We start from the raw sequence: 72,089 nt of genomic DNA, 5'->3' as shown, positions 1-72,089 counted from the left end.
CCCTTATAGAAATCACAGCCCCTAAAGAAATATATTAGCCTGGGACACATGCTAAGGAATAGGATGGAAGGACATAAAGAGAGTGAATACCTGATGGGCTTTTTATTATTACTATTATTATTATTCTTTGGCTGAGTAACGGGGATGGGAAATCAAAAACAACCCTTTCCCTGGACCGTAGTAATACAGCATCAGCTGTCTGCGGCTTGCATGAGCTCTAATTTATAACTCACAAATAACTTCCTTCTTATGGCCGCTGTGATTCATGGGGCGCTGTGTCCGGGAGGATGGATTTGTGAGTGACGGCTTCTCTCCACAATTTACCAGGTACACACACTGCAGGCCCATCGAGGTCTGATTTACAGCCAAATGTGAGGAAGGGGCATTGGCTTGTGTGCTTGCCTGCCTGGATTTGGGCAGGCACCTTCTGAAGGGAGGCTGGGAAGGATTGCAAGCTACCCTGCTAGCTAAGCTACCAGATTAAAAAGCCATCAAGTAGCAATGAAAATTCAGAAACAACTGTTCTCCCAGCCTGCTCTGCATCCAAATAGCAATTTAGAGACAGAGACCACATTTCTTTGTTATTGCTGATGGGTTGGGCTTTCCTCTCTTTCCCCTCAGTCTGAGGGAGCAAGAGCCTGTGTAATAACGGGCTGTCAAGAAACTTGCATTTAAAACTCAGCATCTCTGTAATATAGCAAAGCACTACCTGTATTTTTGAGTGAAGGTCTGTAAGAACACTCCTGCTTTATAGAATCATAGTGCTATAGGATCATCTTCTAAGCTAGGACATCATTCCTGCATTCTCCCACAGAGTTGAACAAAAACAAACATTCACAAATATCTGTTACAGTTAAGATGTTCACTGTTCGAATTCCGAAATACAGAATTTCAGGGGCGATATTCTCATCTGAAATTTCTCACATTATATTTTTGCCTCAGAATCTTAAATCATTGTGCTTAAGGCTTGTTGGCATTTCTTGGTTGATAATGATTCCGACAAGTATAAACCGGGTATAAAATCTCTTACAGTCCTCTAAATGCCTATTCAGAAGCAATTCCCATTCATTCAAATGGGACTATCTCGCCAAGCAAGTGTCCATTGGTTTGCAGCCTTAATCTATGAAATACCCATTGAATGTCAGCGATCAAATATTGTCAGATACTAAATATCAATAAAGAAAGTTTATTTGGAAAGCTTTTTCCTACTATGCCCCAGAGCAGGGCTTTTTTTCCCCAGCCGGAACTCGCCGGAACTCAATTCCAGCACCTCTCAGGTGGGCACCATTGCCATTATAAGAGAACAAGGGAGGCATTCATGGTGAGTTCTATAAAAAATAGCACTGCCCCACAGGAAGGTTAGCCCCCAGAAATGTAGAAAACTACATTCTCAGTGGAAATTGGGAAGTGACCAATCCAGTCACACTTTTTTTGGGGGGGGAAGGATATGGCCATTTCTCTGGTCAGTCGCTCTGTCTAGCCACTCCAGTCAACTGCCCATTTCCACTCATTTGCCAGTCCTGCCCCCTTTACTTACTCAACATTCTGTGCCACTGAATTATTATGGAGCTGTTTGGAATTATTATTTTCATGGGGAGGGGGGGGGCTTGGTCCTTTTGGCCACTTGAGGTGATGTGGGAAGTGCCACCCTGGGCCCTGCCACTGTCATTGCTACCTGCCTTGCCTACTCCACCACCTCTGCCAGTGGCAGAGAAGCAATGCCTGCATCACCACTGATTTCATGCAAGATCTCCCCAGAAATCAGTGAGATCTCACCCAAAATTGGCATCAGTGCTGGTGCCCCCTTTCCACCAGTGGCTGAAGCAGCAGGGTAGATAGGGTGCCCACAGGGATGCCACCTCAGGAGCTTCCATTGCCTGAAGCAGCAGCCTCAGCCTACCTAATGACTGGGCCAGCCCTGATTAGTTTTTGCCCTGTTAGGGCTTCTTATCTCCCTCCCAAGTTTTATTTTATATATATATATTTTAATTTTTGAGCAACTGAAAACCTCTGGGTTTGTTGATACCTCTCTCTTACCCATGAGTGGTACTAATTTGGCTAACCTGCAGGGTTGGCCCATAACATTTTGCTGTTAGCTAGGAATCATGGGAGTTGTAGGCCAAAACATCTGGAGGGCCGCAGTTTGGGGGTGCCTGGTCTATAGCTCACTCCAACTTCTTATCATGTTCAGCCCCTAAGCTGAACCAGTACGTATGCCTTAAAATTGCACCTCCTTTTGCAGAAATGAAACCTTGAAGTCAATCCCGTTGTGAGAAACAGGCTTTGCTGTGATATGACACATCCTGAGAGACCCTGCAACTCATCGCGGGCTACTCAAATAAGGACCGAGCACCACCTACTGAATCCAACAGCATAGTACATGTCATTACGACTGGATGGAGAAAAAGTACAGCGTCGGCAACAGAAGAGATACAAAGGAGAATAAAGAGTTGTTTGCACTAGATTAGTAATGTGGGCTACATTCCTAGTTAAGCACAGTTAACACCCCCCTCTTTGTCACCTCTCTCAATTTATCCTTTTGGTTCTTCTGTTTCAGAAGCTGGATTTGTTTGTTCATGTCTGATAATTATTTGTGTGAACAATGATTGCTTCCATGAAAGGAAGCCTAATAAGACCATAATAAGAGCCCCTCGAAATAAGAACAAGACCCTGCTAAGTCCAGCATCCTGCCTCTTAACAGTGACAAATGAGATACTTTTGAGAAATTTACATCAGTTGTCCCAGCCATGCTTGCTTCTGGCTCCACCCATCATGTGGCCCTTAAAAGGTTGTCCAGCAGGGAATATGGCCCTCAGGATGAAAAAGTTCCCCCACCCATGAAGTTGTGCTTTCTTGTCTCTGACCTGCATCTAGTCTGCCCTACCAATCAATTTTGTTGTGCTCCCAAGGATGATGAAAAATGAAGAGAAACATTTATTTATCCAACAATGCAGCACATCTGGCTAGCCCAGGAATGTTGCCACCATCCTGTGCCAACTGCAATGTTTCAGACAATGCTCTCTGATTGCATGCTGCTTTGTTGGCGCCACTGACTGCATGGTCACCCCAAACAACTGCTTGGGTAAGGGTTGCTTGTGCAATGGCACAGGTCCTGAAAGACCTACATTGGCTCCCAGAACATTTCCGGGCACAATTCAAAGTGTTGGTGCTGACCTTTAAAGCCCTAAATGGCCTCGGCCCAGTATACCTCAAGGAGCGTCTCCACCCCCATTGTTCAGCCCAGACACTGGGGTCGAGCTCCGAGGGCCCTCTGACGGTTCCCTCACTGCGAGATGTGAGGTTACAGGGAACCAGGCAGAGGGCTTTCTCGGTGTTGGCACCCGCCCTGTGGAACGCCTTCCCATCAGATGTCAAGGAAATAAACAACTATCTGACTTTTAGAAGACATCTGAAGGCAGCCCTGTTTAGGGAAGTTTTTAAGGTTTGATGTTTTGTTGCTTTTTTATATATTCCGTTGGGAGCTGCCCAGAGTGGTTGGGGAGGCCCAGCCAGATGGGCAGGGTATTTATTATTATTATTATTATTATTATTATTATTATTATTATTATTATTATTTGCCTTTGGTGCTGTGTGGATTGTGGGGCAGGAGAAAGAGGTGTGCAAGCTGTCCATCTACTTGAAGCTTGAGCATCTCCTTTACCTGAGCCCTCTGCAGATGAGCATCAGCTGGAACCCCAATTCTGATAATGTTCAAAGTCACTGTGGTCAGCGCCATCACATTGGAGTTTTCTTTTTCCTTTTAATTGCACATCCTGCAAAACATGGTGGCTCTTTTCTTGTCACATGATAACAGGACCGTTGCTTATGGTCTGAGCTGTAGGGAAATTTAAGTACTGGGAGTCGGCTGAGATGAGACTCAGGATTTCTTTCTGATCTTATGCTTACTGTGACGAATCTTAGCTGTGTTGCATGACTAGCATTGCTGTGTGCCGATACAAGTATCATGGGATGCAGATAACAGACATAAGAATGCAGTTCCACACAGCCCCGTGACCTTTTAACCAGCACCAATAGTTTTCCCCAGGTGAAATGGACAAGCTACATGCCTTCTTTAACTGTGGCATCTTTCCCTCCCCTTTCATTGGTTTCAGCCTCGCATACAGCTTTATATAATGTAAATTAATCTGATGCTACACTGTCGTTGCCTTGAACAAATCATCATGCAAACAAGCCCGCAGAGCAAAGCACTTTCTCTCATAACCGTCAAGGTCACAGTCTTCTCCAGGACAACGAATCTATTTTTAGTTCAGGGATGGTGAATCTAATTGCTGGTGGAAGCCATTGGCTTCGGCAACCTTGACAGCGGTACCCAGCCCATTCGTCCACAACTATACAGAGCTCACTTGGAGGTGCAGGCACCAACTTGAGCAAAACATTGGGGTTCTTGGCGACTTCTTTCAGGTTTCATCGCCTCGGATCTTCAGATCACAGAACAAAAATCCAAGTGACGAGAATGGTTATGTGGGTAAACTGAAGCAAACCACGGAAGGTAATTTCCACACAATAACAGCTTCAAAAAGCTTCCCCTCTGCTTTTATGATTATTATTTCAAAGTACAATTGTGAGAGCTTCATGATATTAAAGAACTGTCACTGAAAATGCTTAATTCATCTGTCATAGCAGGACTGCTGTTCTATTGCCAGAATGTAGGGTTATAACCACATGAATGAATGCAACTTATTTTAAAATGAGCTTTTTATTACCCAGATGTCTAATCCAGGAATAGGAAACTTGTGGCCCTCCAGGTGTTGTTGGGCTCCACTTCCATCAGCCCCAGCCAGCATGGCCAATAGTCAGGAATTATGGGAGTTGTAGTCTAAAATGTTTGGAAGGCATCAGGTTGGGTAAGGCTGGGTTAGGGTGTATTGTAGATCCCCATTATCTCTCAAGAGTTCAGAGAAATGACAAGAGCGTGTCTAAATTTAACCCAAATTAATGATCACAAACACAGGCATTTAAACGTAAATAACATTCATAGTTTGGTTCTGTTGTGCACACTCAGTCCTTACAACATTTCTGTTAGAGTCAGCGCCTTTGCAGTCTTGAAATCTTATCCAAGGTGGCCACCTGCTGGTGCTAGCTTGAAGCTTAAGAAATGCATGTCCTCATTTTTAGCATATTGGCATCACAAAATAACACTGCTCCTTGGGCAAACATACTTGGTACACTCTGACCATTAAAACATTGCTGATGAAGAATTGTCGAAACAGGGTCTTGTCCTGGGATTTTTTTTACTGGAATTTATTTTTATTTGCCTATCATACTGGAATTGATTCCTGTTTGAATTCATCATTACATAAATAAAACTTTTTGAAGATTTACTTGAAATTTATCTTCCTCCTGGCTCGAGTTCTTGCAATTTACTGTTTATTTCAGGTGTGGAACAGAAGACTATAATAAAAATTAGGACTATGTGTCTTCATACCTTAAAGAGAAGGGCGGCACTGAGTTTGTAAGGGGAAATTGTAATTTGCTAAGGCTTCTGGGAAATCAGCCCTCTCGTCTGAAAGGCTCTGCCCCAAATTCCAGATTTGCAGGACACGTTGTGCCTGGATTGCAATTGTTTCTCACTATTCTGTGCTGGTCACAAGAACATAAGAAGCACCAGGTTGGCAAGAGCAGACATGGGGCATCAGGGATGCCACTTTAAAGATCGGCGCTGCTTTGGGACTGGTATTGCCTGCCTGCCTCCCTGCTTTTTCACTTGAAGCACAACCTGTATATTTGCAAATGAGCAGACACCATGAAGCAACCTTACTCTCAGTACTCTCTCCTCCAATACACAGTTCTAGATGCCACATTTTAAAAAAATAAGTTGACACATTCAGAGGAGGGTGGCTAGCCTGGTAAGGTGTTTTATCTTCAAGCCCTGTGATGCAGAAATGGAGCGGGCTAGTTCTTGGTAGAGGGCAGGACATGTGAAGAAGAATAGCAGGAAAGCAGACCAGCTAAACTTAGGGCAACATGTCCTTAAAGTTAAGCACTGCTTGACAGTGGAATGGTCGGCCTTGGGAGGCGGTAGGCTCTTCTTCACAGGAAGATATTGAAGGCTGGATGGTCATCTGGGAGGGCTGCTGCATTGAGTATTGCATGTAAGCAATACCAAGCTAGGGAATAAGCCAATTTCTTAATGACATTAAGAATAACCCTGCTGGATCAGAACAAATGCCTACATAAGTGCAGCAATCTGTTCCTACAGTGGCTCACCAGCAGCAGAACGTGGGGAAAATGTCACTCACCTACTCACTAAACCCAGGAACTGGCAGTCAAGGACCACCTCTTACCCTATGAACCTACGTGGACCCTGAGATCATCTTCTGAGGCCCTCCTTGTGTGCTGCCTCCTCGAGAGGTCCAGAGAGTGGCAACACGAGAACGGGCCTTCTCTGCAGTGGCTCCCCGTCTGTGAAATGCTCTCCCCAGGGAAGTTCGCCTGGTGCCTTCATTATATACCTTTAGGCGCCAGGCAAAAACATTCCTTTTTAGCTAGGCCTTTGATTGACCTGAACAACATCCCATACCCTTTTAAAATGTGGCTTTTTTGGGGTGGTGGTATTATTGGGTTATTGCTTTTATTTTATTTTTATATACTGTGATTTTTTTATGTGACCCACCCAGAGATAATGCCTTTGATATTGGGAGTCATAGAGCCATCATGCCATTGTTAATCTTCCATGAATTTATCTATTCCTATATCCACCAGGAACAGATACTAGAAAAAGGGATGGTCCTTGGTAAATAGGGGTAGCTGAACTATGAGCATAAATAATCTGACCCAAGGGTACAGACCCAAAGAAATCTCCCCTGAGTTACAATAGAAGCATTTGTCTAAAAAAAAGCTTATAAATAAAGACACCAGAGACAGCAAATGGGCAACATACTTTTCTTTTCAAGTACCTCTCAGTCTTTTTTAAGATTCTGTGTCCACCTAAGTGTGCCAAATTCCCAGAGGGTAACAACCCAACCACTGAAACAGCTCACCTGACTTGCTGTCAAATGGTACTCTCAAAGAGGAATCCTTCTACTGAATCAGACCACTGGTTCACCTATGTAGCTCAGTATTCTCTGCACTGACTGGCAGTGGCTTCCTAGGGCCTCCTTCCCTGCCTTCCTGAAGATGCTGGGGATTGAACCTGGAACTTCTGCATGCAAAGCAGATGCTCTGCCACTGAGCGATGGCCCCTCAGGTCTGGTTTCAATGCCACACACCTAACAATCATGGATCATGGTGCCCCAACATGGTTTCTGTATGTATTGCTAATGAGTATGTAAAAATTGGAACTATGACAAAATTTTTGCTCTCACACTGCTTGGTATGTGACCTTGCAAATGGAGTTCAAAGCTGGACCCTGGACATTTTTCAAGGAGGCCAAAATTAGCCTGAATAAAACCACTCCAGCAGCAATTTGTTTAAAGCTCAAGCTTCAAGCATAAGGCCTTTCTAGGCATGCCCCCGCCCCCACTCCCCGTTTTCAGGAGAAGTGAAATACAGAGTACTAGTGGACTGTGAATAATGCATTTACTCAAGTGAATAAACTGTTCGAAATGATGTTACAGCCCATTTGCTTTCCAAAAGTGCACTCTCCTGGTCAGAAGATGGTATTACAAATAAGGGCTGGGGGCGGGGGAGAGAGGAAATGGCTGCATTTCACATTCAGCAGTTTTTTAAATAGAAATTTCAGGAGGTTTTTTTAATTAAAAACAACAACCCAAAAGTAGTGGCATTGCTGCATACAACTTAAGCAGTGACATACACCCTATTCAATCATCTCCCTCTTCCCTCCCAGGGCTTTTTCTTACTATCCCACACACATTTGGGAGGTAGAGATTTATATAACTAAAGGGAAAATAATTTTTAAAGGGATTTCATGAATTGCAAAATTTTGCATTTCTCTCTCCTTAATACACACGTGTGTCAGCATCCTACAGTGGACATTGTTGCTGTGAAACAGGGCTATAGCCACGGGGGCCTTGTAGCCAGGGGCCTTCTCAGAATTCCATTACGTAAGCAAATTAAAGAACTGTAAATGCCCTACAGCATTTTGTATCACATTTATATATCCTTTCCCCTCCAATATTCTCCCCTCACAACATCCCTGTGAGGTAGGTTAGGCAGAGACAAAGAGGCGGGGAGGGTGGAAGAGAGAGATTAGCCCAAGGTCAGCCAGTCAGCGTCATGACTTGGTGTGGGTTTAAACCTGGGTCTTCCTAAACCTTGGTTCACCTTCTAACCACTCTGTCACACTTGCTTACACCTGTGTTTGGGTTTTGGGCTTTTCACACTGAATTAGGATGCCTCCTGCTGTTGGACCTTCAGCCATCCTTACCCTTCATATCTGCAATTGGCTGTGAGGTAGGTCATGTTTTAAGGTCAGAAATCGACAGCCTGATGCAGCCTTATTTAGGGCCCCAGAACGGCTTTGTGAGCAGAAAAGGTTGTTGTAGAGAGAAGCCCTGCTCTCTTACCTGCTGCTGCACACGAGCTCATCTTCAGTCTCCTTTCCCCCCTGATGGCAACTGGGTGTGTGTGTGTGGCAGGTGCCAGGGACTCATTGGGAAGGGAGGGGGAATCTTCTGTTTCGCCTCTAGTGGCAAAACATCCCAGGTCAGCCCTGCCAGGGTTTTGAGAGCTGTGGCGGTGGCAGCAATTGCCAGAGAGTTTTAGCACACCGGTGGCCTACTTGCAAGACAGTTGTGCAAGGAAGGGGAAAAGAGGGCTCTCCCAAGTCCCAACCTCGCATTCCATTACAGTTGTAACCTGCCAGGTGGAGGAAATTATGGAAACAAATAGGGTCTATTCTAGGGGCTCATAAACCACTGCATACATCCTCTCTCTGGAAGGGGGAGACTGCACTGATGGAAATGATATGCTTTGGAATAAAGAATACCTGTGACAATGACTTGTGACTTATGTGCTAGCCACAGCGTAGACATGCTACAGATAGAGAGGGGGAAGGCTATATACTTTTAGCAACTCATTAACCTGCAGACTCTGTAAAGCACACAATCCTAATCTGCTCTCTTCCTTTCAAGTTAAAGAATTGCCCTGAGAGCCAGTGAAGACCCAGATGAGAACAAGAGAATGCAATAATGCTAGTTGCCGTTGAGTTGGCTCACCAATGCCACTTAATGATCATGTTGAAAGCAGTATTTTTATGCATTTATTTGCTATGTATACATAGATATTCTCTTCAAAGTTTAAGGCAGAAATAAGCTTCAGTATTTATTTGAAGAGATTCTATTTCTGTGACTAAAGAGGAACTCTTAAAAAATATTTATTTGCTTGATCCTTGTCTGTCACCTCCCATAGAAGCAGGGTGGCAAAACGGAATAGCCATATCAGGCTCCCGTAAGGCAGATCCATAAAGACAGGAAAAGTCATAAATGTTGTAAACAGCTGACAGTCCCATTTTTCCTTACATCTTTCACTGGGTTTTATGTTCCAATAACTTCTTACCTTGATAGCGTTTTCCTTTCCCCATGTCATTGTGCACCTGTTCTTAATTTAATGGTAATTGTTTCGATTCTCTGATCTCCTTATCTTCTCAACTCCATTACAACAGAAAGAACAGAAGTTGCTGCAGCCAAAGCTCTGAAATACCTGCTCGTATTCGATCATTTGCCTTCTATTTCACACAGCAACTCGGGAGCAATGTTAAGGCTACGTCAAGAGGTCCACTTCTTGATTTTAATCTTAAAACCTTGTCTTGATCTTGCTGTTATTCACATCTCTTGGGAGAGACATGTAGCAAACATCCATAGTTGCGTAAATGATAATTAATAATGCAAATACAAGTTGAAAACAAGCAGAAATAGGAAAAGCAGAGAAACACTTTCAAAAACAAATTGTGATTGGCCTAGCTCAGGAATGGGGAAATTTTGGCCCTCCAGTTGTGGTTGGGACTGGCTCTTCTCCCACTCTACCAACTCTCAAGCACTCTCTCATCTCTCCCTTTCCCTGCTGCAGTTAGGGGGTGGGCTTACAGGGGATGGTGTCCGCCCACAGCCTTGTCACTCAACATGCAAAATGGGTGGTCATCTGAAGCCTCTTCATGTTAGCTTGGTGTACGGAGAACTCCACTGTCCTCTGACTACAGAGCAGACTCTCATTGGAATGTCTTGTGCCTGTTCTGGTGGGTCACTAAAGGCAGATGCTTCCCCCAACAAGGAGAAAGGCTGGCCATGAGCACAACTCCCTCTCACTCTTCTGAGCATCTATTGCACACATGATACTGAATGAGCCCCTTGGTCAGTCTAACCCAGTATTGTCTATCCATCTACGAATAGGCAGCGTGTGTGTCCTCCAGATGTGGTGGACTACAGCTCCCATTGCCCTCAGCCACCGTGGCCAATGGCCAGGGAAGGTGAGAGCTGCAGTCCAAAACATTTGCACTGGCCCTGGCCTACTCTCTGACTGGCAGAGGTTCTCCAGGCTCACTCCCAATCATTTTCTGACACCTACAATCCTTCTAGGTGGAGGTGCAAGATCTGAACATGAGATCCTTTGCTCTCTTGTTAGAATTGTATCCTAGATTACAATGGACATTTCAACCGGCTTATTAATCTAATGGTCATTTTTTATAAAGAAGTATGACAAATAGAAGAATATCTCTAGGCGTTATATTCCTCCATAGCAACTTAACCTCATTATTATTTTTTAAAACATACCGTACATGCATGGACTTTCTAGTGCCAGGTGGCATGGGGGGGGGGGACATCCTGAGGCCACAGCCTCACCAATTTTCTTTGGTGGATGAGCAAGCAACTAACTGCAAGGCTGCATTCTTTTCTGTTTACAAAATGACATTTTCATACATTTGGACATAAGATTCACACCCAAATCGCAATCGGGTGAGTGGAGTTATATATATATATTTAATGAATTATGGCTGATAAGACTGGAGGTAAAATGCAGCCAGACACTTGAGAGTTCATGCTTAGATTCCGTTCTCCATTCTCACAAGAGCTCCATCTCCACTCTGCTAGTGCGGCTGGTTAGCTCCTGCAGTTCCCCAGCCCCCTTCTTGGGAGTACTGATAGTCTAATTTTGCTAAAGGCATTATTAGGGAATTAAGTGGAATGAATTAAGCCTAATTCAATTGTTATTTTAAGGACGTCTCCTGATCATGGTCTTCTAAAGAGTTCTAAAGAGTTTCATTCCCTCGCTTGCCGCAGAATGGCATTAACACGCACACTCCTGCTGAGCTGTTGCCTCAAGCTGCAAATCCCAAATCCAACCCGGTGGAAGTTTTTACTTAATGCTAAAGGGAGAATTTGGTTGGTGCATCTAGGGTTGGTTAGCGCTTCTCTGAAGTGAAAGAAGAGAGGAGGAGGAGGAGGCAGGGCACTGTCAAACCTGGAGGGCTTTCTCCAGATTTGCAAAGTGCCAGGCAGGGCTAGTGGCGTAGGAAGGAGAGTGCGGTGGGTATGGTCCACCCCAGGTGTCATCACTGAGGGGGGTAACAAATTGAAAAAATAACTCCTGCACCCACCACACGCCCCTTCCTATGCCACTGCAGGAGCACTCTCCCCTCGAGTGATTTCCAGCATTGCTGCCTCGAAATTTTTCAGGCAGAGCACAGCCTTTATGGCTAGTAGCCTTCGACAGCCCTCTCCTCCATGAATCTGCCTTATCCAGAGGCATAGCTAGATGAGGCGGGGGGGGGGGGCACTGGGTGTCACACCGCAGGGCCTGCAGTGTGCCTGAGCCACGGGTCTCTCCTGGGGGGAGGCAGTGGGCGGACTGCCTGCAAGCTCCGCGCTGCTTTGTCAAGCAGCGCAGGGCTTGTGTCTGCCCACCGCCTCAGCCGCCCTACAGCTGAGGGGGAGGCTGCGGAGAGGCTCCATGCAGCGCACCCTGCCTTGGCTTGCCCTGCCCCCATGGGCGGCTCGCTCTGCCCCCAGCTGCAGGGCGTGCACACCGCCCCAGGCACCCAAGCGGCTAGCTATGACGGTGGGCAGGGCCAGCCCAAGATATTTTGCTGCCTGAGGTGAACCAGAAAATGACGTCCCCCTGGGAATAGTACCTTGTTAAGGGTGTTTGGTTAGAGCATGGGTAGGGAATACAGGCCCAGGGAGCAAACACAGCCCTCCAGGCCTCTCTGTTGGGGCCCCTTCTCCAGTTCTGTTTTGTTCCCTCCTTGAGTGTTTTTACTGACAGAAATTTGTCTTTGGATGGAGAGAAGGTCCTATGGCAGTGGGAGAGTGCTCACCTCGCCCTCCACTTCCTTGCCCTCACTTCCTACCCCTCACCAAACCCACATCTCCTCTTTCCATTCTGCCTACTGAGCTCTCTCTTGCCTTTGCATCAGTGTGGTGTAGTGGTTAAGAGCGGTAGACTCGTAATCTGGGGAACCAGGTTTGGGTCTCTGCTCCTCCACATGCAGCTGCTGGGTGACCTTGGGCTAGTCACACTTCTCTGACGTCTCTCTTCCCCACTCACCTCACAGAGTGTTTGTTGTGGGGGAGGAAGGGAAAAGAGAATGTTAACCACTTTGAGACTCCTTCAGGTAGTGATAAAGAGAGATATCTATCAAATCCAGACTCCTCCTCCTCCTCCTCCTCCTCCTCCTCCGCTTCTGCTTCTGCTTCTGCTTCATGGCTTATTGGCTGGAGACAGAAGCCGCTCTCTTGCAAAGCTGGGGTCCTGCCCATCAGGAGGCAGCTGCACATGCAGTACAGAACTTGAATGGGACTCTGTGGGTTAGCGTTTTGATGGAGGTACGAAAAAGAAGGAGCTGTGAGATCATGGGGAGGAGAAATGCTATGGCGAAACAAGGGGGATGAAATGGGGAAGGAAAATGCCAGGGAGGAAAGCAATGGGAGAATCAAGGAATACTTTCCCTCCGCTCCCATTCTCCTCCATTTCATCTCCCTTGCTTCACCCCAGCAAGACTATGTGAGAAGATGCCAGAGCTCCTTTAACAGCTGGCTGACCTTAAAGCCCTGCTAGGAGCTGCCTGTAACCAAGTGATAGATAAGAAATTAGCCGCCTTATCAGCAGGTGTCTGAACACCAGATAAGAAATGTGCTTGGCTAATTAAAGGCTCCTAGATCTCCCCAAAGAAGGTCTGGGCATGAGAGGAGCCACTGCTGTACATCACTTCAGCATTTCCAACACATTAATAAAGTGTTTTTGGATGTTGTTTTAAGAAGCTTTAAGTAGGCAATGCCTGTACTTCAGTTGACACCAGAGGCAGCAGCTTAGAAGGGCGATTGGGAGGGGCAACATCACGCGTGTGACATCAGGACATTGAGAGGAGCTGGGGGTGGAGCCAAACATGGCAGCTGTGTGGCTTCAATGGCCAGGGGCTCCTCCTCCTCCTCCTCTTGCCGCTGCCACCAGTAGGAGGCTGCTTTGACCCTCCTTCCCCTCCATGGCAGGAGGAGGAGGAGGAGACGCCACCCACTGGAGCCACATGATGGTTGGCTCTGTCCTTCACCTCCACATATGTGTAGCAATGGGGGGGGTCACAACACTGGTGCCCCTGGTTGACACTGTCTCCTTGGAAGAAGAAGAGAAGAAAAAGAGTTTGGATTTGATATCCCTCTTTATCACTACCCTAAGGAGTCTCAAAGCAGATATCAATCTCCTTTCCCTTCCTCCCCCACAACAAACGCTCTGTGAGGTGGGGGGGGGGCTGAGAGACTTCAGAGAAGTGTGACTAGCCCAAGGTCACCCAGCAGCTGCATGTGGAGGAGCAGAGACGCAAACCCGGTTCCCCAGATTACGAGTCTACTGCTCTTACACTACACCACACTGGCCGACTGTGGGATTTTTAACAGGGCCCTTTTTTGGTTCTGCAGCTGCTGGCTTTTTATGAGTTAGAGGGGCTGGAGATGTTACTGGGGATTCAATTGCACATCCAAGGAAACACCAAGTCAATCAGTCAGTCAGTCAGTCAATCAATCAATCGTTTGTTTGTTTGTTTGTTTGTTTGTTTGTTGTGTTTGACTAAAAGCCACTACAAGTGGAAGCACCATGTACTCAGCCTAGGTGGGATGGGGGACAGGGTGTGCTTAAGTAGGCAGCCTATATCTTGTCCTCATCTCTGTGTTTATTAATTTTATATACCGTTTATTTGACAAAGACCACTAACCTACCTGTCTTCACATAGCATAGTGGGGCAGGTTTGGGGACATAGAAATCCAAGGAAACCTCCAATCTCAAACTGTTGGAAGGTTGCAGCACCTGCTGTGGCTGTAAAGACTGATACGGGAGAGACATGTTTTGTTGCAGCTGGGGAAGGTGAAGGCGTCCAGTTGTGCTGCTGCAGATGTACCATGACATTTATTCTCTCTGCACTCCTCCCAGTGGTTTTTCTCCTCAGGCCACTGCTATGGATACACAACCAAACTGTCTGTCTCCAGGCACTGCGGTACAGTATCCTGTACTTTGCAGCTAAATTTGCATATTTGGCCTTTAGAAGGTGTGATAGACTCAGGATATGCTTTAATGCCTTTCAGGAGGCAAGGCTGGAACCAGAGTTTACGATAGGCTATCTCAGGTCACATTAGAGTTATGTCAATTTTCTTCCTCATGCCATGGTCTATAGAGATCAACCACAGAAATAAATTCAGATTCATACACTCCATTTAAGAGTGCTTTAGCACTGCAAACCAACGAGAATAGCTGTCAGGACAAGGTCATATCTGCACCAGGCATTTAGAGCAGTTTCATACAACTTTAAACAGCCATGGCTTCCTCCCAAGAATCTGGAGAACTCTAGTTTATCAAGGGTGCTGAGAGTTGTTAGGATATCCCTATTCCCCTTATAGAGCTACAATTCTTAGAGTGGTTTAACAATCAATCTCACTTCCCAGGGAACTCTAGGAAGTGTAGCTCTGTGAGAGGAAGAGGGATCTTCTAACAACTCTCAACACCCTTAACAAACCACAGTTTCCACACACTCCTCTCCTTCTGTTTCTTCCTCTCCTAGGTGCCCAATGCTAGCATCCATTGTTTTGTTTTTGCTTTAACTGTTTTGTGCTTTTATCCTGTAATTTTTGCTTGTGATCCACTCTGAGATCTTCTGATGAAGGGCGGCATATAAATCTAATAAATAATAATGATGGTTGCGGTGGTGGTGGATTATCTCTTGTGTTCATGGGAAGACATCAGGAGATATGGACAGGTAGCAAGGAGAGCCTGGGACAGTTTTCTCATGCTTGGACTTTGAATTTCTGCTTCGGCATGTCTGCTACCTTTGTTGGTCAAAGAAGAGAATGGTTTATATCTCCTGTTTCCTCCCATCACTGGAAACAGGGGAAATGACATCGCACACTCTCTCCACCTATGGTGCTCTGGACTGAGTAAGCCAATTTAGAAATTTACAGCTCTGTAGGCATTTGCCCCTAAACCTACTAATTAGCAAGAATAGGCATTTGTTGAAATTGACTGCAATCTCCTCCAATCTGTCCTCCAGATCTTGAGCTGTAGGGGTCAAGGGCTATGATTACTTCTGCAGTTTTGTTCCCACTTTAGGTTTTGCATGAAGAAATGTCAGTTCTCCATTTGGAGGGGAATTCCTGATTTCATGAGCTCACCCCCTTAATTGTCACTGTCAGCAATGATCCCACAGAGAAAGCAAGTGAAATGTTATAATCCATGTGACATCATTGCACATGTGTGTGTGAGGGTGGGTGGGTTGTAGTTCGGCAGGCACCTGGAACTTCACTTTCAGCAAGGATGGGGAACCTGTGGCTTCCAGATGGTGCTAGACTACAGCTCCCATCAACCCGACTATTGGCCAAAATGACTGGGGGCTGATGGAAGTCATGAGTCCACTTACATCTGGAGGGCTACAGGTCCCTCATTTCTGGCATTCGGTCTGCTACCATGATCAAACCAAACCCTCTATCTGAAGCAGGCATAGGCAAACTTGGCCCTCCAGATGTTTTGGGACTACAACCCCCATGATCCCTAGCTAACAGGACCAGTGGTCAGGGATGATGGGAATTGTAGTTCCAAAACATCTTGAGGGCTGAGTTTGCGGGAATGTTCAGGAATGTGGATGAGGAGATATTGTTTAATATATCCTATCCTAGCTTGTGTCAACAAGCTCCAAACTTAGCAGAGTTACAGCAGAAATGGTTGCTCAGGCTTGCTAAAGCCTCTAGAATAATATACTGTATATATATTCCTGGTATTTCCCCTTTATCCCTCTTAAAAGAAAATACACGTCACAATGCTCTTTAAAAGTAAAAAGAGTTTACTCACGAGACATCCTGAAGCAAAATAAAAAAAAATCCTTCAGTAGCACCTTAAAGACCAACTAAGTTTTTATTTTGGTATGAGCTTTCGTGTGCATGCACACTTCTTCAGATACACTGGAGGAATTTTTTTATTTTGCTTCGACTCAGACCAACATGGCTACCTACCTGTAACTAGAGACATCCTGAGTTAGCACAATCTCAGAAAGGCAGGCTAGCTTAGATAAATGTATTTACAGGTAGAGTCCATGCCTTATGGGCCATGGATCCCTTTTGTTCTCTCTAGGCTGGAAGCCTTGAGGGAACATTCCTTACTAGAGATGTTGCTTCTCTGAAGTCAAAATCCAAAGAGAAAGAAATGGCCACTGGCCAGTGAATTTACCTGGCAGCTTACCCATCTCATTTGCATGTAGAGGAAATCCATCCCAGATCAATGACAGGAAACTGACCTGGTCAGGTGTTCCTCCATGTGGTCACTCTAGGAAATGTTGTGACTTGACTGCACCTAGTTTTACATCCCACAGAGTTTGCCTGTACCTGATCTGAAGCTATTAGGTCCACAGGCCCGGCTCTAGGTGCAGTCCCGTTGGCGCGGGGCACCAGGGCACGGGGCCGGCAGGGGGGCGCTGCGCGATGAAGCCGCGTGGAAGCCATGCTGCGCGCTGTGAGGGCGGGGGCGCCGGAGCGATCTCCGTGCCTCAGCGCCAGGGCGCCCGACCTGCTAGAGACAGCCCTGTAGGTCCAACACTACCCTGCATGACACGCTTTGCCACATGAGTATCACCCCAGGACTTGAACCCACATCTCTTTCTTGCTGCATTGCTGTTTGTGGCTGAGCTGGAGGTGCTCGCTGTTCTAGCTTCTGTTCTTCCTCCTGCCAGCAGTCCCCTTCCTTACACAGTGCAAAAGTTCCCCACACAAACAGCAGGCGTGGAGGACTCCCTGGTCCTGAATGGGGTAACTGTGCCCCTGAAGGACCAGGTGCGCAGCCTGGGAGTTATTTTGGACTCACAGCTGTCCATGGAGGCGCAGGTCAATTCTGTGTCCAGGGCAGCTGTTTATCAGCTCCATCTGGTAAGCAGGCGGAGACCCTACCTGCCCGCGGACTGTCTCACCAGAGTAGTGCATGCTCTGGTTATCTCCCGCTTGGACTACTGTAATGCGCTCTACGTGGGGCTACCTTTGAAGGTGACCCGGAAACTGCAATTAATCCAGAATGCGGCAGCTAGACTGGTGACTGGGAGTGGCCACCGAGACCACATAACACCGGTCCTGAAAGACCTTCATTGGCTCCCAGTACGTTTCCGAGCACAATTCAAAGTGTTGGTGCTGACCTTTAAAGCCCTAAACAGCCTCGGTCCAGTATACCTGATGGAGCGTCTCGATCCCATCGTTCTGCCCGGACACTGAGTTACAGCGCTGAGGGCCTTCTGGCGGTTCCCTCACTGCGAGAAGCAAAGCTACAGGGAACCAGGCAGAAGGCCTTATTATTATTATTATTATTATTATTATTATTATTATTATTATTATTAAGATGTTGTCACTTGGGGAAGAGGCTATTGCCTGTTTCTCTGCAAGACTGCAACCCAAACCACCGCATTGCTTGAGGTTGCCACCAGCCTTAGATGGGGCCTCTGCTGCTGGCTGGATTATTCTACCTGATGGAGCGTCTCCTCCCCCATCGTTCTGCCCGGACACTGAGATCTAGCGCCGAGGGCCTTCTGGCGGTTCCCTCGCTACGAGAAGCCAAGTTACAGGGAACCAGGCAGAGGGCTTTCTCGGTAGTGGCACCCACCCTGTGGCATGCCCTCCCACCAGAGGTCAAAGAGAATAACAATTACCAGACCTTTAGAAGGCATCTTAAGGCAGCCCTGTTTAGGGAAGCTTTTAATGTTTGATGGATTTCTGTATTTTAATGTTTTGTTGGAAGCCGCCCAGAGTGGCTGGGGGAACCCGGCCAGATGGGCGGGGTATAAATAATAAATTCTTCTTATTATTATTATTCGTACCCAGTGGGGTGGGATTGGTTTTGCTTGGAAGCAGGGCTCCTACACCAGGACTCTCAGCCACTGTCATGTGGTTCTTCTCTGTTATTCAGTCTTCCTACCCACATGACCAAGTACAGAGGGAGGGGATTGTGGTCTCTTTTTGGTGTTGTGTGTGTTTGTGTGAACTGGGAAGGCTGAAATGGGAGTCATTCTGCCACCACAGTGCATCAATTGGTACCTCCTTGGCATGAGTAATGATGGGGCATTGTACAATTGGTAGATGGTGCTGGAGTAGCCAGCGATGCTGTGAAAGTGTCTGTTGTCATGGCTAACTTCTCTCTTGTTTCTACAGCTATCCTTGAATTTTTTATTTAGTTGCAATCCTATGTACTTGCAGCAGCAACATTACGCTGGCCTTAATAATAATTATATTATTTATTTTCCCCAGCCACTCTGGGAGGCTTCCAGGAAAATATAAAAACAATAAAATAGCCCTGACAACAGCAGAAGTTCATCTATGGCTATGCAATTGCTCTCACGTATTTCTGTCTTGATCCTCAGTTTCCTGGGATCTCTTCCATGTAATCACACTCATTGTGTCCTTTCCATGATACCTGGGCTCTATCATAACACTCTCAAACAAGGCAAAAGGCAAAAGTTTGCAATCACCCTTTATTCCCTCCCTACTGTGGGATGGAACACTGGGGCAGACAAGTCACAACAGTTCCTAGAGTGTCCACTAAGAGGAACTCACCTGGAGGGACACCTGACTAAGTTCAGTTCCTGTTTCTCCAGATATGCAGATGAGATGGATTAGCTGGCAGACAAAAGCCCCTAGCCAGCAGCCATTCTCTCTCTTAGCCATTTCTTCTTCAATGGGAACACATCTCCAGAGAATCTACAGTTAGGATGGTTCTCCCTCTCGGCCTGTTGCCAAGAGAGAGACCAGATGGAGCCTCACTTTACTAAGAAGACTCCAGATGTATATATTTGTAACTTTTCTACGTAAGCCTGCCTTTCTGAGATTATGCTGTTAACTCAGGATGTCATGTGAGTAAACTCTATCTTATTTTAATACTATTGTGTCGTGTATTTCTTTTTAAGAGGGACAAAGGGGATTTGCCAGGAAGTATAATATTGAAGTATAATATTGTTGCAGAGGTTCTAACAAACCTAACGCTCACGTTTTGCTGCGCACAAAAGGGGAATGTCACTCTGCTGATATTGGAAGCTTGCTAACACAAGCTTGGATAGGATCTATCTAATAATATATCCTAATCCACATCCCTAACATTCCCACGCCTACATCCCTACATACAATTACACACACACTAGCACTTCTCCTTTTGCATAGCCATTGATTTATCAACGCTAAGACCATAGCAAAAAACCAGAGAGAAATTTTGGCACTCCTCACGTCTGAAGCACAAAAAATTAGAAATTGTGTGACAGGGAAATTTGTGGGGTTATGGAACTCTCTGCCTAATGAAATCAAGCAGGTATCGTCTGTTTTAAGCACCAGCTTAAGTTTTTGATGTTTCAGGAAGCCCTATGAAAAAGATACGGGCACCATGACCAATAGCCATTGATAGCCTTATCCTCCATTAATAATCCTCTTTTAAGCCATCTAAGTTGGTGACCACATCACATAATAGTGAGTTCCACAGTTTAACTATATGCTGAATTACATTCACATTAGGAGTTTTGTGTTATCTCCTGACATTGTTTTAATCACAACATCTCCTTTGTCTTTGGCACAATAGTGTTTATATAATGGAGCAAACTGTCTCGCTTTTACAGACCTCCATTTTTAAAAAGCAATCTTTTGCCCCATTGTGCCGATCTATGTGAATATTTTGATTATTGTGGGAAATCTACTCAAGGCATTGCAGATTCTAGGTGCTCTTGAATGTGTTCAATCCTTTTGGACCTAGTTACATCAAGGGGATGAGCAATAAGGCATTTCCCAGCAGGAGCAAGTCAATCAAATCTGAGCTGCCTGGCTCTGAATCAGCCTCAGCAGCTTTGAATCACAGGCTGGGAGTAATGAAATAGGAGCTTACTGCTAACACTTGAACTACTCCACCAGCATGTCCAGGTGCGGATGGCAATACAGTGTAATTTACTGCCCAAGGAGCCGCCGGGTAGCCCCTTCTAAAAGATTGCTTCCAATAGTTCTAGAGTTTATACCTAGTTCTCTGCTTCAGGAAGGATTTGCAGCTATGATTTGTACCCTGTGTAGCTCTATAAATACCATTCGCAGCCTGTTATATACAACGACAGCCCTACACCTTTCTTGGTGATATATCCCCTTGCCTGCACACTTGTCTGCAAATAATTTTTTGCTTTGAGCTGTATTGTGCTGTCAAGTACAAGGAGGAGATAAAACAGAAGAATAATCCAGCCAGCAGCAGAGGCCCCATCTAAGGCTGGTGGCAACCTCAAGCAATGCGGTGGTTTGGGTTGCAGTCTTGCAGAGAAACAGGCAATAGCCTCTTCCCCAAGTGACAACATCTTAATAATTAATAATAATAATAATAATAATAATAATAATAATACTAAGGCCTTCTGCCTGGTTCCCTGTAGCTTTGCTTCTCGCAGTGAGGGAACCGCCAGAAGGCCCTCAGCGCTGGAACTCAGTGTCCGGGCAGAACGATGGGATCGGAGACGCTCCATCAGGTATACTGGACCGAGGCTGTTTAGGGCTTTAAAGGTCAGCACCAACACTTTGAATTGTGCTTGGAAACGTACTGGGAGCCAATGTAGGTCTTTCAGGACCAGTGTTATATGGTCTCGGCGGCCGCTCCCAATCACCAGTCTAGCTGCCGCATTCTGGATTAGTTGTAGTTTCCGAGTCACCTTCAAAGGTAGCCCCACATAGAGTGCATCTCAACCTTCTTTGGAGCTCCACCAGCTAAGTCTCATGCTCTTAGCCATCAGCATGCATCCTGCAAACACACCGCCCTCAACTTCCAGCACACTCAGGTCCTATCTACACATGATGCCAACTGCATCATCTGCAGTCATGGTGAGGGGCAGGGCCTCTGCCAGTCAGTAGAGTGGCTGATGTGGCGTGGCGGAGCCGTGGAACCATAGCTGCCAAGTTATCCCTTTTTTAAAGGGATTTTCCATTATGCTGAATAGGCTTCCTCACGAGAAAAGGGAAAACTTGGCAGCTATGCGTGGAACTACTCTCCTGGCACCGGCATTGATGCAGCTTGCCTAGATAGTGCTGAGGTGGGGCAGGATGGTGGCCAGGGTCTGGATGCATGGATGTGCCAATGGGGAGTGCTGGATTGGCTCCACTGCTGGACCCACACAGTCCTAACCTTGTCAATACCCAATTCCACCAGCATCCAGGTTAGCTGCAATGACGTTGGTGTTGAGAGGGCACCTCTGTAGCTCCATCCCACCCCGTGGCCTCTGCTGCTGTAGACAGGGCTGGCCCACCCATGAGGTAGACTGAAGCAGCTGCCTCAGGTGGCGGAATCCCTGTGGGCACCCCCATCTGACCATAGCTGCCAAGTTTTCCCTTTTCTCGCGAGGAAGCCTATTCAGCATAAGGGAAAATCCCTTAAAAAAAGGGATAACTTGGCAGCTATGCATCTGACCCTGCTGCCAACACCAGATAAATGAGGAGTGGTGGCAGTGGCTTTTGCCAATATCTTACAAGATCTCACAGACCTCTCATGAGATCTTGCCAAAAGCAGTGCTGTGGTGCAAACTCAGTAAACAAGGCAGCAGTGATCATGGTCAGCATGTGGTCACGGGGGGGGGGGGGAGCAGTGAAACAGAATGGTCCACCCTGAGTGTAGACAATACTGAGCTTGATAGAGCAATGGTCTGACTTTGTGTAAGGAGGGTGAGACTCTGCCTTATATGGAATCAGAACATTAATCCATTTGACCTAGTATTCCTGGCCCTGACCGAAAGGGGCTTTCCAGGGTTTCAGACAGGAGCCTTTCCTTATCCCTACATGGAAATGCAAGAGATTGAACATGGGACCTTCTGCATGCAAAAGTATGTGCTCTTCCACTGAGCTGCAGATCTCTCCCTAGGCATATTCCCAAGCAGTTCATCAGTTGAGTTACAGCACAACTTGAGAAAGCTCTCGGGAGCAGAAGGAATTGATTTGATGATATCCCAAGCAAGACTTGATGACCTGCCTGGAAGACCCCATACCCCTTGAGTGAAACTCAAAGTTTAGATCTATGCGTTGTGAAATCATTGAACTGCAATGATTTCCCCCCACTGTATTCTTGGAGAGCTATAGCAGAGTAGAAAGCTTTGATGGCTGGTGGGTTGATTTCTTGACACACATTACCCCCCAAAATCTGATCTGCCAATCCCTGGTTCGGAATCTAGCAACTTTTCTTCCCTTGAGAGGTCAAAAGTGATGCTTTCCCCCAGAATCTATTTTTGGTGGCTTCAAGGATTGGGAGAGGCTCCTGGGAAATAATACTGGTTCATGATCATCAGTAGAGAAATCACGCCGTTAGAGGGATCTGAGGTCACACACATATGACTTGCATTTTAAAGTTTTCTTCTAGTTTAGGGTTTATTTTTAAAAGTATTGCATTGAACTTTGCTGAAGTATGATATTGTTGTCCAATGTCAGGTACATGTTGATTCCCACTAGCCTAAAACAAAACAGAATTGACTCTCATTCTATGAGTCATTGTTACTGGAATTCATTTCACAGCTATATGGACCAGTTTTGGGACTCTTTACGGCTTTCTAGGACAATCTGCCCCATGTATCTTCTGGGCCAAACTCAAGGTTCCAGGGTTGACTTCTAAAGCTTGGGCATCTTCTGCTTTAGAGTCTACCTTTCCTTCTGTGTTCCATCATGACCCTTTGAGATCAGCCAAGAGTACCACCTATATAATCTGTGTGATTAAGTCTGAACCATAAAGACACAGAAACAAACATTTCTAGTGTCTGCTCCACAGCTGTAGGACTCTTGCATGAGAAACTTCCCTAAGTCTCCACCTCACCTCAACATTTTGCAGAAGTGTAATTTCTGCTCATCACTGATTGCTACTAGGTGTAGCCCCTATCAGACAGAGACTGTCATTCATGTGACCTTTGGCTTTTAATTATCAATGACCTTTTTGCATGGGTGGGATGTTTTAATGTTAATAATAATAATAATAATAATAATAATAATAATAATAATAATAATAGAATTATCTTTTAGATTTAAAAAAATGCTGGTTTTAATGTATATGTATATGTATGCCATAATGTATATGTATGCCAACCTACATAATGTATATGTATGCCAACCTAGCAGTTCGAAAGCATGTCAAAATGCAAGTAGATAAATAGCAACCGCTACAGCATGTTCTGGTTTGCCAGAAGCGGCTTTGTCATGCTGGCCACATGACCTGGAAGCTATACGCTGGCTCCCTCGGCTAATAATGCGAGATGAGCGCCGCAACCCCAGAGTCGGTCACAACTGGCCCTAATGGTCAGGGGTCCCTTTACCTTTATGTTTGCTTTTTGCTGAAAAATATTGTAAGTTGCTCAGAGCTGCCCATGGCAAAAAAGTGACAAATAAATTTAATAAATAATAATAGTGATAAGTGAGGCAGAGTTCTGTTTGTGTATCCCCCATCTCTTCTCTGTTCTCCTAGGAGGAATACTTTCCCCACCACTGGTCTTCCAATGCCCTAAACACCCAGGCAGGTCTGTTCTGGGATTCCTCAACGGATGGAGGAAAATAGCTGTTGCTTAGGTATGGGCTATGGCTGTCTGGGTTGCTCCATCTGCTGAAAGTGGCCACCTCCCTTGTCCATCATTGGGAGATACTTTATCCTCCCCTACCTACCGGTATCACACATGCAGTGCTGAGGTTCCTAGTGCATGCTTTGTGAAGGGTGTAACTCCGTCAAACTTCCTCCTATAAAGATTCTAACTCCCTGTGGAGGCTGGTCCCTTAGGGCATATGAGGCACTGCCCACCAACCTAAGCCTGCCATCAGCCAATCCTCACCTGCCTGCCTGCCTTTTTGAGAACCTGTCACTTCCTCCTCCTTAGCCTCGCTGCCTTGCAAACTCAGCAGGGTGGAGGAGGATGGGGACAAAACTAGAACTAGCTGGCTCCGCCTATCATTGGCTCTGGCACAGCTTACTGTTGGGTATCCTGCCTTCTGCCCCACCAGCCCCAGTGGGCACCAGCCACCAATGGTAACTGCTGTCAATACTTACACTCTCTGGCAGGAGCTGCCCTGTCCTCCTGTGGCGCTGTGGTCTAAACCACTGAGCCTCTTAGACTTGCTGATCGGAAGGTTGGTGGTTCGAATCCCTGAGACAGAGTGAGCTCCCGATGCTCTGTCTCAGCTCCTGCCAACCTAGCAGCTCAAAAGCATGCCAGTGGCAAGTAGATAAATAGGTACCACTGTGGCGGGAAGGTAAATACTTGTCACAGTGTCTCGTTGCACCAGATGTAGCTTAGTCATGCTGGCCACATGACCCGGAAAGCTCTCTGTGGACAAACGCCAGCTCCCTCAGCCTGAAAGCGAGATGAGCACCACAACCTCATAGTCGGCGTTGACTGGGCTTAACTGTCCAGGGGCCCTTTACCTTCATCTTTACCTGTTCTGGGTGGTCTTACCTGCTCTGCTCCTGGAAGTTATTTCGTGGAGGCCGAGAGCGCTTCCAGGGAGAGACTGCCTATTATCACTTGCAGGACAGTCAGAACTGCCGCTCACATTAGCAAGGAGTTGCTGTTCTTCTAGTCAGCCAGAATCTGCACCTCTAGAATTATATAATTGGGTTATAAGAACTGTAACTTGACGAGCATGTGCTTAAACTTGCTCTCCCCTCCTCCCTCCCATTCCATTTTTCTTCACGTGCCATGTCTTTTTAGATTGTGAGTGTGTGGGCAGGGACTGTCTCATCTTTGGGGTGTAAGTGCCAGGAATATATACATAAATAAATAACATCGCAGCTGAACCCACCTCACAGGGTTGTTGTAATGATAAAATTGGGGCGGGGAAGATACGACAGCATAGAAACTAGTTAAATAAACAAAAAAATTTCTCCCAGATATGATGATATGATATGATATGATGAGATTATATGATATGTGAAAAAACTAAATAATAGTTTTGCCCTGCCTCCGAAAATTTAACCCAATTTAGCTAAGAACAGTATTTCATCATGTCTCACACATACCTGTAGTATGAAATGGTACTGCTGGGATACAAGTTTGCCTCCTCCTTGTGAACTAGGTTTGTCATGCATAAAACAGTACAATCCTTGCTGTTATAAATAAGTGGGTGTTATTTATTTTTAACGGTGGTTGACAAATATTAGCACATTTTGCACCTGCTGTTCTGGCAGGATCTTCTGCCCTAAAGTTGGTTGCAGTTACCTGGTGATGCTCCATCACGTTATTTCATTTGTTAGTTGGAATGAAGTATACCATGTCCTTCGGCATTATTGTCGTAGGGCTGCGAACAAAATATGGAAACGGGTGTGTACTTGAACAATTCAATTTTAGCAGGATCCTAAATATAATTTCCTCAGTGGCCACAAGAGGGAGCAATAAGCCTACATGTTTCATTGCAGGTTCCATTTGGGAGCTGGAAATCACGCACAGCATTCCTTCTGTGCCTGGAGGAAATTGCCAGTTTCAGTAGGAGATATAAAAAGGAATAGGTTCCCTTCAGCCTTGTGTAAATAAACCCAAGTTGAAGAATAGGGGACATTAAAGAAAGTGCTGTCTTGAATGGCTGTACTTTTAATACACCAATGTCTTCTCACAACCACTTGCGATACATATAATGTGTTGTCAAATATTGTTCTAGCATGCCTTAGAATGAATGAAACTTCCCCAAGGGCAGGTAAAATACAATTCAGATGGCTGGCAAGTGAAGTTCACACTTGCCCTAGCCTGGCAAGAAGGAGGGAGGGAGGGAGAACGTGAGTGTTTTCCAACATGTGAATGTATTTTTTAACAAAAGTTGAAATATATGTACTGCTGCTGGGTATTACAATTCAAAAGTTTTCATGTAGACTATTGGGAAATATCAGAAAAATTATTATTATTATTATTATTATTATTATTATTATTATTATTAACCTTTATTTACAACATATCTAAAAATATAATAAAAACATCAAAAACTGCCTTCAAATGTCTTCTAAAAGTCAGATAGTTGTTTATTTCCTCGACATCTGAAGGGAAGGTGTTCCACTGGAAGAGTGCCACTCTACCTGGTTCCCTGTAACTTCTCTTCTTGCAGTGAGGGAACCACCAGAAGGCCCTCGGCGCTGGACCTCAGTGTCCAGGCTGAACGATGGGGATGGAGACGCTCCTTCAGGTATTCTGGGCCGGGGCCGTTTAGGGGTTTAAAGGTCCGAGCACTTTGAATTGTGCTCGGAAATGTACTGGGAGCCAGTGAAGATCCTTTAGGAAGATCCTTTAGGAAGAGCCAGTGAAGATCCTTTAGTTATATGGTATCGGCGGCCACTCCCAGTCACCAGTCTACCTGCTGCATTCTGAATTTGATGTAGTTTCCAAGTGACCTTCAAAGGTAGCCCCACGCAGAGCGCATTGCAGTAGTCCAAGCGGGAGGTAACCAGGGCATGCACCACTCTGGTGAGACAGTCCACGGGCAGGTAGGGTCTCAGCCTGCGTACCAGATGGAGCTGGTAGACAGCCGCCCTGGACACAGAATTGACCTGCGCCTCCATGGACAGCTGTGAGTCCAAAATAACTCCCAGGCTGCGCACCTGGTCCTTCAGGGGCACAGTTACCCCATTCAGGACCAGGGAATCCGCCCGCCCCCCCACAAACCCGCTGTCCTCCAGAAACAGTACTTCTGTCTTGTCAGGATTCAACCACAATCTGTTAACCGCCTCTTGACCCTTTCAAGACCAACCAAGAGCCTTTGATAAATAATGAAATCCCATCCTCATTTCCATCATTTGGAAGTAGAAGGCAGGGTTTTGCATTACCTGGGTGCAAAATCATAAACATAAAAATTAGAACATGGTGCTGATAACGCCAGGGTCACAGGTTTAACCCCCATGCGGGACAGCTGCATTTTCCTGCATTGCAGGGGGTTGGACTAGATGATCTTTAGGGTCCCTACCAACTCTACAATTCTATGATTCTATGGTTCTAAGCCTCATGAGAACCTTTCCAATACTGAGAGATAGATTTAAAGGACCACGAGGGCTTTAGTGAAATGAAGTCCTTGTCGCTTTCATTCCCATCAAATGTCCAGAATTCTGAACTGCTTTTCAGACATATCTTCCATATTTTTTATTACTCCCCTCAATTTTTCTCCTGGATTCTAATTAATGCAGTTTTTCCAGCATGAAGGCAAGAGTCCAAACAAGGACCAAAGACAGGCTTGCGCACCTGTCCACCACTCTGCTATTTGAAAAATCAAGCTTGGTGTTGCTCAGAAGTGGATACGTGTGGAAGTCTTCTACTTGAAATGCCACACCAAGATCTATATGGGGTGGGGGGTGCCTTCCCAGCTGGTTGCTGGAACTTTTGGCTTGTAGAGCTTACTGATTTGGTCACAGGGAGATGATGGTCCAAGGAAATTGTTTTGGGAGATTAGGTAAAGGTAAAGGGACCCCTGACCATTAGGTCCAGTCGTGACCGACTCTGCGGCTGCGGTGCTCATCTCGCGTTATTGGCCGAGGGAGCCGGCGTACAGCTTCCAGGTCATGTGGCCAGCATGACAAAGCCGCTTCTGGCGAACCAGAGTAGCGCACAGAAACACTGTTTACCTTCCCGCCAGAGCGGTACCTATTTATCTACTTGCACTTTCACTTTGACGTGCTTTTGAACTGCTAGGTTGGCAGGAGCAGGGACCGAGCAACAGGAGCTCACCCCATCGCAGGGTGGGGTGACTTCGAACTGCTGGCTTTCTGATTGGCAAGCCCTAGGCTCTGTGGTTTAACCCACAGCGCCACCCGCGTAATTTGGGAGATTACTTCCCTTTTAAACATCTAAACATGATTCAGAATGCTGCTTTTTTATCTTAACAGTTGAACAATTTCCACTAGAGACAAAAAGTTTGGTGCACGCTGGGATTCAGCCTGGCTATGCTTATTAAATTGCTCTTATTGTCTCCTAAATTTCCCTTGACTGGATGAAGGGAAAGGATGTGAGTGCAGACAAAATGGAAGGACTGCTGATTGGCCAGGAGGAGGAAGCAACTCTTTAGTAATTAGTAATTTAGTAATTAGTGCAGCTATGTAGCCTGAGCATCCCTTAGATCCAAAATTGTCCTTAAATGCAAACATGACAGCAAAAGCTCAGAACCCAATAATGTGACACCACTTGGTGTGAAGGTTCTGTCCACTGCTGGATGAAAAGAACCAACCAATTATCTCTTTTCTTTCTTTCTTTCTTTCTTTCTTTCTTTCTTTCTTTCTTTCTTTCTTTCTTTCTTTCTTTCTTTCTTTCTTTCTTTCTTTCTTTCCCTACTAGGCTCAATAATTGATCTGGAAACTGACCTCCCATTGTTTTGAATAGTGATTCCTCATTACAGTCAAGCATGTGTGAGGTAAAGGTAAAGGTAAAGGCGCCCCTGACCATCAGGTCCAGTCGTGTCCTACTCTGGCGTTGCGGCGCTCATCTCGCTCTATAGGCCGAGGGAGCCAGCGTTTGTCCGCAGACAGCTTCCGGGTCATGTGGCCAGCATGACAAAGCTGCTTCTGGCGAACCAGAGCAGCACACGGAAACACCATTTACCTTCCCGCTGGAGCGGTCCCTATTTATCTACTTGCACTTTGATGTGCTTTCGAACTGCTAGGTTGGTAGGAGCTGGGACCGAGCAACGGGAGCTCACCCCGTTGCAGGGATTCGAACCGCCGACCTTCTGATCAGCAAGCCCTAGACTCTGTGATTTAACCCACAGCGCCACCTGGGTCCCTCATGTGTGAGGTAGAACATAGTTAAACACTTATTCTTTCTTTATTTCCTTTCTTTGGAAAGCCTTAAACAAGACATTTCAGCAATGAGACCAAGCCACCTTAAACCAATAAAGGACTGTATATATGTTCCAGGTTCATGGAAAGGATGCAATATGTTTTTTGCTGTTCTCAAAATCTTCCTTAGCCAGTGTTTTCTTCCCTAGCTCATCAAAGAACTATGGGAGATGCAGGACACAATTTATATACACTTGTCTAATTAGTCATTAACTTTTTGAGGGAAGGATAATCACCTCTTGCAAAACTGGATTTGTTTGATTGTGAGAAACACATTTTTTCCACACTCACTCTTGGTTTTAACAGCAGCGTGGAATGCAGACATGTAGCAGGTGAAGGCGGCTTTTCCTAGCATCGAGAAAAGTAGGATCATAGAATCACAGAGCTGTAGAGTTGGGAGGGACCCCCAAAGGTCCTCTAATCCAACCCCCTGCAGTGCAGGGAAACCTTTATCAGTTACACTACGGAATTCTAGACTGCTGTCAAGGGTACTGGAGCCAGATCAGATTTGAGAAAGGTGGCAAGCCCTATGCAAAAGTTCCAGCTTATAAATAACCAATCAATGCTAAGCCTTGGTGAGTTTAATGGAGCCATGTGTGTGCTTAAGTTATTTGCAGGATCAAAATTGAGCACAGTGCTTTGAAGGGTTTGACTCCTCACCACCAAGCTCTATTGGACTCTTAAGCACAGTCACTTTAAGTGACAAGTGTGATCTGCTTCCTGAAAGCTTTCATCAAAGTCCTGTCCTTTGAGAATGTGAAAAAGAAAGGTAAATCTAAAGGTTTTTTTAAAAAAATAAAAAATAAAATACCCAGTAAGTTAGATATTCATAAAAAGAAATGCTTTTCTTAAGTTATCAAAATTGTTTATCCTGAGGATATTGCAAGGCTTCTCCATATTTTGATGAATGCCTCTCTTTGACAGGGTCTCACCAAGCTGTCTTTTGACATCTCGGTTCCTACTCACGCCCTCCCTCCTTCCTACTCACCCCCATCCTAGAAGTATTTCATCTTATTATTTTTCATCTGGAGAGCAGCCTCTGAGAGACAGGCAGGGAACGGCAGGCCGTGCTCAAGTGACAAGGGATTGACACATTCTTGGGGAGGCCAGTTAGAGCAAGTTGTCTCAAGCCTTCGCTGTCACCAGCGCAGAAGCTGAAGCCCTCTGAAGGCAGCAAGGGGGGAAGGCGTTCCGCTGTCGCTTCCTGAGTGTTCCTGATCGTTTCTCAAAAAGGCGTGACAAGACTCACGCTCAGTCACATCCTCTGAACTGGAGAGGATAATTATTACCACCACCACCACCACCACCCCCCAAAAAATTAAGTGGGAGCACTCTGGCCAAGAATTGAGGAGAAGAAGGAAAACCTACCCAAACAGGAAGTGGGCATTTGTAGAAAAATGGGCCAGTGCCACCACATCATCGGGAAGAGGCCTTACGCAGTGTTGTGTAGCTTCAGTTGGTCATGGCTCCTCCTCTCTTGAGCTCAGTAGGAGTCTGTCTTTGAGGCTGTGCCGCACTCGAATTGGCAGTTCAGTTTCCTCCGCCCCCCCTCCCAATCTTGGGGGGGGGGCAAACTAAGGAATATTGAAGGGGCTGACGACACCTCTGTCCACTAGAGTTGGTGTGCCTGGACTGTGCTAATCCTGTTCAAACGCCTAAACAACTTGGGCCTTGGGTATCTGAAAGACCATCTCCACCCCTACTGATGTTCTGAGGCACTGCGATCTGTAGAGGAAGCTCTTGGTAGTTCCGCCACCCTCAGAGGTGTAAGGAATGGCAGCCTGGGGGACGGCTTTCTCTGTGGCTAAAGGTAAAGGGATCCCTGACCGTTAGGTCCAGTCGCGGATGACTCTGGGGTTGCGCGCTCATCTCGCTCTATAGGCCAAGGGAGCCGACATTTGTCTGCAGACACCTTCCGGGTCATGTGGCCAGCATGACTAAGCCACTTCTGGTGAACCAGAGCAGTGCACGGAAACGCTGTTTACCTTCCCGCCGGAGCGGTACCTATTTATCTACTTGCACTTTGACGTGCTTTTGAACTGCTAGGTTGGCAGGAGCTGGGACCGAGCAACGGGAGCTCACCCCATCACGGGGATTCAAACTGCCGACCTTCTGATTGGCAAGCCCTAGGCTCTGTGGTTTAGACCACAGCGCCACCCACGTCCCATTTTCTCTGTGGCTACAGCCCCTAAACTGTTTAACACCCTCCCCATAGAGGTGTACATAGCAACTTCATTGTACAGCTTTCACCGTATGCTGAATACATACCTTTTTACCTGGCTTTGACAGTTAAGGTATTTTGTTTCATGGGATCCCTGTCCTCTGCATTCATACTGTTCTGTTCCATTTGGAACACGTTGATGTGTTTTTAAATTTGTTGTGGTTTTATAGTTTTGATGATTGTATGCTATCTTGTAACTCACACTGTGAGTTTATGGTGAAGGGCAGTTAAGAAATCTTATAAATAAACCAACTTCGTTTCTGCTCCAGCTCAGCCATTATCTGGCATCATGTTTGCAGATAGCCAAAACAGGCTGAGTTTAGATGCCTAAACCACCTTTGATGTATTTTCAACTTTCGGAAATGAAGAACACTCTTACAAACTCCTGTGCTTTCAGAAACAAAAAATGTTGAGTCAAATTCTGGTAGATCTCTGTTCTTCTGCATTCCAGTTACATCTCCAGTCCACACATATTTCACAGTAGAATTTCAAATTTCCCATAAGAGTATTTTTAACAAAATCAGCAATATTCTTCACACACAGTCGTACTGATTTTCCAGGGCTCTATAAAAGTACAAAACAAATCCAACCATTCTTTTAGTATGTTACTGTTTCTTATCCTTAGAATTACATTTTAGTACTACAATTCTAATAGTACGAAACAACAACAAACTAAATCTATATTATTTACCATCCTTATTCAATTCAATTCAATCGGTAATGGGTATTTTAGCACTGCCAGCTCCAGGCCTTCAATGGCACTCTGCAGCTTAGGAGCTTATGTCTTAAGGAGCTGCCATTATTATTATTACCGTGTTTCTCATATTATAAGACATGTCTTATATTTATTTTTTCCTCAAAAAAACACACTATGGCTTATTTTCAAGGGATGTCTTATTTTTTTCCTCCTCCTTCTGCCGTGGCCGGCATTGCTGCTACGCCTATCACTATGTCTTATTTTCGGGGTATGGCTTATATTCCTTGAATGCTTAAAAATCCTGCTATGGCTTATTTTATGGGTATGTCTTAAAATATGAGAAACAGGGTAGTAGTAGTAGTAGTAGTAGTACATTTATAGCACACCTTTGAGGAACTCCAGGTGGCATACATGGTTCTTTCACTATCTGTTTTATCCTCACAACAACCCTGTGATGTAGGTTGGGCTGAGAAAAAGTGACTGGCCCAAGGTCACCAAGTGACTTTCATGGCTGAGGGGGACTTGAACCATGGTCTCCCAGGTTCTAGTCTGATGCTCTAACTGCTACACCACACTTATACAAAGTCTCAGGTCACTAGTACATCTGGCTCAGTTCTGTCTACACAAGCCCAGCTCTCCAGAATTTCAGACAGAAGCTTTTCCAAGCTGAACATGGAGATCCAGGAACTGAACTGAGGAACTTCTGTATGTAAAGATGTGGTTGGCCATTGGGCTACAGCCCAGTGATATGACCCAGTGGTTTAGTTCAATGGCAGAGCTCACTAGTATTGATGTTTTTTGTATTAGCCGTGATTCTTAAAAAAGCAGTATCAGCATCAGTCCTGTGCATAAACACAAATGAATGAAGCCAGCAAAAGGAATAAAAATCAAGAAGGGGATTGCAAATAGGAAGCTTATGAACAAAACCAACACACTGGGCCATCAAGTATATACCCACCAGACTTCTGCTGTGCAAAGCTGAAAGATACACATTTCTTTTCTCACAGAAGAAAGCAAGTAACTAATTCAAAGCCTCGTGAAATCAGTGAGGGTCTCTGGAGAATTTCATTTTGCCAGAACTCAAAATTCAAACGTTCCACAGTATGGTCACAAAAGATCAAATACTAAAATGACAACACACTGAAATACAAGTTCAGCCTTTCAACATCCGGCATCAGATCAAAATTACATCTCAGTGTAAATACAGAATTGATGTGGGGTGGGTAGGAGGGGAGGAATGAGCAACAACACTTCTTTGAACATGATTTTCTTAATTTTGGTTGAATTGTGTGTTGCTGAACTGTGCAGTTGTTTGAAACCAGGCAAAATATCCCCATCCATTTCCCTTTCGATATGTTTTCAGGCATATTGACCAATAGCCTAGAAGCTCTTCAAATCTTGTTGAGTTGGTGATGATTAAGTTTTAAACTGACTCCAATTGAATGTCTTCCCAACCTGATGTCCTTCAATATCTGGTGATACACTAGGTAGATTCTTCAGATACCTAAAGAAATTCCTGTGGCCCAGCCTGTATTATTATTTTTAATTATATAGTTATGAAAACTGCAGTTGCCTATTTTAAAGTGCACACTTCCTTTTCCTAGTTCTAATGATTTGTCACCAAGAAAGAAGCATGAAGCCATTTTTTAAAAAATCCAAAATGTATTTGGGAATGTCATGCGAATTCTACATGGATCTTACTGGTTTTTTTCAGAATCTGGTCCATCTGGAGTTGATACAATGCCTCAGTTGTCAGTTAGTGATGGATGCTGCTGTGTTGGTATCCACCTTCCATACAACCAGACTTTGCCCCAATTCTTAAATACTAATGATCCTACCTTTGCTGGTCCATTTGTTGGTCTGCTGGAAATGATTATACAAAAATGGTGCCTCGATTTTCAATGCCGCTATGATGCCCATGTAAGTAAGCAAAAGTTTCCTCCCATGCTAACAGGGACTGGCCAAGCCATGCAACTTCAGTGGGTAAAGTATACAATGACAATGGGTTGTATCCAGTGTTGCCTTTGCTTAGGGAAGCCAGGATACACAATTTTTGCTTATTCTCCTTCTCACTTAAAACTCACATTGTCTCCCTCCCAATGGTTGCTCTGCAGGTTCGGCAGACTGGAACAGAATGGGCAATGGCGCAGTGAGAAGGTCAACAAAAATCCTGGGCCCCAAAGGTGTGACCAGAAATGCTTCCTGCTAACAGAAGTGGTTTTAGGGTAGCGTGATCAGTTCACCCTACAGGTACCACCACAATGCTGTAGAGCAGGTACGTCCAACAGGTAGATCATGATCTACCGGTAGATCACAGGATGTCTTTGGTAGCTCACTGGCTCAACAACTTTGGCTCCCCTAAAAAACAGGCCTTCCTCATAAAAAAGCTGAACAACTTTGACCTGAACCCCCCAAAAGGGGGTAGATCACTGCCAGTTTTAAACTCTGTGAGCAGATCGCAGTCTCTTGGGAGTTAGCCACCCCTCCTGTAGAGCAGAGCACGAGAGACGGGGGGCCCGCAAATTTTAGTGTCACGCAAGATACCGCTGAAATGTGAGAGCCCAAAGTGCACCGCTGCTGCTAAGGCAGGTTTGGGGAACCATTGGCTCTCCAGATGTTGCTGAACTACAGTTGCATCCCTGCCCATTAACCATGTTTGGTAGGGATGGTGGGAGTTGTAGTTCTGCAACAGCTAGAAGACCAAAGTTTCCTAAAGACAAAAAGCCTCCACTGGATGCAATCCTTTGTCCTCATATGTGAGACTTGAGTTGCCTCTTGAGCTTCTCAAGTTGTTTGAGTAGGTGTCTTCTCATTTTGTGTGTTGGGAAAGTGAAGAGAAAACATTTGTAATGGGAAGAGCATTCTGATCAGTACTGTGTATTACATTTGCATTGCAAACCTCATCTGTTTTTTGAAAAAACAACAACCACCTATTGCCCTATCTGCTTTACTTTCATTCTGCATATTGCCCTATCTGCTTTACAGTACTTTCATTATATCCCATTTGAAAGTCTACACATTTTTTTTTCATTCATTCATACTCGGCATTGCTTGAAATTAAGCGCAAACTTAAGGCTGTCAAGGTACACAACTGCACATTCCTGCATAGCAGGGGCTTGGACTAGATGACCCTTGGGGTTCCCTTCCAACTCTACAATTCTATGATTCTTTGCACTGAGGCTGGGAAATCAGAGCTTAAAATTAATGCATAATCCCTGCATGCTGGTGAACATGCAGTAGTCCTCTTTCTGTTTGTACCAAGCAGAGCTTGCGCAGGCCATTGCTGTATAATCTCAGAGCTCATTTCTCACTAGAAGAATTAGCACAAAAATCAGAGAAAGAGAAAGAGAGAGAGAGAGAGAGAGAGAGAGAGAGAGAGAGAGAGAGAGCTTGTCAGGGTTTCATTTTGTTTTGCCCTTTCCACTAACCTGGACTGATATTTTTTTTCCTTTTTATTCATTTTTTTCCACATAAATTACACAAACACTTTAGAAAATGAGTACACAAAAAAGAAACCATCTTATAAGTGCATAACTTAATAATAATAAAAAAGAACTGATGAATGCGTTTCAAAACCTCACTGAAAATATTCTTTTCTGATAAATTGCCTGGCTCTGTGTATAATCCAATTTAAAATGGCAGTGATGGTTAGGTTAAAGTAAGTGAAAACTATATACTGTAGATATCTTTTATATATTCTTGGAGTTTGCTATAAGAAGTGCTTAAATTAATCACAAGCTTTTCCTCAACATGATGAAAAGTAAAGAATCGTGAAAATGCTGGTCAGGAAATGGGAAAAGAGGGCTTTTCCACCCATGGCAAAGCAGACTTCTCAACCCAAAAGTAAATAAAATATTGAACAACATCATAAACGATACCAAAATAATCCATCAAGTGAAACTGCATTACCCCTGCAAAAATGCCACAGATGCCTCAGAGTTATTAAACTATAAGTTGATCAATGCAGAGTCTGTGGTAGCCAGGAAAGCTGATCACAACCTTCACACAATGGTTTGCAATGTAACGTTTACATTCAACAATAATTCCGGTTTCATTCCTTCAGCAGGGAGAAAATAATGAAAAGGAGAGAAGCCCAAAGAATTCATCTCTGAAAAATAAAAAGAGAAAGAAAAGAGGGAAGTTCTTGTTCATCTGCAGGATCTTACTGTCCTTGGAGGCAAAAAAACAAAACAAAACAAAAACTCTAGCTGAAGATTCAGAGGCTGTTCAAAGACATTTCCAATTCAAACTGGTGTCATTATTTTGCTTACAAGTGATCAGTCTAAAATGTTTAAATGGGAGAGCAAATCCTACATTGCCAGTAAAACTGGTATGAGTGGTTTCTCTTGGAAAGATTTTTTTAAAAAAGAACAGCGGTAAGGTTCTTTTCTCCCCAGAAAAATGACCCTTCATGAATTTTCATAATCGGGCCTTGCAATCTCAAAGAAGAAGTAGCAAAAGCGATGCCCTTTATTGAAATACTGCCAACATGGGGGCATTTTGCCCACTAAGAGAGTATTTGCTTGCATAGGGCACAATCTGGTTCCTGGTTCACCACTCCCTTTTCTGGGTCATAGTAGATCTTCTGCCAATGGCATTGGGTAAGGGCAGCCATTTTGGGACGCCACAGGCAAAGTAAAGGTTTCACTCACAGGCCGAGGCTACAGAAGTTACGCTGGTAATCTTCGAGGAGTCATCTGACCATGGCTGGAGGTTCTGGAGGGCAAAGAGAGAGGAGTTGTGAACACAGATGGGGTCTGCTTGGAGGGGCTGGTTGATGGTTTTCTGAAAGGCCTCTTGCTGGAGCTGCATGAGGATGCGATTGGCTTGCTGCCTCTCTGCTTCCCGCTCCTCTGCAGTTTGTCGCCTGGGAGAAAGATGCAGACCGTATCATTTTTCAGTACTCTTTATTTGTAAGATTTGCATCCTGCCTCCCCCCCCCCAAGTTGCTCAAGGGATCATGTGTGGTTCTTCCTGCTCCCACTTTATGCTCAGAACAACCCTGTGACAGTCAGGTTGAGAGTCTATGCCTGGCCCAATGACACCCAGCAAGCTTCCTGGTCAAATGAGGATTCGAACTCAGGTCTTCCTGGCCTTAGTCTTACATCCTAATTCTGGGGTGACCAATATGATGCCGTCCAGATGTTGTTGGACTACAATTCCCAAGCCTTTGGCTAATTAAAAACGCCCTCCCATCAGATGTCAAGGAAATAAACAACTACTTGACTTTTAGAAAACATCTGAAGGGAGCCCTTTTTAGGGAAGTTTTTAATGTTTGATGTATTTATCACGGTTTTAATATTCTATTAGGAGCTGCCCAGAGTAGGCGGGGTATAAGTAATAAATTTATTAATTTATTATTATTATTATTATTATTATTATTATATGATGGCCTTTTAAACTCTGAATGGGCAGTGGAGTATTGTTTTTGTTTGTTGTTATGCTATTTTTTGTGTTTTTAAACTGTAAACCGCCCTGTGATCTTCAGATGAAGGGCAGTATAAAAATGTAATTACTAAATAAATAAAATAAACTCCATAACTGCCTTAACATGGCCATCCTGGCTGGGGATGATGGGCGATGTAGTTCCACAACCACTGGAGGACACCCTGTTGCCTACCTCAGCTCTAACCACTACACCACACTGGCTCTCTCTGCTTCTGCTTCAGGCCACATTGCACTTGTTTAGATGAGCTCCAGATGAGAGGGCACAACAACCTTGCAATGCTATCCGCTGATTTTATCTCCACATTGCAGATTGGGTTGAGAAAATCGTACTCAACAATGCCACAGCGTACTTCCCTGTAATGCTTCAATTGCAGGTTAGAGGGCTGTGCTGGGAATGAGAGAGTGGCTTACTACAGTACAGTGGTACTTCAGGTTACAGATGCTTCAGGTTACAGACGCTTCGGGTTACAGACTCCACTAACCCAGATATAGTACCTCAGGTTAAGAACTTTGCTTCAGGATGAGAACAGAAATCACGCTGTGGCGGCATGGCAGCAGCAGGAGGCCCCATTAGCTAAAGTGGTGCTTCGGGTTAAGAACAGTTTCAGGTTAAGAACGGACTCCCGGAATGAATTAAGTTCTTAACCAGAGGTACCACTGTACCTGGGGAGTGAGGATCGTCTTCAAGAGCAAACAGGGCTCATCCCCACCCCCCGAGGTCAAACCCCAAAAGTCTTTTCAGTCTCAGCGTTGGCCTCCATGAAAGCATATTTGGGGTGACAGTTCTGTGGAATAAAATAGGCCCCAGTTGGTCTTGAAGAGAATCATCAGTCCCCCAGTGTGGGGTTGATTTGGAAAAATGGCGTGGCACACCCGCTGGTCCTCTAGGATTAGGAAGTGTAATACTGGCAAGCCAGTACAATGACAGGTCAGGAGGTGAAGGCATAGGTCAGTTGTACTGGGAGAGGCTTGATGGATCTGGAAAGATTGGGATAGATCTGGTTGAAGCAGGCTTGACAGGAGAAGACCAGGATGGGTCAAACTTGGGTTAGAGAGAAACAATGGAAGCAGGTAGAGCATTGGAAAAGTACTGAGTGTCACAAGATTGAGAGGAGGGGATGTTTAAAGAGCAAGGCATGTGACAGGTACATGATGTGTGGGGTGTGCAGTTCACCACTTCCTTCATGGCGGAAAGTTTGGGGTGTTGGCAGGAAGTGACATGTACCTGTACATTACTATGCATGAGGTTATACTCTGTAATTGGTTGGAAGCTGCATTACAAGTTAATCATTAGCTGTCAAAGTTGCTGTCAATAAATACAGGCTCCTGAGCTACGCCCAGGGTTGGCCTTTGGGAACTCAGCCTTGTCTCCATCTCGTTATTGGATTATCCATTGCTACACCCCAGGTTTTGTAGTAAGACACTCTCTCATTCGCAACCCAGCCCTCAAACCTGCAAACACAGTGAAGTACTCATGGCTACCCTGATGCAACCATCTGATAAATCCAACTTCCTGATAGCATAGCAATATGTATGAGCACCACCATCGTTTTCTTAAACTGCCATGCTTCTGTAAATCAACATTGGGGAACTACTCTTGTCAGCTTGGTCATATCAGAAAAGGCTTTTTGTCTTCAGTGGAGATGGTACGCATCTCCTTCACATAAAGGCTTCCTTTACAAAAAATGAAATCTTGTCCAGGTGAAGATAACAGAAAGGAACACAAACTTTGCCCCCCCAATCCCACCCCCCAAAAGTGCCAGCGGACAGTACAGGATGCCAAAAAGAAATCTGAGCAACACATTGCTAAAAATAGTAAGAATGCCAACAATAAGTTCTATAACTATTGTTATGAGTTTGTGGGTGATAAACACTTTAAAATTCCTGGACCCAGTAAGTGTTATAATTTAATTAATCTCCCTGAACCTATGGATTCAGCAAGGATTAAAGTATAATGCTTTCTATACTTTTTATATGGGACTTTTTAGTTTAATGAAAAGGTGAGTAACAGGTGAGATGATAGAAGTTTTTAAAATTACACATAGCAAGGAGACAGTGGATAGAGAAACTTTTTTTATCCCTCTCCCATAACACTAGAACTCAGGGACATCCAAAGAAGTTGAATGTTGGAAGATTCAGGACAGAATCCTCTGAACTAGAGGAGAGTTGGCAAGAGGTCTCATAGCCTCATGGCATCTATGAATGAATATGAAGTATTTACACCCAGTGCATATTCCTCTCCCATTTAAGTAACGAGGAGGAGGCAGGATACAAAGTTGAATCCATATTATTACACTGATCTCAAAATAAAATAAAATAATTCAGTGGGATTTAATCAGAAGTCCCAGAAAGTTGATTAGGACTTCCAAGTTTAGAATCCATAATATGGATAGGAAAGAGCAGAATACCAATAAAGAAACCTTAAACTAAAAAACAGTGAGTTGTTCTCTCATGTGCCAAGTGTGTGCATAGAAAATCTAAACAACTCATTTGCAATGTAAAGCTCCCATAATGCTTCTTGTCTGAAAGCGTCCCATGCAAATGGAGGTATCGCCTAGCACACATTAGCTGAAGGAGCATGTGGGGGAATGAGACTGATGTCACTTATGACTGGACGGAATGTAGATGAGCTCGGGTCATTAGGGTGGCACTTGGAAAGTTTCCCAAAGTATTTATAAACCCCCTTTAAATAATTTACATGAAGAAAGATATGCCTGTACTGTTGACTGGGCAGGAGGGTTCTTCTAAGGTCCCTAGTGAACACAGTCCAACAGATCTATTGTGGCATAATCACAGTTTCATAAACCATTTGCTGGCTTCATCAGTTACTTGAGGTATCGTGAAAGTCCATGGCACAATAATGAGTCTAAAGAGTAGCACAGCACATGCCTGTTCAGAGCGTCATGGGAACTTACTGAGAATTCTTACTGATCTTCATGGTTGTAGGCAACAATGGAAAAGAATGATGAAGACACAAAGAAGGAGAGAGGGGGGCAAAGAAGAAAAGATGGAGGAAGAAACGTTAAAGGAGAATGGTTTGGGTTTTTTGTTTTTGTTTTGTTTTGTGTTAGAGAGAGAGAGAGAGAGAGAGAGAGAGAGAGAGAGAGAGAGAGAGAGAGAGAGAGAGAGAGAGAGAGAGAGAACACAGATTGGAAAGATTATTTTAAAAAATCTCTCACTTCCCATCTCTTCCACAGAGTCTAAACAAGGCCTGGTGTGGTAAACATAGGAAGCTCCTTTTCACCAAGCCAGACCACAGGTCTGTCCAACTAACTCAATCTTGTCTGCTGACTGGTAGTGGTTCTCCAGGTTTTCAGAAGGGGATATCTCACAAATCCTTTGCCTAAATTTTGCTTTAAGAAGTGGGTTCTGGATTTCTTAAAATGATATTCGCTTCATCAGTTGTGATGCCAGATGAATAGCCAATTTAAAACTGTTAAATATTATGTGCGTAGACTACACCGAAATCAATTCCCAGGCCTACAGAATATATGCTTTCAGGACAGGCCCAGTTTTGCTGTACTGTATCTCTTCTTGATCTTGCCAGTTTATTTTCTCAATAGAAATTGGTCCAGTAAAAATGCTTAGGCACTGCCTCTTTTATGCATAAAGGTTTCTGCCCAATATCTACACTGTGAAACCAGGCTTGCAAAAGGTGAGAGGGGAAACTGAGACATAGACTTGCTTAGCTTTCCCCACATGATGCAGAAGTGGGCCAACTATTCAGGCCCACTAATCTGGGGCTCATTGTGACACATTTTAACCACATTCCTTTACATTTTAGATCAGCAGGATGGCAAATGAGGACATGCCAGGCCCACACCCATTGCTCATTCATTCTCTTGCATGGCCCAAAGAGACTCTCCCATCTTTTTATCAAGCCAATCTAATCAGGTGTAGGAGGCTACCTGACTGATTCTACTATCTATCAGCTCCCTCCTCTTCTCTTTCACTTGGTAATAAATTGTTTCAAAACTCTGTTTATAATGAAACTATGGAAGATTCCTTTTTATTATCTTTATTAGTATTGATCTCCTTACAGTGCTTCAATGTCAGAGTACAGTTTTGGTAATAATATTAAACAGTTACTGACTGCAATGATTCCAGCAGCCCTAGAATATTTATAGATAGCTACTACTACTAAAAGAGTGAGAGAGACAGCGAGCAGGGAAGTGAAAGTGACAAATCACAGTAGGTCTTTTAGCTTCTCAGAAACACAAGAAAATGACCATTTCTCAGCTGAAAACCTAAACTGCTGTCAAGAAAATGAGGATGTGGGGAAAGAGGCAGTGCCCACACAAATGCATTAAAGTGGTTGCTATTTTCATGTGTGCATTTGTGCACCTTTGTCCACACATGGTATGAACACTTTCAATATTATGCCTTTGAATTCTAGCTTAATTTTCCCCATCCACACTAGAGGGTGATCTAGGAGCCAGCTCCTAGGGGCCAAGGTCCCTTCAGACCCCCCCCAATAAAATATTTGAGGGGCCTGCCCACCCACCCACCCCAGTTGATAGGCATTGCCATTCAAAGGATGCACTATATCTTGTGATCAATTATGTGGGGCGGGTAAGCCCTGTTCTCAGTTAATACTTCCCTGCCCAGCATAAGTTCTGGTTCCTTGTGGATAAAATACAGTACATGTAAGTATTCCATTTACCTGTGCACGCACACATTTTCACTTATTTGTTTATTTATTATTGAAATACAAGTTTTTTCATCTACCAGATTTGCACAAAATCCAATAATAATAATAATAATAATAATAATAATAATAATAATTCCAAGCCAGAATATGTGAGAGCCATTGTGGGCATGCATAAAAGTATTTGTTTGCCTGTGCATGTTCCCTCTTTTCTTTCTTTCTTTTTTTAAAAAAAAGATTTTTATTTTTGAAACACAAGTTTTTAATACACCAGATTTGCACAAAAAGGATAATAATAATAATAATAATAATAATAATAATAATAATAATAATAATGCCAAGCAAGGATTTGGAGTTGCTTGCATGAAAGGCCCACTTCCTTTCCTCCCCTTTTCCTCCCCTGCCTCCTTTTTTAATATATAAATACAGATGTTTCTGCAAGAGCAGTTCTGCACAAAAGAGCTGTTTCAGTAACAAAAACACCAGGAACATGCCTTCAGCAACAACAGGTGTAAAAAGGCAAACTACATCCCTTTCTTTGGACTGATGGAAACAAAATGGAAAGGGTGGTGGTGGCGGTTAGTGATAAACACCACGGAGGGAAACTCCACCACACATGTAGAAAAAACAACCCACCCACATAATAAGCTTCGCTGAGTTCAGTTGGGTGAAATCTATTTTCTTCCTTTACTGAATTATCCATTGGTGAAGAAAATCCAAATTTAACGGGATAGGGGGGAATGCAAGCTGCCAGTTAGATGAGGACATCATGTGCGTGCTGCATAGAGATACAAGCAGCTTCAAATCCATTTCTGAAAGTGAATGACCTGCAAGAAAGATTGTAAACCTTGAAAACAGAGATTTTAGATGGATTATTGTTACCCAATAAAAATCTGTTAATAATTTTTTTTAAGACAGTAAGTTCCACTGAGTTCCAAGGCACTTGCTGGAGTCACTCAAGAACCTCTCTTAAACGTAAATAGATAGCAACGCGCGCACAAACCAACCCCAGCAGAGTGCATGCTTAACTGTTGCTGATTTCGATGGGAAGAGGGTCTGTTTTCGATGGGAAGAAAGGGCACTTGCACAGCTCCATCTCGCTGACTGCACTGGGCCCTGAACGCTGCTTAACTTCGGCCTCCAAATAACTGTTTATCCACCGTCTAATTGCCACCCGCTCGCGTCCTGACATCAAACTTTAAAACGTGCCATTGAAGGAACGCGCGGGCAAGGAGGAAGTAATTTTCCACGGGTCATCTCAGGCTCCTCTTTAATAACACATTCAGGGACCCACTTCGCGGAAGATCTGCTCAATTAAAAAACGAAACTAAAACGGGTGCTTGTCTTGTAATTACCGTTTTGCTTTTAATTTAGCTGTGCTGCTGTCCAGGCCCATCTGGCGAAGGTAAAGCAGCGAAGGAGCTCTGAGCTCATTTGAAGACACACCGGTTAGGGAATTTAAAGTCAGGGAACTTGCTTTCTAGACCCGCAATAAAAGCCAAAGAAGTAAATCTAGGCGATTGGCTCCCCACTGATTTCGGTGGGCACATTTACGCATGACGAAAAGGGCCTGAAAAGGGTCGGGATCGGGCTCTCTGCACGCGCACCTTTCGCACCCACGCCTGGGAGAGAAGTCTAAAGGAGTTTTGCAGCCTCGCTCCACTTCAGGAAAGAACCGCATGAATAATGCACTCGCTTTCTTTCCACCACAAATTCACTCCTGATGCATATTTAATATTGTTTTGACTTCGGAGAAAATTGCAACCCGGCTTCCTCGCTTTGATAATTAGTGAAAAACAGATTATTAATTTCAGCGCGGGGCATTTTTCTCAGTTAGCATCACTTGGCGCGGGCAAAAAGGAGTAATTTGTCAAAGAAAGAGAGAAGCGCTGTCCGGGCTTCTGAAAGGAGGGAAGACGGGGAGGGGTGGTGAGCGGAAGATGGAAGAAGAAGAAGCAAGAGCCACGCGTCCCAGCCCAATTTGTTTCAAGATTGCAAACGGAAAGCGAGCAGCTTAGTTACAGCTCCGCCACAGAACCTCCAGCGCCTTAATTGCAAATATGCAAATAGAAGCAAACCTTCCTAGCACCGAGATTAAGTGTCTCGGGGGAGGGATTCCTGCCCAGGCCGCGCTGGGAGGTGAAAATGCAGCAAAGGCCGTCCTCTAGGGAACATGACCCACGTCAGGTAAGTCCCATAGACGTCTAAGGCTGTTTAAAGGAGTCGCGACTAAGTTCCATCGCTGTCAGTAAACTAAACGCCGTAAAACCTAAACACGCTTTATTGGGGGATAAGTCCAGTTCAGTGGGATTTACCACTTCAGAGTAAACTTGCCTAGGTTCGTCCTGGAAGCCTATGCACGCTTACTTATGAGTAAACCTCAAGTGGGCCTTGCCTTCGATGCAGAAGATCAGGTTGCACCTTGGCCAGGAGTCAATCCATTAATAGCCCAGTCCGCTGTCAAGCTTCTAATAGCTTAATCAATTGCCTGACCCGGTAAAATATTACAGCGCCACAATACAAAGGTAGTTGTGATACTACCTTTATGGAATGCCCTCCCCAGGGAGGTCCATCCGGCTCCAGCACTTCGGCCCTTCGGGCAGCAAGTTAAAAGCAGGCTCTTTTCAGGAGGCCTGGGAGCCTCTTTGATTTGATGCTTCCTTGCTTTCTGTTGACTGGCTCTGATCCTGTGGCTCCGTTTGTTTATTTGTGGGTTGATAAGATTTCTCACCCGCCCTTCACCGTCCATAAGGTTTCAGAGTGGGTTACAACAATATAAACGCACACTATAAAAATCAGTTGAAACCATTCCCAATCAGAAGTATTGTCTAGGTCCTTAAAAAATATTTATTTCAAGCCTCAAAGGCCAAGGTAACAAGATGCATCTTCAGCATTCTTGGGAAGCTGTAGAATGAAGAGGCCATGTGCACCTTCGTGGAGAGGGGATGCCATAGCTTAGGGGCTTCCTGCCACAGAGAGTCCCCTCTCCCACCACCCTCCAGACTTCCAAGCGGAGGAAACTACCAAGCCCCCCTCCCCATTTTCAATTTGTAGTGTGATTTTAGAGCTGTTGCTTTTCCGATTTTGCAACTTGAATTGCAGCTTAAAGCATGTCACCAATCTTGAACTGATTTTGTATTTTGTGCTTTGTTTTAAGCTACTTCCGTTTATGTTTTTGAGACAAGCAGGATGCCTATTTTTAAATAAATAGAAATACATTCATAAGGTTGGAGCCTTCAGTGTGAAATAACAACTACAGCAAACCCCATATAGAATGTCCTACATAGCTGCCAAGTTATCCCTTTTTTAAGGGAAATTCCCTTATGCTGAATAGGCTTCCTCGTGAGAAAAGGGAAAACTTGGCAGCTATGATGTCCTATCTGCCCTAAAGTGGAAACTTGAATAAAATATGGGGGGGCAGGTAAGCCCCATCCTGCATAATCACTCACAAGGCATACACACCCCTTTGAATGGCAATGCTCATCAACTTTTGGGGCCCTGTTCCTCAACTATTTTATTTGAGGGGGGAAGTGCCCTCGGCTCCTAGGAGTTGACTTCTATGAGACCATGGGTGGTATGCAACTAGCTTTTACTCAGAGTAGAGCCATTGAAATGAATTACAATGAGCAAGTTAGATGCATTAATTTCAGTGGCTGTATTCTGAGTAAAACTTAGATGAAAGCCACCCCATATTTTAATATGAACACAGCCCTAAAGTCCAGGCAATGTGAATAAATCCGACTGAGCTTTTAAAATAAAATAAAAGCTACATATCAAGTTCCATTCTTGTGTCACTAGTTATACGCAATTCTAAATAACGGATTTAATTTAATTTCATGGATGCATTTGAACTACTGTACAACAATTCTCAAGTCAGCTTACAATTGGAGAGAGAGAGAAAAAAATCAACCATGAAAAAAGTGTTTTTCACCCTACTGAAGCCAATGCAAAGGAAATTACACTGCAAGGGTCGGTTTTGTTGTTCTGAAAAGATTGTGAGACTGCAATCTGACACAATCATACCCAGGGAGAAATAAGTGTGCCTCCAAGTCACCCAGAAAGTTGAAATACGTACATAGCTCCACACATACTGATAACTATTTTTAAATATATTAACAGACAACATTTGGAACATTCATCTTACAAGCACTCAGTTATGAGATGACGTTTATGGGGGGATTAATGGAATCCCTAATACCCAACTCCTTTCTACTTTAGCGAAATTATGCCCCCAGCCTTTTTAAAACTATAAATAGAAGGAAAGGTTGAAAACGGATGAAGAGGCATTCGGGTCTACAGGAAGGAAAAGCCAAGCTTTCACTGCTTTGTCCTGTGATAGGTGTGCAGTTTTCAAGCGGATTTTGATCTGGCCGAGAGGGAGGGGCCATTTGCAACATCGGGGAGCATAATAGGGACAAAGCCCCTATTCTAAACCGGAGAGTTATTCTCCCATTGAAATTGCTTCAGTTGTAAAAATAAATATAATAATAATAATTTGTGTTTTAACAAAGTTGTTTATCTTAACATTCATATTTCTAGAGAATTACTACGGTATCCACTGAAGGGACCGCTCGAACTTAAAGCAAATTCTTGATTTATATGTCCTTTTACACCATAGTTCTTTTAATCCCATTTAATGGCTAACAATAATGGTTCGCTTTGAGGACGTGAGACTTTTGTTTCTTTGGCAGAACTGCAAAATTCCGACAGTAACCTCCCCCCCGCCCGCCCGCTTAGCACAGAATATACTCATTTTGAGCAAAAATGTCAAATCTACTTTGATGAAATCTATCCTGGCTCCCAAAACTTTTTTTTAAAAAAAAGTTTAAACTGCTTATCATGCCCAGTGATGTTTCATGTGAAAGGCATCGCGCTCCCATTTGAAGCGTTCAAATACATCTTCAGTCGGTGGGTTTTAGGACCGAAATCTCTTGGGTGCTGTGAAATGTCAGCACCACAAAACGAAGCGAGCAGGGCAGGGGGACTTGCTCGGGAAAGGACTTGTACCTTGTTTTCACCAGGGGCGAAACTAGGCTTTATTTCACTCGGGTCAAAGAGACAGTTTGGCACATATCCATGCGCATTTGCATGCGCACACAGAGGCTGGGCCTGGGAGCCTCAATGGCGCCCCTCTGAAGACTCCAGGGACAAAAAAAATCAAAACAAAAAACAAAAACCTGGCTAGCCGCCCCATAGCTACGATTCTGCTTTTACATTCGCAGTGAGGGCAAAATAAAAAAATTTTTTCTTTCAGTAGCACCTTAAAGACCAACTAAGTTTTTATTTTGGTATGAGCTTTCGTGTGCATGCACACTTCTTCAGATACGTGAGGGCAAAGTTTGCTGTCTAGTGTGGCTAATTTAAGACTAGGAAACCGCAAACCACTTTTCTGAGCTTTAAAAGCCGGATTCCTAAGATTCAAACCCGCTTTAGGTATTGTTAGTTCATGAGAACGCGGGGGGAGGGGTGCGGAGTCGCGCTGGGTAGCTGCTCCCCCTGGCTTCCTCAGGTGCACGTCGGAAGGGCGGCAGAGAACCTTTGCGGGCACAGGATTCCACGCAATCCGGAAGGTTGTAGATCACTAGGCAGCCTGTAGGAAGATCTCTTTCCCTCCTTGCCTTCAGAAGCTTGTCCTGTAGGCTCACGGGGCTATTCTCTGTTGATCTCAGGTTCTGCTTGCTGGTTTCTTGTGAGCCTCGGGAGGGGGGGACTATACTAACAGCAGTGGGCTAGACATAAGAGCCTGGGGGCCGAGGTTGAGAGGGCCGTCGTCTCCCCACCACCACCACGTTGATGGGCATTGCCATTCAAATGGTGTGCATGCACAACGGCATGTGATCGATTATGTGGGAAGGGGCTTACTCCCTCCCCCATATTTTATTAAAGTTGGCACCCCTGGGACTAGATGAGCCTTGGGTCTGATCCAGCAGGGGTCTTATATTCTTAAAGGCAGAAGGTAGGCCAAGGTTCAGCACAGCCTCCCACGCGTGATCTGGAAGCAAGCGTGTGCCCCTGAAGGCTCCTGGCTTCCCTAGAAAGTTCCCTTGAACCATTGGTCCATCTTGCTCAGTACTGTCTACACTGACTGGCAGCGGCTCTCCCGGATTTCTGGTAGAGTTCTCTCTCCCAGCCCTACCTGGAGATGCTGGGGAGCAGACCTGAGTCCTTCTGCATGCAAAGCAGATGTTCTACCATTGTGCTGTAGCTATGGAAAGACAGTGGAGAGGTTATTGGCACAGCCGCGACCCGCACGCCACCCGTTTGTTTTTTACTAACCCCTCAAAAAGGCTTTAACTCCGCATTCTGCAAACAGGTGTTTAAACTTGCTGGCTTCATAACGTCTATTTCAAAAGGGGCATTAGCGTTTTATCGTGCGCTTAGTGCTTGTAACCTCCACTGTAAAAGTCTTTGGGAGACTCCCCCGCCCCATGTATAGTTTCTTATATTAAAACTGGAAACCCAGACTTTCTCAGGGTTATCATTCTATTATAAGATTCTGGTTTTTCTCTCTAGGAAGTGACCCTGAAAAACGCTGGCTCCCTTGAGGCCCTTGAACTCATGTAAATGCCTTCTCGCCTGGGCAAACCATTTACTCCGAATTCGTCCTGCTGCTATCTTTCCCACGACAGCGCAATCCTAGCCATGGTTTCCTTTGAAATAGGTCCTGCCGCGTTCAGTCGTGCTTACTCCCAGATAGGTTTGCAACCTAGCAGTGAAATCCTATGCGCGTTTACCCGGAAGTGAATTCTGCTCCGTTAAATGGGACTCTCAGAAAAGCGTGAGCGGATTGGACTGCAATCTAATTCAGAATCATACTTCTGATTGGCATGCTGGTCGCTGGCGCTCCTCCCCCTCCCCAAAATACCCATTATTTATTTATTTATTTATTTATTGCTTCATTTACACTCCACCGTTTCTCCAAGGAGCCATGCATGGTTCTCTTTCTCCCCATTTTATCCTCACAACAACCCTGTTAGGTTGAACAATTGTGGTGCGCCCAATATCACCCCAGTGAGCTTAGTGGCTGAGCAGGGATTTGAGCCCTGGTCTCCCAGGCCCTGCGCCCAACATTACACCAAGCCACTCTCTCACTATTAATAGCAGCAATAGTAGTGGTGCTAATAATACTATTAACAATCTCCTACAAATTAAAACAAAAATACCCAGGGGCGACGCATTTCCTTTCCTAGGGTGGGGCAGGACTTTGAATCCGATTAAATGCTCTGTTGAGAAGAACAGAGCACGTGCAAAATGAGGCCTCTTTTCTACACGGTCACTGAAGGCAGAGGAAGAACACCCAGAGCCTGGAGAGCATCTCTGACAGGGGCTTCCTTCACCCCGGCTCCACGCTGCCCTGGCCATGACAAAGATTAGCGAAGCGCCTCCTTCAGAAAGTTCGCGAGGACTCCAAGAACCTTCGCTCATTTCCGACGGCCGGATGTACACTTGGACCCTCTCAATACAATGGCTCTTGATTTGTTTCTGCAACTATAGCAACGGGCCTGAGACTCTTTCCCGCTGATCCTTTTGTTTGAAAAGGCAAAGCACAAGAACACCTCCGACACCCCACCCCACCCCCGACCCCCGGAAAGCGGTCAATGGATAGATAGGCTGGAACCCCGTTAACCCTTCCAGTGGCAGGCCATCAAATTCTCTAGCTCTGAAAGCAAGGCAAATTGTGAGACAGGCTATGCACGTGACAATTTAGAAGGCGCACGGCTTGGGGGAGGGGGGCGAGCGCAGGCAAATAGATGATGCCAGCATCTGTTCCATCATAAAACATCCACGTGGGGGGGGGGGGTTGTGGACAAGCGGTTTTGTCTGATGTGTGTAAAATTCGGGGCATCCGAGACTTATACTGTAAAGAGGTATGAAACGGGGACTGAAAAGAATGTGTTCCCCCCCCCCCAGGCTGTCAAACCTGGGGGCGACAGGCTCAACGAAAAACCGAAAGCAACACGCGGCAAGCAGAGGGTTTAAATAACGCACATATACATTGGTATAGATAAGGGAGACATGAATTCAATAGGTGTCATATAGACAGGTCCCTTAACAGGCTACTGATTTCGCTTGCAGATATGACTTCCTGGGTAAAAAGATTCCGCTGCTCCCAACAATCTCAAACTTCAGGGTCGTCCTGTATTAAGCAAACTGCACGTGCAGACGAGGCTGCAGAGAACCACTTAGAGCATGAACAATAGCCCATTCACCGCGCGCTGAAGACACTGCAAGTCAATACAATGGCGCCACTGTCGCGCGCGCGCATCCCATCCGCCAGTAATGGCTTGAGTCACAACTGGCTCACACCTCAGGGAAAAGAGACAGGTTCAGGCAACCCCAAAAGCCCATCTCTCCCCCACCCCCCACAAAAGGGAAAAAAAACCAGAGGAAAGCAAAGAGCAGGAGAAAAGGCACCATTACCTGGCTTTGCATCCTAATGTAGGAATTGGCTGGAAAGTGAAGCCCACAGAGTTAATGGGCCTTTACTTTTTTTGGAGAGCATCTTTACATCAGATGGCAGGCCCAGGCGCATCCCAGGGCACTTTCACGCTTGCAAAGAGGAGAATCTCTCTCTCTCTCTCTCTCTCTCTCACACACACACACACACACACACACACACACACACACACACACACACACACCACGAGGCCTGGCCTCAGCCGCTCACCTCCACTTTGTCCTCCTGTTCTGGAACCAGGTCTTGACTTGCGCGTCGGTCATTTTCAGTGCCTTGGCCAGAGCCGCCCTCTCGGCCGAGGCCAGGTACTTCTGCCGATGGAAGCGCTTCTCCAGCTCGCAGATCTGCAGGCGGGTGAAGGAGGTGCGGGGCTTCTTCTTCTTGGGGGGCGTCCGGTTCTGGTAGGGGTGACCTATACGGCGTGTTACAGTGAACGGTGAGAGGGCCACTGGAGGGGGAGACAGGGCGGGCGGGGTGGGGGGTAGGGGCAAAGAAGCAAGCGGCGACATGATCAGGAGGGGTCCACAAGCGTCGGCAGAGGAGAGACAGAAAGAGACAGACAGACAGACAGTCAGAGAGCGAAGCTGGGCCGAGGAGAGCGAGGGAGAAAATCTCAGCCACAGACGTAGACATCCCCTCCTCGCAAGACAGGCTTTGACCCACAATCCCCACCCTCTCATCGTTTAGCCTTGCGAAGGGGAAAATGGAAACCTATCCAAATTTCTCTCCGAAGATCACGACTTGCCTGAGCTTCTCCAGGTTTTTATTTATTTATTTACATCATCCTATTTATTTCTATCGCTCCAAGAGCCTCTAGGTACAGTATAGACGTACACATGTAGACCACTACGACGGCATCTATCAAGTTAGTAAACTAGCCACGAGTCTAGTCCCCTGGATATTGAAAGGACTTCAGATCTAATCTGGGGGCTCTTGGTGGGCCGGGAGACGACTTGGAAAGGAGTTCCAGAGATGGGATATTTTAGAGGCGAGCAGAAAGGCCCTCGAAGACTGAAATTGGGATTTCCCTTTCCCACCTCACCCCTCGACGTAAGACAAAACTAGACTGAATGGTCCACAGGGCACATTTATCAACGACCAGTGGAACAATCCACAAAACATCTCACTCCCTTTTCCCAGATAGGGAATGAAGGATGAGAAAGGTTTGTCCCTAGCTGACTTTGGGGAGGTGAGGAGGGTGAAACGCCTTGGGTTGGTCCATTAGCGTTCACTTTGCTGGGGGTTCAGGATTCCATCTGTCCGTCAGTCCCCCCCCCAAAAAAAACACACAACAACAACAAAACAACAACAACCCCAGAAGGGGCAACTTGACAAGTAAAATGGATGATCATAGAGAGACTAGGGCGGGACTTTTTTTCAAAATACATATGCAATCGCGCAAAACGTTGGCTAATCCTACCCGCTAAGGCTGGGCTTTGCTGCCTCGCTAGCCTGGAGGCCAGCTCACAGAGCAACACCGGTAGTGAAAGGAAGACAAAACTCATCTGGGCCTCGCAGGAGTCACGAATCACTGCAGCAATTAAATCCTATTAATGTTTCGCCGCACCCGCTCCTGCCCCCGAAGGCTTTAATTTTGCAAAGACTGAAGCAGCTCTGGCTTTCAGGCAATTTCCCTACCAACCACTTTGATTTGTTTCCCCCCGAAAACGTCACTACGGATGATTCTCAACACAGGAATCAAGGCCTACTGAAATCAATGGGGCTTATTGCGAAATAAAACGTAGCTCGGAGGACTGGGTCATAAACATTGGGTCGAATTACTTCGAAGAAAAGGGTGCAGAGCGTAAGGCTATGAGCAGCGGTGGCAAAGTTATAAGGGTTGGGGATCCTGGCGCCCCCCATCAGGCCCGGGCCAATGCACAGGGATGGTGGGAGTGGTGACCCAACAACATTTAGAGGTTACTCATCCCTGCTGTAAACCTCAGCCCTAAGCTAGAAAAAGCCATTGAATACAATGGGACACCCTTCCGAAGAAAGACGCGCGGGATTGCGCTGTAAGAAGTCTCACTTAATGCAAAGGCGCTTGGCTTCCTCTCGAATCAGTGCGCACAGGACTGCGGCCATCGTGGGACTGAGTGTTGGACGAACGTGATAAGACTTGGGCTACATTTCTCCCTCCCCCCCCCCGAAAAACTACGTTGCTCTTTGGGCGTTACTGTGCTTCAAGCGGATGCAGTTGGATATAATCGATACAGCGTTTCATGAAATACTGAGAGAACTTGCTTGTTTAATTTTAAAAATACAATTCACACGCACACGAAACCTACGGGTTGCTTTTAAAGGAATGCTCGTAAAAACTATTAAGAATACAAACGAAGACTATTAGGTAAGAAGCGGATGGCATGCGTCGTGCGTGTGTTTGAGGGGGAAGGAATGAGAAATGGGCCGCGTAATCCAAGATATTCTTTTAATTTTTCGTATGGGTGCCGTTTTGATTTTAAATCGATGCAATGTGGCCTGTCTTCCGACCTTTCCGTTGCTGGCGTGATGCCAAATAGCATCAACAATCGGCTATGTAAGTAACAAAACGGAGCAAAAATAAGCAAGCCCCCCAAATACTATTTAGATTGCTCTCTCAGTTTTTCCTCTGTGATTAGTCTTCCTACGAAAGATATTTTCCAAAAACCACCGTGGCAAGATTTTTAAATTAAACTTTCCGACGCAGAAAACAAAAGGATTTAAGAGTCACTTGGGGGTTGAGGAGGGGGACCTTTTGGAGTGTTGCCTCTGGTTCCAAGTTTGACTGGGAATTATTCTGTTCAATAGGACACTTAACAGCGCGATCCTCCAACACCTCTCTATTCAGGCCTAATGTACTTTTTTCTCCTTTAATTTCCAAACAAACAAAAATACTCCAGGCATTTATAGGGGCAGCATGGCTGTCAAGCGTAGCGAAATACATACCGTAAGCCTGAATTGGGGAAACTGGAAATAAGTTGGAAGTAAGGGGAAGGCGATGGGTGAATAATCTGAAATGAGTTTATTTTAGTATTTGTAATTGTACCCCCCACCCCCACCCCGCTGTCCTAGGATATCTGAAAGCTGATTTATAGTTTAGTGGCAAATCCGAAGACTTTAAGAGACCTTTCAAAATACCTTTTATGGCCAGATTCGATTGCAATCCTATTTCATGGCTAGATTCGATTGCAATCCTATGCACTTTTTACCTAAGAGTAAGTGAAACTGTACATAGCGGACCTTACTTCTGAGTAAACGTGCATGCTATTGCGCTGCTTGTGAATATTAAAGAAGCGTTCCACAGGAAAACGAGGAAAATAAATTCCACCAAACGCTCCGTATATTTTATCGCACAGTTCCCAATCCACACACACGTGCTTCCCTCAAGTTTAGCGCCAACAATTTCCCTATTTTGCCCGAATGCTTTCAGCGGAAGGCAAGGGGAGAGAGGAAGAGGTAGGCCTCTAACTTGCTGCAGGAGCCTCGTCGGAAGAACAACCCAAGGAGCCAAAGTCACTCTCGTTTAAATAAATGAATAAATCAGACTGCACTTTTAAAAAAAAAAAAATCTTTTTAAAAATCCTGTTGTAAAAGCAAGCGGCACAGAGCCGCGCGTGCTGCAGCCATCTCACTGAGGCCTGGAAATCAAGGCTGCAATACGTAAAAAAATTAAAATAAATAAAGGCTGCAGAGGGAATGCAATATAACACCTACATTTCTATATTTTATTGGGTCATCTGTAATAAAAGGCCAGTTCTTACGGGTCTTGCTCCTGGGATTCTCCTCGCTCCTCCAACGAAACCCCCGGTTTCTCCCCATCTTGGGGCATTTTCCCTGCTGCGGAATAACAACATCTTGGAAACCCTCCTGAAACTGAAGCGGAGAGGAGGGTTCGAGGTTCAAACCCAACGCGGATCGCAGGCCGCGGCGCGGTGGGCGCGCTCTATTCGGTGGAAAGACCCCGACTGCGCGGGTGTTTATCTGCCCATCTGTCTTGTTTGGGGCTCTCCAAACAGTCATTGGTTTGAACTTTACAACCCCCTGGGAGATAGGTAAGTTGCCAGCCCTTGGGGTAATCCTATCTTTCTCCAAGCGAAAGATAATGGGGATTTTATTGATGAAGGTCGGGTTTCACTCTTTAAATTAAAACTGAAATTTTATGGCCGTCATTGTTTGCAGTGGGAGGGGAGCGGGGCAGGAAATCCCCGAGATGTTCCGAAAGCCACCGGTTTATGTGGCGGTTCTCCTTCGAATGGATCTGCCTCTGAACTAATATACATTTTGATCGGCTCACATATTCTGTTTCGAGCATGTATAACAGCAGCGCAGAACTCTCCATTTACAGGCCAGAGATTCGAGAAAAGACTGGATCCAAGAGGAGGCGCAAAAGGAAGACGTAGTTCCCAAGACCAAACTATTGATCGGCCACTCTTGCCCCTGCCATTCGCATCTGGATCCTGCCCCTTTTCATTATTTATGTTACAGATCAGTATCACGTAATACCGTCTGTCTAGAGCTGGGAAACATGCATATGTGTATTTGTATATAAATTATTTTATAAAGGCACGCGCACGTGTGCTGTATAATCTATTGAAAACAGTAGTGAAGGTTATTAAAATGTTACCTGAACAACATTGGAATAGGCTGTTCTTTCTGCAGTAGATAAATTATTATTACTTTTTATAAACATAATTATTTGGCCAAAATGTCATATTTTACACACACACATACACTATTCGTCTGACCACATTATAAGTTACTGTTGTGGCAGTGGGTGGTGGTGCTGATTATTGCTATTAAAGCCTTTCAAATAAATAAATCTGTCACAGTTTTAAGAGATATACTGTAGAGAGGTATACCATGCGAGGGGGAGGGATAATCCAGCTACAGTAGGAATGCATCATTTATAAATTCATTCGCGTGAGTACTGGAGCTGGATCATCCCACCAATTTAAAATAAAAAAGGAGACCTCAGCTCCTATGAATGTCATTGAACAAAGTCTGGATAAACGACGGATTATTAGCATGTCAATTCCATTCATGGGAGAAATATACTTGAATAGCTGGAGAGGGTGAAAGCCTACTTCCTCCCTGGAAATTTCAACAACATTAGAACCTCGGGATAACAGTGCTGTCAAATACCGCCAATTTAATAATGATAATCAATGTGATTAAACTTCTCTACTACGGGGGCCTCTCTTTTTTTTACCGCCACATCCCAGGCATATATATGAGCGCTCTAGTGGGCCATAAATCTAAGATCAATCCATCAAAGCTATTTATAAATCAAGCCAATCGATGCCATTAAACCAGTTACAAATCGTGCCCAAGGCCTGCCCGGTAAGTTTGTTGCTTCGGGGTTGAGAAGGGACGCTCCATCTCCGAGCCAGTAAGCTTGTTTTTTGTTTTTGTTTTCGGATGCGAGAGAAGAGAGAGGAGAGCGAGTGAGCTAGTGAGCGAGCGACGCGGGAGACCAGTGCCTTGCGAAGGTGTGCAGCAGGAGGGAAAGAGACCCACTCACCTGTGAACCTGTCCTTGGTGTAGCGCCTGTTGCTCTCCATCCAGGGGAAAGTCAGCCCCGTGAGATTGTTCACGGACGGAACGGTGGGCACGGCCGTAGAGAGAGGTTGGTGGACGCCTCCGGTCAGGGGTCTGTGCGCCGGCACCCGGATCACGCCCCCGGCCGCGTTGAGGTTATTTCCGTTCATGGTCCCGACCCCCAGGTTCATGTTGTAAGACCCCGCCAGAGAAGCCATGCTGCAAGCCCCGCCGTTGCTGTAACCTCCAGCGGAGGACGACCCTCCTCCGCCTGCTCCTCCTCCGCCGCCTCCGCCGGCGGTGGCCGAGCCGTAGTGGCCGGCCATGGGGTTGTACGCGCTGCTCACCACGCATCCTCCCAGGCCGTAGTCCGCCACGTCCTGCAGGCGCGCGTTGGAGATCATGCAGCTGCCTTGGTCCGGGTTGTTGAGGATCTGGTCGATGCCGAAGCTGATGGGCTCGGCGTGGCTCTGGTGGAGGTGGTGCGCCCCTAAGTGATCCATGCTGGGCCCACAGCCACCCCAAAGAGGGCGACTTTTACCCTCCCCCCTCCACCACCTCCACCACCACCTCCACCTCCTCCCTCCTTCTTCTTCTTCCAAGCGAGAGGTTTTTTCAAAATACGCGCAGCTTTCCTGGTCGCGCTTCACTTGATCCCAAAGAGGTAAAAAAAAGGAGGATGGAAGCGGAGGAAGGAAAAGCTGGGGGAAGGGGGAGGGGAGGGTGTGGGGGGATGTGCGCGCCCGTGGGCTCCCTCTCTCGCCTCGCTGCAAGGGCATCAATCATGTTAGCCAAAAGCCTAGTGCTGCTAGGCCCTGTTCCGCCATTGGCTGGAGCACCGAGAAGCTGGATGAATGACAACCGAGGAGAAAGAGGGAGGGAGGGATGGAAGGAGGGAGGGAGCGAGAAGAAAAGGAGTTTCTTTCCCAGCCAAACCCAAGCTGGGAGCCCTGCCAGGCACCCATGGACCCTAGGAAGACGAGTCGTCTGCGCAACAGAGTCAGAGCGCCGGCGCTTGGGGAGACGGCGAAGCGCCCACGCAACCTCCCGCCTGAGTCAGCGCATTATCCGCGCGGCCGCAATACTGCGCCCCGTTATTTTTAGCACCGCGTGCGTCCCCGACCCATCCGCTGGCGAGGCAGGGAAAAAAGAAGCTTGTTAAAAGCCACGTAGGGGAAAGGAAGAGGTCCTTTCCTTCTTCTTGAGATCCTCGTCAACTACAGGCCCCGAGTCTGCTAAGTTGCGCACCGTCCATGGACTTGCATGGACTAATGTAGTTAGCGGGCAAGACGGAGGACGAGATGAAGATGGAGCATGGAGGGCGACGCCTTTCCAAGGGGCCACTTCGTGGTCCCGACCCCCAGGTTCATGCTATACGACCCCACCTAAGCGGAACATGGCCTCCAAGTCTGGGTGGGAAGGCGAGGTGTTCGGCCATTCGTACTTCTCCACACAGTGCGTGATACCCAACGTTAGTCGTCCTCACAGCAGACCCATTAAAATAAATGAACTTAAGACCGTTTATTTCAGTAGGGACTAATCTGACTATGATTTGGTGGGTGTGGGTTTAGTTTTTTAAAGTCCTGAGTCTTTCATTTTAATTTCGCTTTCATACCACCACAAAACTGAGAGCCCAGCTACTGCTTTTTATATACCTTACATATTTTTTTTTGTTCATGATCAGTTGGAAGAAGAAAAATGAACATACTGTATTGGAGTTCATCAAATCTTCACACCGAAATGTAATGGACAACTGGGGAGGGAAGTGGAATTCAGGTACCAACTTCTAAAATTATATAATCTCTGAAGTATCATCTGATATGCATATACTGTAACTGTACATATACACACCTCACCCCCTTTAAGCCAGGGATAGGGAGCGTGTAGCTCTCCAGGTATTGTTGGATTCTAACTCTCATTGGCCAATGGAGCTGGTGAAGAGTGGACTCCAGAGACCTGGCAGGATTTCATTCCCTTCAGCTCAACAGTCCCAGGGCAATTTTTTAGAAGCTGTTTTTCAAATTTCAGAAGTAAGGTGCTTCAACCAGATCTGCTCTGGGCTGCTGACTCAGTTTCCAGTGCAAGGTTTGGTCTGTCCACGTGGGTGGGCAGGCGCAGAAAATTTAAGGAGTCCAGACCGTCCGTGTGGTGTGTCGAACAAGTGGATTCCGAGCCAGCTGAACTCGAGGGTTCCCTCGAGACAAGGCCACTCCGGCTTCTACCAGCCTCATGGAACCGCAGCTTCAAGGAATGCCCTCAACCACCCATTGTGCCCTCATAATTCTGCAAGAGTTACTTCAGTTCTAGAGGTTGTCCTACCTGGGCCTAAACCGAAGCATTTGCCCACCCTCTGCCTCCCAGTCTATTAATACGACAATCCTCTTAATAAGATAGGCTTGTGATTTAGATCTCAAGAAGCTGGGGTCCCTGGAGCTTTGGTAGGATCTGGCGGTGCGGAAAAAAAACCCGTAGCGTTTTTTTCAGGTTGGATCATGAAGATCTCAGAACAAGAAAGTCGAATCCGCTAAAACGCAGAGGTTATCGTCATGGGCTGGGAAGTCCATTAAATAGACGGACCCACTGAAATAATGAGTCGTGCTCATTAATTTCAATGGGTAAAACTTAGTTGAATATTATGTTATGTGCTGCACTTTCCCATTCCCTCCACGGACCAAGTCAGGACTTCAACCCCAACCCAAATCTTCCAGGGTTCCCCACTGTACAATAATGACTCAAAGAGTAGCTCTAGTATTGAGCTTCTGAAAACGTGTAAGGTAATGACGTAGCAGGATCCAGACAATTATCATTCCTCTGGATTCTAGATATTTCCCCCCCCCCGGAGTTCATCCCCCCTGCCACCAAGCAGTTTGCATCCTCTAAAAGTAATGTGCCAACAGCATAAACTTTTTAGAAGTTTATGGAGCAGTCCTATGCACGTCTACGCAGAATTAAGTCCCATCGAGTTCAAGTGTGTAGACGACTGGAGCTATCATTTCATTTTTAAAAAGCATTTACAGATACAATCGCAACCCCTAGCAAATAAGGGGTCGACTCGCTAAAATTCAGGATCCCATCTACGCAGCTATGACGGAAAGCTTGTTGCTAGTTCTGCTGCTGCTGCTGCTACCGAAAACCACCGGAAAGGATTGAGAATTGCACTTTTGAACGTTCCCATAACCCCCCCCCCAAAAAAAACCCCCAGTATTTCTACGGAAGATTGTTTTCAGAACTAAGGAAATGAGTCTCTTGCATGTGAACCCTAATTTTATCCACATTGATTCTGGCGCTGTCTCGCTGACGGCAAGGGCACGAGGACCTAATTAATTATATTTCTATCCCATCTTTCCCAAAGCAGCTCAAGGTGGCACACGTGGTCCTCTTTCTCTCTGTTTTGATCCTCACAACAATAACCCTGGAAGGTAGGTTACTAGGCTGTGAGGTAGTGGTTGGCCCAAGGTTACTCTTGGCTGCGTGGGGATTTGAGCTCCCGTGGCCTCGTCCAGCACTCTAACCACTAAACCACGCTGTATTAGAGGAAATATCACATTTTCCTACACTGGCGAAGAGGAGAATTTGCTTAGAGGGTTTTTCCTGATTCAAAATGATTCCACTACACCTGTTTCTGTGCTTTGCTGGGTCCATTCAGAGCTGAGTGAAATTGGGAGCCCCATTTCCCAGGACCTAGAATCATCTCCGTTCCCCCTTGCTTCCCTTCTTATTGCCTCAGATTGCAGCCTTCCCCTTTCACATCAGTTTAGAATTACTTTCACAGAGGAACTAGTTTGCATACTTTCTAAATTCATAAGCCAGTATGTTTACTAATTGCTGCGGCTACCTATGGACTGGACAGTTCTTCCCAAGCAGGATCTGGCTAATGTTGTTATGTATTCTTAATATAGCGCCATCTATGGACATGGCGCTTTAGAAAAACAGGTTAGACAGGTCCCTTGCCCCGAGGGGCTTACAATCTAAAACAAAGAAAAGAAAACAGCAGAGGAAGGGGTGGTTGGGACTTGAACCAAAACCTCATTGACTGAGAGTCAGAGAACAAAGACACTAACCTTACAATAATCTCGAATTAAATTTATTTTATTAGTTTCAGAGTGATTTAAGTCTCAGGGAGGTCGTGTGGCGGCGGCTAATTTGAAACCCAAATATTTGAAAGGCATATAGAGGAGAGTTCTGTTGCCTTCAGGTCCTGCTTGCGGCCATCCCAGAATAAGCATCGGGTTGGCCACAGTGAGAACAGGATGCTGGACTAGATGAGTCTTTGGTCTGATCCTGGCAGGGCTCTTCTCACTTTTTTATTATTCAAGGAAGCTGAATGCCACTCAGTGATGTTTATGTGACTACACCACTACAACATTTGCTTTTGCTACTGCCATTATTATTTCCGCACACCTACTCATCGCTACAAGTACGCAAAGGCAGCATAACCCGTTTAAAAACATTCCCAAAGAATGCAGATCCCGTTCTTAGTCCTGCTGTTAACTTGGTCAACTGCCGTAGATGGAACCTGGTTTGCCTCCAGTTCTCAAGTGGAGCTTCCTCTCTTCCCCTCTCATCTCTCCAATGAGAGCAGACGGAGAGAGCAGGTTTTTATCTGGACTCAAGGGATTACTACTCCATTTGATTCAGTTATACTTGAACGGAAATTAATTTGGGACCAAACTGTATTCGTCACCCGACGTACATCCAATTGTGTTAAAACAGGGGTTTGTTCTCAGGGAAGTGCACAAGCGCTGTAGCCTATATAAATACATGTGCAACCATTTCTCTCCTATTTCGCTCAAACCATTAAAAAAAGATCTCAGTGCAATCATTTCATTAGATGTAAGCCGATTTCTCGTGAAAGTCAAAGGCATTAACCAGCATAAATTTAAACCAAAACCATGGTGACAAAAATGCAAACTTTTTATTGAGAATGTGCTTTGAAAGTGACCCTCATTATTGGATAAGTCCAGCTATTATCCATTTCGGAACAATGAAGCAAGTTAGCAGCTCTTTCTTTTTCGAAATTAAGAGCCTGGATAAACTTCTGTATAATATAAAACACAGCCAAGCAGTTTTCATGGGCTTAGAAACTCGAGTCAATTGTCCATTTGTTCAGATTTGCTTACACGTTTTTTAAAATACAGTATGTGTTCACTATGGATGTTGTTGGGGGGTGGGTACCGGCGGAAACTTCACCTCTGTAAATCAACACGTGGGGTTTCCTTTGCTTCCTCCCTCCGCTCCCACCCACCCACTCCGTCTTCTAGAGACCGTTTGGCTGTTTGAAATTGACCAGACTCTGTGGCAGCTTCAAGGAGCTAAAGTATTTCTGTTTGAAATGATTGTTTTTAAGCTGAATGAAACGGACCGTTCCGTCTGCTGAATTGGCATGTCAACAGGCATATATGCCTGGGAAGAAAAAATAGCTAAAAAGGAAAGGTTTAACTCCACGATACCAAATGGGTACAATCAGAGCGCATCTGATCGCAGTTGGTGAGATGGGTTGTGTGCGAGAGAGGGGGAGGGGAGGGAGGGAGAGAGAGAGAGGTTTATATTCTCAGTAGGAAGAACGAGAGAGTAAGAGGCAGACGGAGATCCCAGCAACCCATCGCATAATCGATTGGCATTTTTTGTCACCCATCACATCACGTGTCGTTCCGCAACCGTGCTTCCAATTCGCTAATATTTTCAGAACATTTCAACTTTGTTGTTCTTATTGTTTGGGACCAGTGTCTCACAATCCATCACCATCTTTATTTAAGGCAGAGGGGTTTGTTTGTTTGTTTGCGTATTTGTTTCTTAATTTTGGATACAAAGCTCTGTGGCAATTATCTTTGAGCTTCTCGAAAGTGATTTGTTGTTCATCTTTCCGGTCTATAAACTCGCAGACCAGCCTAAATTCCCCGCAATTCATTTTCTAGGGCAAATATTCCGCTAATATTTCCTGCTCCCGCAGCTCTTGCGAGACTGAAGTTAGAGGCTGCCATTCTAAAGGTACTTACTGAACATAGTGGAATCTGTTCACCAGGCTAGTGCTCGAAATGGCTTCGGAAACAGCACTGTCGAACTTAGTGCGATTTACTTCAGAGCAGTATTCAGGATCAGGCTACAACTAAGCTTTTGACAAGGATGATACCGGCTCTCTCTTTACACCTCGCTTCCTCCGGGTCTACACATCTAGCAGAATGAGGTGGGGAGGTGGCAGAGCCCTGGTGTGCCAAAACGCACAGTGCCATTTTAGCATTTGGGGGGGGGGGGTCGGGGAGTCACACTTCTTAAACAACCTTCTGAATGAAGGGCTGGTTTACTCGCTTATCACAGCACACACCCGCACCCCGTTCATAAATCGCCTGCGTTTAGACTCTACCTACCATTCTCATTCTGCAGCAGCTGTAGATAACGACTTAAGGTCTAGTCCTATAGCTGCTCCCAAGCGAGGAAACCTATTTGGACTCAACAGACAGGATTGCACTGTTAGGGTGTTTTAATGAAGACATGGGATTGGAACAAAACAAAAGTCAGCACCTCTATCCAGGAGCTAGTCTTTTCCTGGCTCTCCTATCCATCCATCATCCATCCATCCTTAGATTGCTGCCAGTGCCTCCTTGCCTGTTCCAATCCTGCGGCCCGGAGAGTTCACAGCATTCCTCGCTTTCGGTGTTGGCTTTCAAAGGAACCGAGAGAGGCTTTCTCTTTCCAAAGCCTTCTCCTCCTCCTCCTCTCGCGAGCACTAATTGGGTGAGCAATTGACAGAAGTTAATAACAGCGCAAGAAAAATGTCTCCGAGCCGGTGGCCAAATAAGGAGTGCATTATGGCGAATTGATTTGGGACGCTCGGGGGCCTGGCTTATTTAACAGCAAGCATTAAAGTATTAATATTTTAGATGGGATCCGAGTCTATATTTTTTATGTCGGGCAATTGACGGACATTAAACTTTAATGAAATGATCTGCTGGCCAGATTTAGAAGGCTTGTCAGCCCAAAGGAGCAGGGACCATTAGCACGCAAAAAAATAATAATGGGGAGGGGAGCGGTAGCACTTTCACTAACAGGTAAATAATTAAAAAGAAATGCTAGCCTACCAGGTCAGGGGGATTATTTAGAGCCGGGAGCCATTATCACGCAGGCACAAAATGCAACTCTTGGGGTGGGGGGCGCGCGTCGAGGTAGAAATAGGCGCGCAGAAACGCGCTTACGCAGGCGCGCGAACTTAACGGCAGAGCCGCGTCTTGGAGCGATGTTTGTTTGGGGAAGCTCAGCAGACAGGAATTAATTCCGAGTGCCTGCAGAATGCCAGAACACGCAAAGCCATAGCTCTTCCTCCCACCTCCTCCCTTAACAGCAGGTAGCGGAAACAACAATTAGCTCCAAGAGTCACAGTTTATATCGCGCTGTCAGCCTCCAATTATTATTACGATTATCTATTTGTTGGAAGATCCTGAGACGCAATCGGCAAATGGGGGAAAGGGAACGTTTGTGTTTCTGTTGGAGAAAGAAAGAAATGAAAAATATATGTCTGGATTTTATATTTACAATTAGAATTTGCATTTATGGATCTGTTTAGTAGTTCTGTTACAGAAATAGCTAAAGGTAATGTATGATCCAGATCCTGAAGCAACATCATTGGAAGTTAGGTCCCTTTGAACTTTAATTCGGAGGAATCAAAGGAGTTTAAAAGCTGGTAGGCAATGGACTTTAAAGGACAGGTCGAATTCTTCGCTGGTTGATGAGATGTGTTGCTATTACCATTACATTGATAAGCACAGTTGTTGTTGTTGTTGTTGTTGTTGTTTTTAAAAAAACTGCCACTCAGAGTTGTTAATGGGTCTGATGGAATCAATCGATTAATCATTAGGGTAATCGAGTCACACGTTGATCTTATAGAATGTGGACTCTAAATCAGATTTTAGTAAGTACCAGTCCTGCTCCGCTAAAGCCTACTGAGCGTATCATAGAGAATGAACACCACACGTCTCTTCATTTAAACAAAGTCTTTATAATTGTTTACCCTTTGGGGTGTTTTTTTTTTAACACTTCTCAACACCTTAATCTTTATCAAAATATTCTCGGTGTATTAACTGCACCGATTTAAAGCAACTTTAATGCAGTGACTAACAATTTTAAATTAACTGACAGCTCTGATTAGTCATAGTAGAAGCGGAGAAAATCCAAAATTTACTGTGAGTCGGATCTTTACTTTGACTCACCCGCCTAGGCAGAAAATTGTATTTTTATTTTTAAGCTGAAAGGGAATTCGAAATATGTTCAAAAGAGACCCATGACCCATTATAGTGTGACCATGTAGCTGTTTGCAGCCCATTTGGGAAGGACTAGAAAATACTGGAAATTCAAATTATTTATCCTGGTAGATCTGTACAGGTCTTTTTTAAAAAAAGGGGGGAAAATAAATAAACCAAACTCTTCCGTTTGTAATAATGCTTCGATTCCCAGTTGCTTGCGGGACCCCCAAATTTTGTCCCCCAGGCTATATAGAATAACAGGCCTTCACCAGATGGTCTCTTGCTTTCCCGATGCTAAGTGATGGAGAGACGATATTATTGGGAAAAGAGCATCTGTTCAGGCACACATCCTCCCCTGCCCCTCACTTGGGAAACGTGGCCTCGCCTCTCGCGCGGAGCCGGAGTTCTCCTCTGAGCGCTCTCAAGTATCCCGAGGAAACCCCAGCCCAGACTTCCCAAGTGCCAAATAAATATTTGCGAGGACGTTTTCGTTCCGTGTCACTTCCAATTTATAAGAAACGTCCCCACAACCGCAGCCGCTCCTTGCTGACCTTTCCGACTCCAAGTCACCCAAGGGCTAGATTTCTCCACTGGAGACGAGTAAGAAAACAGGAGTGGATCTAAAAATAATTTTATTTTCTTCCCCCTACCCCCACCCCCACCCTCCACTCCCATTTTACTTTGCCATTTGAACGTTTTCCATTTTGGCCAGCTGTTTTTTTTCAAAGTAGGAAATGGAATAAAACAACAGCCGTTGGAATACACGGGAAAATGTACAAGCGTGGGCACGCGCACCCCAAATGTAAAAGCGTTCACTGCTGAATTCTTAGGCGCCAGGTCTATATGCTGAAAGGCAGGTGCTTTCAAAGGATGCGAGAATTTGAGGGTGAAGCCTGGCACAAACCAAGCCTTATCTGCTTCTCACACAGTGGGAAGTCATTTTTATTGTTTGCACAGAAATCTGTAATTCGCATTCATTTACAGCCATTTAATTTATACTCGCTGGCACACACTCAGTAATCCACATGCGGGGACACAAGCCTGGTTTATCCCGAGATTGTCAGCAAACAAGTGTGTGAGAATAAGAGAGACCTTCGAGGACTTTCTCTTTAATGAAAACCGAACCTCTGAATGCCTCTGTACTTAGGAACTCCTCGAATTAGTCAGCCTCCCCTTTTCTCCACGTGTCCTCTTTTTCCAGGACACGTCCTCCTCAAAGCGACCCATAGTTAAAAGTAGAAGTCGGCAAATGTGCCCTTTTTTTGCTCTTCGAAATATGGCAACCCTACGTATCTGACCTAATAACAGAAGAATAGCCCCGCCAGCGGCCCATTCCAGCATTCAAAGCTGAGCCTGATGAACTTCTACTTGAAAAAAGTGCCACTCGTTTCTATCTGAAGCAATGCGAAAACGCAACCTCCTCGTGCCAAACCAGACAGGCTGACACGCAGCTCCCTCCCTCCCCGCGCCTCTCAGAGGCTATATCCTGTTGTTTCTCCCCCTCCCCTGAGAAAGGGCCCTGATCCCCCCTCTTCTGGCCAGCAGGATCTTCCCCTTCCCTTCCTTCCTGCAGCGCCTTGTCTGTAGGCGATCGGGTTTCCCCCGCCGCACCCGCCCTACCTGCCTCAAGTTCTTGACTTCTGAACTCTTCAGGGAACCTGCTGGCGCCAGCTCCATCATCCAAAGTCCTTGTGGTTTGGGAGAGCTGAAGCATTCGGGGGTTAGGGAGGAAGGAGCTGATGACTGCTTCAAGGGGGTCCCTCCCTCCCCCAAGGGTTTAATTGCACTCCCGGAGGCTGCTGGTGGGGAATTTGGCTCCCCCCACCCCACCCCACCCTCTCTGCCTTGTTGTGTAATGGGAGGCTGATCCCTAGAAAGGTGGATAAATACACACTTCGCCTCCCTCAAAAAAGTGTAACCCATTGACAAGGAGGCATCCAATGGGCAGCCTGCTTCAAACTTAGTTTCCCTTGAATGGGAGGTTGCTTCAGGCAAGTCCTCTCATACTTTCCCCCTTGATATTGCTGTGTGTGCACAGGGCCGGATTTAGGTTTGATGAGGCCCTAAGCTACTGAAGGTAATGGGGCCCTTAGATGTTCAGCTGTCCTTTGTCAACAACAATTTGTCGCTGCTTTTTGTGTTGAATATATGCTATATGCGGTAATTTATGGACCTAATAGATATCTAAAGCCATTTCACATGCAGAATGTAGGCACCCTATATATAGAAATGAGGAAACCAGGCTTTATATTTTGGAAATGTACACCCAGGGTTTTTTTTCCTTTTGGGGTAGGGCCAAGAGAGTGGGGCCCTAAGCTATAGCATGTTTAGCTTATACATAAATCTGGCACTGCGTGTGCATTTTCTCATGCGAGGCCCTTTACAGAAGTTAAATTTCTGGTGCACTTTTGAAATGGGTTTCTATTGCTCACTTTTTTCATGTGGATTTTATTGTTTTGGGCATTTTTATGGAAAGCTTCGAGTATAAACATACTAAAGAAATGAATACAGTGCATTTTGAATTAGCATTCCTGTCTATTCATAACCCTTATATGCTGGGCAAAGACCTCCATCTCCACTTGCCCAGGCAATGACAGGTGTACTTGCTCTGTCTAACCATGGCTTGTTAGTTAGTGGCCAGGGACCCCTGCAGGACGATTTTTGAGTTATTTATTTTTTAAGGATATTTTTTAGCCCACCCTTCACCATCATAATAGATCTCAGGTCAGGGTGCAGCACACACATTAAAAATACACTGAATAAATGAAATCAGCTGAAAACAATCAAAAGTATAAATCAATGTAAAGGTAAAAGTAAAGGTACCCCTGACCGTTAGGTCCAGTCACGAACGACTATGGGATTGTGCGCTCATCTCGCTCTATAGGCCGAGGGAGCCAGTGTTTGTCTGCAGACAGCTTCCAGGACATGTGGCCAGCATGACTAAGCTGCTTCTGGTGAACCAGAGCAGCGTACGGAAACACTGTTTACCTTCCCACCGGAGCAGTACCTATGTATCTACAACCTTCCGATCGGCAAGCCCAAGGCTCAGTGGTTTAGACCACAATGCCACCCGCATCCCTTAAATCAATGTAAGGGCACCTTAAAAGAAATCATTGAAATGATAAATGCTGCTAAAAGGTGTAAAGTGGTCCACTCACACTCTGTCATACTCTAAAATACTCTAGATGCCTGGGCAGCAGGTGGGTCTTTACATGCTGCTGATATGACAGAAGTGTCAGCAACCAAGTGTGTTTCCAAAGGGAGAGCATGCCACAAGCAAGGTGCCTGCTTTGTACAGAAGGCCCCTTTTCTGTGTCATTGTATAGTGTGTTTCATCCCAGCAGTGTAAAAGAGCCTTGATCTAGTTCTGGTCCCGTGTAGTTATGTTATCACTGGGGTGGGTACATTCAAGATGCATATCTGAATAAGATTCCACTTCGAAGTGATACAGTGAGGAGGGACCACATCCACAGGGGGTGGGGTGAGGAGACTTGCCAGAACAATGCAGGTGCCCTCCCTCTTCTCTCTGATATCCATCCGCCTTGTGAACAGTTTCTTAGGTACAAAAAACCAACCAACCAGGAAAGGGAAGTACATTTCACAGGGAGCTAATAATAGTATTAATTAATACTGATGTGTTGCTTTCAAGTGTTCAGAGCACTTCACATCAATTACAGTGGTACCTCGGGTTACAGACGCTTCAGGTTACAGACTCCGCTAACCCAGAAATAGTACCTCGGGTTAAGAACTTTGGTTCAGGATGAGAAGAGAAATCGCACGTCGTGGCGGCAGCGGGAGTCCCCATTAGCTAAAGTGGGAGCTCGGGTTAAGAACAGTTTCAGGTTAAGAACAGACCTCCAGAACAAATTAAGTTCTTAACCCAAGGTACTACTGTATTTAGTTGCAATCTTTACAACAACCCTGTAAGATGACAGCATTTATTATCTCCTATATTGCAACTGGGTCTGAGGCAGAGAGAGAGAGAGAGAGAGAGAGAGAGAGAGAGAGAGAGAGAGAGAGAGAGAGAGAGAGAGAGAGCAGCTAGCCTATGGTTCATGGAAGATGCAAAATTCATATTGGGACCTCCTGAGTTGTACTTGGTGTCTCCTACCTGTTATTACTGTACAAAAGCATGCTGCTCACAAGTAGGCTTAGCACTTCATAGATTGCAGTATAAGGTGATAGTAGCATTGACTTATTTTATAGCAGCCTTCTCCAACTCTAGAAGTTTTGGACTACAGTTTGAACCATCTCTTATAATTAGCCATGCTGGTGGAGGCTCATAGGAGTTGTAGTCCAAAACAACCAGAGGGCATCACATTGTCAAATACTGCTTTACAGGGTTCTTATGAGGATTACAATGAATAATGCATGTGAAGCACTTTAAATATCTGAAAGCATTGTACCAATGGTAAGTATTATTATAAGATGTTTAACAATCCCATGCACACTTACCTGGGGGTAAGCTCCATTGAACATGCTTAGAAATATCCTACATGGCTGCAAACATGTTTACCCAAGAGTAAGATCCATTGAACACAAGGGGACCAACCTCTGAGTAAACCTGCATAAGGTTGCTCAGCACAATATGATACTGATCAATAAAAAAGGCACTCCCTGCCCTCAGGTATTTTATTTATTTTATTTATTAAAATTGTATAAAGTCCTTCACTTGAAAATTACAAAAGGTTAAAGAGATTCAGCTGGGGGGTGGGGGTGGGAAAGAGCAAACTTCAGCATCAGTTTTTACAATGGCCAGCTGGGATGGAAAGAGCTCAGGTAGCCTAATGGAATCGATGCTGTTGGCTGACAGATGAAGGAGAAAAACCACGAGCAGCTGGTCTCAGCAAAGTGGGAGGAATAGACCAGTTTCCCTTTTCTCCCTCTGATGCATCATCATCATTCCCGAGTTTGTCAACCACTTGTGATCTACAAATGGGAGGAAAAGTGGGATAAAAGGTGGCCTGTATTGTGTTTTTAATATTTGGTTGGGAGCCGCACAGAGTGGTTGCAGAAACCCAGTCAGATGGGCGGGGTAAAAACAAATTATTATTATTTTTAACATCCTGCCCCTTGTCTGCCCACTTCCTAGCTTCCTGGCTCTTGAGCTGGCCCTGGTTCTGACCAGATTTGGGCAGACTTGAAACTCTTGTACATGACAAACATGTGAAGGTTGCAAGTTCACGTCTGCATTAAGGTGTTTATACAGAGATCCTCGTATCTTTTCCTTCCCCCTTCTGCTTTTGTATTGTTAAGCTGAATATAATTCTTTAGGCCCACGGTATAACTAGAGATCAGCTGACGGTGGAACTCTGAAACCTGTTGAGTGCGCTTTTGGAATGATGGTTTGGGAGTCAGTCACTCCAATCACGGAAGGAAAACTAACATGATTGTTGACAACTTTATGCCAATGTGATTGACCTGCCCTAATAACACAATTGTTTCGTTTTGAGTGCAGAGCTCTTTAGATTGGCTCAGAACCAAACAGCATACTGATTGGTTTATAATGGCTGCACTTCCAGCAGAACATTTGTGTATTATTATTTATACTGTACCTTCAGATTTGGGGTACAGGAAGAGGATGTTGTTTACAAAGTTTCTTAGGGCCAAAATAGATGTTCCATGCAGCACCATTATTATTATTTTTTTAAAAAATAACAATTAAAAATAGCCTATGAAGGATTATTTAACCCTTCCAAAATGTTGTCTTAAAACTCAAAGCCCCACCCCAAAGCTGCTGATCATCACAGAAAGAAAAAGATGCAGCTGAATGCACCACATCCCCCCCCCTGCCCCCACACCACAAACAAGGAAGAGCAGCTTAGGGAGGGAGCATTTTTAAATAGAAAAAATAGCTGGAAGGGAAAGGGTTAAGTAGCCCCTCCCCAGCTGCTCCACCACTGAAACCTTCAGCCTCCGGAGGCTGCTTTGCTGCCAAATAAAAATATGAATCTGCTTATAAGTTGCCTTTCCTGATGGGAGCTCAAGACAGCATGCATTATGTTTTAAGTATACAAAATATACCTGTTGTATAAGTTGCCCTGCCTGTACTGATTGGTGGTTATTGTTTCACCCATGAATCATAACAGAGAACAAAGAAATTAAATAATCGTAATTGCAATGAAACAAACAAAAACAGAATAGCAGTAATATCTAACATGTATCATGCTACTGAGGAGGTAGAAAATTGACTCAATTGTCACAAGCTGCCATGGCAAATCCTGTCACTGCAAATAAGGTCACCGTAATACACTGTTTCTTTATTTATATTTATTTTAAAATTTATATCCCACCTTTCGCCATGTAAGTCCCAAAACTGCTTAGAATAAAATATACAATAAAACATTATTTAAGTTTCCAATTTTTGAAATTTTTAAAAAATCCTATATATAAAAATACCTGTACAGGTATATGTATTTACAAAATGGAGGGCACTTGAGAAGCATTTGAGAATCATTCAAGGCCCCCTGAAATAATATAATGATATGGTGAGTGTCTGTCTAACTTCGTAAGTAAGGGAAAGGGACATGGCATGATTTTAAAAAATACTATGCAGTCCTTTTAGCTTCCTTCTGGGTTTTGTTTACAGTGCTGCATTTGTGTAATTCACATATCAAAAAACTTAAGGAGAACTAACTGTGTGATCCTATCTATGTCTGCTTCAGTCAGAATTAAGCCCCCTGAGTTTAATGGGACATTCTCAAGTCTGAATGCTTAGGACTGCAGAATTAAGTATTTATTCCAGCTGTTCTGTTGGTGTTTCATGGCTAAGCTGTTTATTTTTAGCAGGCGACATGGGAAGAGGGGATTTAAGCAACCATTAAAAGTCCAGCTATGGCTCTATCTGTGCAAATTGATGCTGGCACAATGCTTGCTGAAGTTCATCTCCAAAGCCTCGTCCATTCCCACCCTGCTAAGCCTGGCTGTATCTGAAGTCTCTTTAATAACGATATACACCTGTTGATAACAGCAGTGAGTGGTTGTCAAAGTTCCCCTCTGCCTGTCCATAAAAATAGCTGTGATGGATAACTGGATTTCTCTGGCGGTAGGCTGGGGAATACTATGTAAAGCTTCACGCTGGCAGATCACTGGTACAAAGACAAACCCAGCATAACTTGAGAGCTATTATGGCTGAGATGGGGATTTGTGATTCTTCTTATGAGTGCCTTGTGACCATTCCAAAGCCTAGCAGGATGGTCTAGGTTAACTCTTTTGGAAGAAAGATATTATTACAGAAATGCAGGTCCAGGTTAATAGCCAAGGGGACTAACATTATACAGTGCCCTGAACAGCTGAGCAAAGCAACCAGGGACTGTACACACGACATTTTATTTTAAAATCAACGGAGACTGAGTACTTGTCTTTTTTTCCTATGTAGTCCACACACAGTCTAGATCTATTGCATATGTTTTACTCCTGAAAAGTGCTTCTTGAGAAACTGGTTACATTTCAAAAAGCAAAAGTTCATTGCAGATTGATTCTGAATTGCCCTGCAGTTATTTATTTGTTTGTATATTTATTATAATTATTTATAAGTAAGTAAATTCAATTTGATTTGATTCAGTGATGGTCATTTTTTCTCTGTATTTCACAGTTTTATGATGCTTTAATTATTTTATTGCTCCACATCAAAATACGTTAATGAGATTATTATTATTAATTGCACTTATTAATAGTTTTTC

General features: G+C 45.1%; 1 protein-coding gene across 2 annotated transcripts; it reads right to left on the bottom strand.

The window, feature by feature from the left end:
• Nucleotides 1-36,746: 36,746 nt before the first annotated feature.
• TLX1 (T cell leukemia homeobox 1) lies at nucleotides 36,747-56,676 on the bottom strand. 2 transcript variants are annotated; one of them, XM_088669896.1, is made up of 3 exons: nucleotides 56,157-56,676; nucleotides 50,867-51,104; nucleotides 36,747-36,969 (listed from the first exon to the last, which is right to left on the bottom strand). In XM_088669896.1, the coding sequence occupies exons 1-3, from the start codon at nucleotides 56,674-56,676 to the stop codon at nucleotides 36,747-36,749; spliced, it is 981 nt and encodes a 326-aa protein (XP_088526022.1). The 2 variants fall into 2 exon arrangements, with proteins under 2 accessions (XP_088526022.1, XP_034958423.1); XM_035102532.1 differs by having other exon boundaries at nucleotides 50,867-51,068.
• Nucleotides 56,677-72,089: the final 15,413 nt, after the last annotated feature.

This window comes from Zootoca vivipara, chromosome 5 (assembly GCF_965207765.1).
Source record: "Zootoca vivipara chromosome 5, rZooViv2.hap1.1, whole genome shotgun sequence".
Classification (NCBI taxonomy): Eukaryota; Metazoa; Chordata; class Lepidosauria; order Squamata; family Lacertidae; genus Zootoca; species Zootoca vivipara.
Note: the sequence above shows the minus strand (reverse complement) of the source record. Positions and strands in the feature narration are given on the sequence as shown.

What these genes read in the sequence shown, in the direction of transcription:
- TLX1 (XM_088669896.1), bottom strand. Translation starts at nt 56,676, where the DNA reads ATGGATCACTTAGGGGCGCACCACCTCCACCAGAGCCACGCCGAGCCC. An exon ending in CACCAAGGACAGGTTCACAG is followed by an intron (nt 51,105 to 56,156) that starts GTGAGTGGGTCT and finishes CTCCCCCTCCAG; the next exon opens with TGGCCCTCTCACCGTTCACT. An exon ending in AACAGGAGGACAAAGTGGAG is followed by an intron (nt 36,970 to 50,866) that starts GTGAGCGGCTGA and finishes TCTTTCTCCCAG; the next exon opens with GCGACAAACTGCAGAGGAGC.